The 72,089-nt window shown below is 42.4% G+C and overlaps 3 protein-coding genes across 4 annotated transcripts in view; 2 read left to right on the forward strand and 1 right to left on the reverse strand.

The window, feature by feature from the left end:
- The first annotated feature begins 4,528 nt into the window (after positions 1-4,528).
- XB5949052.L (high choriolytic enzyme 2 L homeolog) lies at positions 4,529-21,814 on the forward strand. 2 transcript variants are annotated; one of them, NM_001114785.1, is given in 12 exon segments: positions 4,529-4,657; positions 7,691-7,733; positions 9,701-9,763; positions 11,223-11,375; positions 12,981-13,098; positions 17,192-17,370; positions 18,006-18,090; positions 18,843-18,970; positions 19,583-19,792; positions 20,028-20,137; positions 20,527-20,752; positions 21,455-21,814. In NM_001114785.1, coding segments are annotated over 12 exon segments (1,380 nt in total). In that variant the 5' UTR covers positions 4,529-4,597; the 3' UTR covers positions 21,460-21,814.
- Positions 21,815-28,082: 6,268 nt separating this feature from the next.
- Positions 28,083-31,704, reverse strand: LOC108702062. The gene is made up of 2 exons (XM_018237063.2): positions 30,780-31,704; positions 28,083-28,286 (listed from the first exon to the last, which is right to left on the reverse strand). Exons 1-2 carry the CDS (start codon positions 31,410-31,412, stop codon positions 28,122-28,124), a joined length of 798 nt encoding a protein of 265 aa, XP_018092552.2. The 5' UTR covers positions 31,413-31,704; the 3' UTR covers positions 28,083-28,121.
- A 27,977-nt stretch (positions 31,705-59,681) lies between these two features.
- znf598.L (zinc finger protein 598 L homeolog) overlaps positions 59,682-72,089 on the forward strand; it is a 21,720-nt gene continuing 9,312 nt past the window's right edge. The window contains 2 exon segments of the mRNA NM_001096450.1: positions 59,682-60,064; positions 65,287-65,399. Coding sequence (NP_001089919.1) covers positions 59,894-60,064; positions 65,287-65,399 — 284 coding nt within the window. The 5' untranslated portion in view covers positions 59,682-59,893.

A 72,089-nucleotide genomic window follows, 5' to 3' on the forward strand; every position in this document is an offset into this window, starting at 1 on the left:
AACACAATACAGTGATTGAGCAGTTGAGATGGACACTATCAAACTCAGGTGAACTTTACATCTGAAGGCTAGGTTGGGACCGTCGAGGATATGTAGGATAGCTAACCATGAAGGATTTCATAATAGGAGATGGACTTGGTTAAGACTTGCTATAGAGGGGTCGGGTCAATGTCATTCCACAATCCCCAAATTTTACCAAATTTTGTTGGTGTTCCCCTAACTTCGTAGGTGAGCTTATATAGGGGTACTGCTTTGTTAACCAGTTGTATCCAAGCATTAAGAGAGGGTGAGAGGTGACCCATCCAGTGAAGGGCTACAGTTTTTTTCGCATAAAAGAGTAGGATACGCAAAGAGATTCGAGTATACTTAGCTGGGATTATCTCTTCTAGGACCCCCAAAAGGCAAACTGTAGGTGAAATTATTCTCGGAAAGTCAAGATTGTCCGCTAGATAGTTTACGACTTGTGTCCAAAAGCTCAATATGTAGTGGCATTCCCAGATTAAATGGAAGAAATCCGCAGCTTGTTGGTGACACCTGGGACAGGAGTCGCAGGGGATCCGGCCCATCAGTTTGAGTCGTGTGGGAGTTACGTAAATATGATGCATAATTTTATATTGTATTAGTTTGTCTTTCAATGATATCAGGCCAGTGTATATGTGATCTGTTGCTTCGTCCCAGCTATCCTGCTCAAGGCCTACAATTTTGGTATTCCACCAGTCTTGTGCTGATCGAAAAGGTTTGTGGCCGGATAAAAGGAATTGAGGGAAGAGCCGGGACACCAGCTTTGCTGGGTTGGGATCATGAAGAATTTCTTCTATGACTAGACAGGATTGCTGGGGAGTAAGACTGTTAAATTGGGAGTGGAAGGCATGTCATAATTGTAGGTACTTAAATAATGGAATATGTGTTGGCTGGCACTTTTGTTGTAGTGTGCAAAGGGTGACAAAGGTATGATTCTCAAGGAGGTCCTTCAAGCATTTAATGCCTTGCCTTGGCCAGAAAACAGAGTGTTGCAAGGATCTAAAGTGATTTAGATAGGAATTCCTCCAGAGGGGGAGGGGATAGGAGGGGTGGGGAATGGCCCAAAATTTTGAGAGCTATCAGCCAGGCCTTCTGTGGGATAGTCAGTGTCGTCGGTAATGGGCCAGAATCCCTGGGACTCCTATAGGGAAAATTGCGGAGACCTTCCCACGAGGATAGTAAAAGAGCTTGTAGCTGCGAGTTTGGGTTATATGGGTCAGGGTTAAAGCACCAGTGGAGGTAATATACTTGTGAAGCTATGAAATACCAATGGAAGTTGGGGAGGGCCAGACCTCCCACGTTGCATGGTGCACACAGCTTTGACCAAGCGATTCTGGGTGTTTTATTGTTCCAGAGGAAGGGGATCACGATTTGGTTTATACTTTTAAAGTATTTTTTGGGGATATATATTGGCGCATTATGGAGTAGGTAGAGAATTTTGGGGAGGTAAATCATTTTAATGACATTTACTCTACCCCAGAGAGACAGAGGGAGTTTAGTCCATCGATTTAAGGTATTGGTCAGATTAACTAAAATTGGGTCGAGGTTTAAGGTAGTGTATTTTGTGAGATCTGCATGGACTATCACTCCTAGGTACTTGAATTGGGTGGCCCATTCGAGAGGGGTCTCTTGTGGTAGAGATCGAGGTTGGTCAGGGTCAATGGGGAATAAAACTGATTTTTCCCAGTTAACTCGTAGTCCAGAGAATGAGCCAAAGCGGTTGACCAGGTCCAGGAGGGCCGTAAGAGAATCATTGGGATCTGCCAAATATATAAGGAGGTCATCTGCAAAAAGGGAGATTTTTTCCTGAATAGTGCCGTAGGTTAAACCCTTGATTAAAGGAGACTGTCTGGTCAGTATTGCTAGTGGTTCTATTGCAAGGGCAAATAGAATTGGGGAAAGGGGGCAACCCTGCCGAGTTCCCCTTGTTAGTAAGAAAGGGGGGGAAATATGGCCATTAACTCTCACGCATGCCGTGTGTTTCTTGTAGAGAAGTTTGATCCAGGATATGCATCTAGGGCCAAGTCCGAAACGGGCTAAAACCTCCCATAGGTAATCCCACTCCACCGAATCAAAAGCCTTAGCAGAGTCTAGGGAGGCTACTACTCTGGTGCCTGTTTCAGTATGGGCGATCTGCAGGTTGGTAAAGAGTCTGCGGAGGTTGATGTTAGTGGAGCGTCCTGGCATAAAGCCAGATTGATCAGGGTGGATAAGGTCAGGGACTACCAGGCAGTAGAAATATTTTTTAACTGTATAATTCATTAGAAGTGATTATTTCAGAGTATCCATTATTAATTAGAAACACATTCCTCCAGCACCAAACCATTCTGGGGCCATTAGCTCTCATATTGCTGGAACAAATCTAATGTCACATCAGATGACAGGCCCATTATACTAACCAGTTATGAAGCTAGAAAACAGCTTTTTTTCATTGAAAATAATGATGTATCAGAGATGGTTTGTTCAAAAGCTGTTAGGCCTACAAGGGGCAATCTTTCACAGAGAGGTTGGATGATGTTACCTTATTAGAAGAGTCATTTATGTACAGTGTATCACCCTAGATTGCTGTGCTTGGTACATTCATGCTTTACCAAATTATATGGGATGTGTTTATTGCTGCACCAGGGCAACACAGACTTTTTGTATATGAAGTAGGACAATGTAAGCTATGGCCCATCACTGCCATCAGTTGAGTAACACTTGCCTTCTTATCACACTGATGCCATCTTGTCCTACTCCCTGGATCTTATTGATCTTCATTTGGCCGACCATTTGTATCTTATTGTAAGCTCTTGTAGGAAAGCCTCCTGGCATTAAGGTAAGCATGATGTCATAAACATTGATTATCTAAAAGCCTATTGTCTCTTAAGCAATAGGCTTTTAGATAATCAATGTTTATGACATCATGCTTACCTCAATGCACCTACCTATACCCTGGAGCTATTCCTGCCACTGCAACTCTTTTGTCCCAGCAACAAAATAAAAAAATGGGAAAACCCACTTCTTACTTAGATAATTAAAGAGTCAGGGTGATAATTTCTGGTGCATCCTCTTGGACCTGTTTGGAAGACCAATGATTACAAGGTGATGGCATGTTGAGGTGCTTGTCAGAGTCTATGCATTGCCACGGCAGTGTTGCATGTATAAACAATGACTTCATGAGCCTCCAGCCAATATCTCCAGTTTCAGTGTTATCAAGGATCTTTATCATAGTCAGAGTTCAGTGGCCTGTGTTGGTTATGTTCATGTGTCTCACCCAATAACCCAACAAGTGATTAACAACAAACACAAGGGTGGAAGGACACAAGCATAATCATAACTGAAGTAGATCTTCATAAATTGGCTAGTATTCCATACTAGTTTGTTGGAAGAGTATGATGTTTAGAGACCTTCACGTATAATAGTACTGTGGTTGAACAACTGCTCCATGGACAGCTGAAGGCCACAAGGGATTGGATTAGAAATAGTCCTTGGACATTCCAGCATTGTCTGATTCACCTGGGGCCATCTCTCAAATATTCAGAACACCCTCCCCCCGTTATCTGTTAATGCAGGGATTTATTTTAACTTTGTTCTGTAAGTCTAAATGTGAAATAAAAACATGGAGCAGATGATGATCCATTGAATATTTCATGTTGTAGGCAGTAGAAATATTTTTTAACTGTATAATTCATTAGAAGTGATTATTTCAGAGTATCCATTATTAATTAGAAACACATTCCTCCAGCACCAAACCATTCTGGGGCCATTGGCTCTCATATTGCTGGAACAAATCTAATGTCACATCAGATGACAGGCCCATTATACTAACCAGTTATGAAGCTAGAAAAAAGCTTTTTTTCATTGAAAATAATGATGTATCAGAGATGGTTTGTTCAAAAGCTGTTAGGCCTACAAGGGGCAATCTTTCACAGAGAGGTTGGATGATGTTACCTTATTAGAAGAGTCATTTATGTACAGTGTATCACCCCAGATTGCTGTGCTTGGTACATTCATGCTTTACCAAATTATATGGGATGTGTTTATTGGTGCACCAGGGCAACACAGACTTTTTGTATATGAAGTAGGACAATGTAAGCTATGGCCCATCACTGCCATCAGTTGAGTAACACTTGCCTTCTTATCACACTGATGCCATCTTGTCCTACTCCCTGGATCTTATTGATCTTCATTTGGCCGACCATTTGTATCTTATTGTAAGCTCTTGTAGGAAAGCTTCTGGCATTAAGGTAAGCATGATGTCATGAACATTGATTATCTAAAAGCCTATTGTCTCTTCATGCCTTATGATGTGATGATCAAAGAAGGGGAACCAGTTACTTTATAGGTTCCCTGCAATTAGAGATTGTTTTTAGCTGGGGGGCTTACAGTATGCTTTGCCTAAATGGTTGTTACTACAAGCCCTGTGTTGTATATAGCCTGTAGGGCAAAGAGGGTCGTGAACTTTGGGAAGGGTTGATGGCTATATTATGGAAGAGTCTCAGACAGTGACTACCAGACTATGAGACATAGCTGAACCCATAGTCCAACAAACACTTGACAACCAACAAGGAGCAACACTCCAATCCCTAGGACAATGCACCTAGTGCTGCTGTTAGTTGCTCTCTGCAGCTCATGTCTGGCCTTCCCAACTAAGGTAAGTACACAACTATTCTCTGACAACAAATGGTATAGTGATATATCTAACATATATATCTAACATATATCTAACATATATATAATATCAATTTGTATGAACCGAGAATTTACTTATTCAACGGCTCAAAACAGAATTGCATTAGCCAGTACTTCATTACTTTTACATTTGTGATACATTCTCTAGATTCTCTGATATAAAGTTGTCCATCACCTTAAATGGGGATAATAGCAAAGGGCTGTGGCTGTGGGATAACAGGTACAGTAGGGAGAGATGGTGCCTATAGTAACAGTGGATAATAGTCTCTGGGAAGGGAGTGTGACTGTGGGATAGCAGGTATAGTAGGGAGAGATGGTGCCTTTAGTAACAGTGGATAATAGTCTCTGGGAAGGGAGTGTGACTGTGGGATAGCAGGTATAGTAGGGAGAGAGATTGTGCCTATAGTAACAGTGGGATAATAGTCTGTGGGAAGGGACTGTGGCTGTGGGATAGCAGGTATAGTAGGGAGAGATGGTGCCTATAGTAACAGTGGATAATAGTCTCTGGGAAGGGAGTGTGACTGTGGGATAGCAGGTATAGTAGGGAGAGATGGTGTCTATAGTAACAGTGGATAATAGTCTCTGGGAAGGGAGTGTGACTGTGGGATAGCAGGTATAGTAGGGAGAGATGGTGTCTATAGTAACAGTGGGATAATAGTCTCTGGGAAGGGACTGTGGCTGTGGGATAGCAGGTATAGTAGGGAGAGAGAGAGATTGTGCCTATAGTAACAGTGGGATAATAGTCTGTGGGAAGGGACTGTGGCTGTGGGATAGCAGGTATAGTAGGGAGAGAGATTGTGCCTATAGTAACAGTGGATAATAGTCTCTGGGAAGGGACTGTGGCTGTGGGATAGCAGGTATAGTAGGGAGAGATGGTGCCTATAGTAACAGTGGGATAATAGTCTCTGGGAAGGGAGTGTGACTGTGGGATAGCAGGTATAGTAGGGAGAGATGGTGCCTATAGTAACAGTGGGATAATAGTCTCTGGGAAGGGAGTGTGACTGTGGGATAGCAGGTATAGTAGGGAGAGATGGTGCCTATAGTAACAGTGGGATAATAGTCTCTGGGAAGGGAGTGTGGCTGTGGGATAGCAGGTATAGTAGGGAGAGATGGTGCCTATAGTAACAGTGGGATAATAGTCTCTGGGAAGGGAGTGTGGCTGTGGGATAGCAGGTATAGTAGGGAGAGATGGTGCCTATAGTAACAGTGGGATAATAGTCTCTGGGAAGGGACTGTGGCTGTGGGATAGCAGGTATAGTAGGGAGAGATGGTGCCTATAGTAACAGTGGGATAATAGTCTCTAGGAAAGGACTGTGACTGTGGGATAGCAGGTATAGTAGGGAGAGATGTTGCCTATAGTAACAGTGGAATAAAAGTCTCCGGAAAGGCAGTATGACTGTGGGAAAGCAGGTATAGTAGGGAGAGATGGTGCCTATAGTAACAGTGGTATAATAGTCTCTGGGAAGGGAATGTGACTGTGGGATAGCAGGTATAGTAGGGAGAGATGGTGCCTATAGTAACAGTGGGATAATAGTCTCTGGGAAGGGACTGTGACTGTGGGATAGCAGGTATAGTAGGGAGAGATGGTGCCTATAGTAACAGTGGGATAATAATCTCTGGGAAGGGAGTGTGACTGTGGGAAAGCAGGTATAGTAGGGAGAGATGGTGCCTATAGTAATAGTGGGATAAAAGTCTCTGGAAAGGGACTGTGACTGTGGGATAGCAGGTATAGTAGGGAGAGATGGTGCCTATAGTAACAGTGGGATAATAGTCTCTAGGAAGGGACTGTGGGATAGCAGGTATAGTAGGAAGAGATGGTGCCTATAGTAACAGTGGATAAAAGTCTCTGGGAAGGGACTGTGACTATGGGATAGCAGGTATAGTAGGGAGAGATGTGCCTATAGTAATAGTAACAGTGGGATAATAGTCTCTGGGAAGGGAGTGTGACTGTGGGATAGCAGGTATAGTAGGGAGAGATGGTGGCTATAGTAACAATGGGATAATAGTCTCTGGGAAGGGACTGTGGGATGGTAGTTATAGTAAGGAAAGATTGTGCCTATAGTAGCAGTGGGATAATAGTCTCTGGGAAGGGACTGTGGCTTTAGGATAGCAGGTATAGTAGGGAGAGATGGTGCCTATAGTAACAGTGGGACAATAGTCTCTGGGAAGGGACTGTGGGATAGCAGGTATAGTAGGGAGAAATTGTGCCTATAGTAACAGTGGGATAATAGTCTCTGGGAAGGGACTGTGGGATAGCAGGTATAGTAGGGAGATATTGTACCTATAGTAACAGTGAGACAATAGTCTCTGGGAAGGGACTGTGGGATAGCAGGTATAGTAGGGAGAGATGGTGCCTATAGTAACAGTGGGATAATAGTCTTTGGGAAGGGAGTGTGACTGTGGGATAGTAGGTATAGTAGGGAGAGATGGTGTCTATAGTAATAGTGGGATAATAGTCTCTGGGAAGGGAGTGTGACTGTGGGATAGCAGGTATAGTAGGGAGAGATGGTGTCTATAGTAACAGTGGATAATAGTCTCTGGGAAGGGAGTGTGACTGTGGGATAGCAGGTATAGTAGGGAGAGATGGTGCTTATAGTAACATGGGATAATAGTCTCTGAGAAGGGAGTGTGACTGTGGGATAGCAGGTATAGTAGGGAGAGATGGTGCTTTTGTTAGGAGACATGGCTTTGACTAATCTATGGCTTCCTGCACTTGGGTGAGTTTAAAAATTCACACTTCCTCCTGGTGGTAGAGTTTACACTGCAGTCACTATGACTTGAATTTCATTCTCCACATAATGGTAGTGTACAGAACAGAAACAGAAAATGAAGACAAATCAATTATTGTGGTAAAAATATAGGTGAACTCCCTGCTTTACTCTAACATCAATGTAGTTTCTCTAAAGTGGCCTTTGGAGAATGCTGGGAGTTGTGGTGCATAGCATATACAGTATAACAGTGTCATTAAAAACACTTTTGTCTTTTTCTCTGGCAGAACCCGGATGTGATACAGACAGAACCAACTGAGAGGAAACAAAGTAAGAATATAAAACCTCCCTCAACCCCAGTCCAGTAGCTCACAGCATATATAAAGCCATAGACTGGTTGCTTTATGAGAAATTCTATTTAAAAGGAATACTGTCATGGAAAAACATGTTTTTTTTTAATCAAAATGCCTCCGTTAATAGTGCTGCTCCAGTAGACTTCTGCACTGAAATTCGTTTTTATATTTAATTTTGAAATCTGACATGGGGCTACACATATTGTCAGTTTCCCAGGTGCACCCAGTCATGTAATTTGTGTCTGCAATAGGGCTGTCTCCTGCTGTCAGTAATTTGCACCCCATAAGGCCAATCAGAAAGCAGTGTAAAGACTTGGGAAACCTTCTGTCTATGGCTGGATTATTCTAAACTGTACCCTGGGATATGGTTACAAATATGCACATAGTGCAGTAATGGTGACATATATATATATATATATATATAAATATATATATATATATATATATATATATATACAGTGGTGTGAAAAACTATTTGCCCCCATGCTGATTTCTTATTCTTTTGCATGTTTGTCACACAAAATGTTTCTGATCATCAAACACATTTAACTATTAGTCAAAGATAACACAAGTAAACACAAAATGCAGTTTGTAAATGAGGGTTTTTATTATTTAGAGAGAAAAGAAATCCAAACCTGTGTGAAAAAGTAATTGCCCCCTGAACCTAATAACTGGTTGGGCCACCCTTAGCAGCAATAACTGCAATCAAGCATTTGCGATAACTTGCAGCGAGTCTTTTACAGCGCTCTGGAGGAATTTTGGCCCACTCATCTTTGCAGAATTGTTGTAATTCAGCTTTATTTGAGGGTTTTCTAGCATGAACCGCCTTTTTAAGGTCATGCCACAACATCTCAGTAGGATTGAGGTCAGGACTTTGACTAGGCCACTCCAAAGTCTTCATTTTGTTTTTCTTCAGCCATTCAGAGGTGGATTTGCTGGTGTGTTTTGGGTCATTGTCCTGCTGCAGCACCAAGATCGCTTCAGCTTGAGTTGACGAACAGATGGCCGGACATTCTCCTTCAGGATTTTTTGGTAGACAGTAGAATTCATGGTTCCATCTATCACAGCAAGTCTTCCAGGTCTTGAAGCAGCAAAACAACCCCAGACCATCACACTACCACCACCACCATATTTTACTGTTGGTATGATGTTCTTTTTCTGAAATGCTGTGTTACTTTTACGCCAGATGTAACGGGACGCGCACCTTCCAAAAAGTTCAACTTTTGTCTCGTCGGTCCACAAGGTATTTTCCCAAAAGTCTTGGCAATCATTGAGATGTTTTTTAGCAAAATTGAGACGAGCCTTAATGTTCTTTTTGCTTAAAAGTGGTTTGCGCCTTGGAAATGTGCCATGCAGGCTGTTTTTGCCCAGTCTCTTTCTTATGGTGGAGTCGTGAACACTGACCTTAATTGAGGCAAGTGAGGCCTGCAGTTCTTTAGATGTTGTCCTGGGGTCTTTTGTGGCCTCTCGGATGAGTTGTCTCTGCGCTCTTGGGCTCATTTTGGTCGGCCGGCCACTCCTGGGAAGGTTCACCACTGTTCCATGTTTTGGCCATTTGTGGATAATGGCTCTCACTGTGGTTCGCTGGAGTCCCAAAGCTTTAGAAATGGCTTTATAACCTTTGAAATTGAACTCAGGTGTGATAAACCACAGTTAAGTTATTTTTTAACAAGGGGGGCAATCACTTTTTCACACAGGCCCATGTAGATTTGGAGTTATTTTTCTCCCTTAATAACGTAAACCTTCATTTAAAAACTGCATTTTGTGTTCAATTATGTTATCTTTGACTAATAGTTAACGGTTTTTGATGAGCAGAAACATTTAAGTGTGACAAACATGCAAAAGAATAAGAAATCAGGAAGGGGGCAAATAGTTTTTCACACCACTGTATATATACAGGTATATATATAAAATAACATATTACATCTATGTTCTTTCTTAAAGCAGCCACAGCTGGGGAAGAAAAGAAGAGTGTATTTGAAAGACTCCATGAAGTCAACAAACATAGTAAGTGTGATTTCTCTATATTTTATTGCATAATGCTATTCATTGAGCATTATCATGTAACCAATCAGATCTTCTCAGTTGCCATATTGTTGGGTAGGGATGTCGCGGACTGTTCGCCCGCGAACTAATTCGCGCGAACATCGACTATTCGCGTTCGGCGAATGTTCGCGAACGTCGCGCGACGTTCGCCAATTTGGGTTCGCCTTAGCTGGCGCTTATTTTTGCCCTCTCACCCCAGACCAGCAGATACATGGCAGCCAATCAGGAAGCTCTCCCTCCTGGACCACCCCACACCCCCTGGACCACTCCCCTTCCATATATAAACTGAAGCCCTGCAGCGTTTTTTCATTCTGCCTGTGTGTGCTTGGAAGAGCTAGTGTAGGGAGAGAGCTGTTAGTGATTTGAGGGACAGTTGATAGTAACTTTGCTGGCTAGTAATCTACTTGATACTGCTCTGTATTGTAGGGACAGAACTCTGCAGGGATTTGAGGGACATTTTAGGTTAGGTAGCTTTGCTGGCTAGTAATCTACCTTCTACTGCAGTGCTCTGTATGTAGCTGCTGTGGGCAGCTGTCCTGCTGCTGATCTCTCATCTGCATCTGTTCTTCAAACAACTGCCACCTAGCTGTCTAAATATCAATAATAATACCGTCTCCAGAAACACCACCCGAGTGACGTTTTTCAAGCAGCAATAATATATTCCGTATCCAACGGCTGTAGTGTATACGTTGACCTTGCAGGCATTATTTGCCCAGTCTTTAACCAAGTGCCACCTAGCTGTGTGAGCTTTTTCACATTCCGTGTCCAGAAACATCACCTGAGTGACGTAGTGTGATTTCTGCCCTTTACAGCACAAAACGCAGCGCTGTGTCAACAATGGATTTTTCAGATACATTTTTGCCCTTGATCCCCCTCTGGCATGCCACTGTCCAGGTCGTTGCACCCTTTAAACAACTTTAAAATCATTTTTCTGGCCAGAAATGTCTTTTCTAGCTTTTAAAATTCGCCTTCCCATTGAAGTCTATGGGGTTCGCGACGTTCGCGAACTATTCGCATGTTTTGTCGCAAGTTCGCGAATATGTTCGCGAACATTTTTTCCGCCGTTCGCTACATCCCTATTGTTGGGTTTAGGTGCCATCTTTTATTTATTTTAGGCACCAGGTGTTCATAGTGTCTAGGAAGAGAAATTGAGCAAGAAATAGAGCTAAATAAGTACAAAATAGACATGTCAGTATGATTTTACATTCACTTAATTGGTTCCTAGGGTCTAGGCCCCTAGCAACCAGGTACTGGACTGAATGCCATACTGAATGAGAAGTTAGAGACGGGCAGAATATAGGACCATTTAGGTCGATACATTCTAAAACATGCTACAAATTATTTTAAAATGAACTTCCCCTTTCATAGGCAGAAATAATAGCAATATTTATATGATTTATTCTCTTGTTTTATCCTGTAGCTCCAACTTTGACTGGAAAATACATCATCAGCCAGCTGGATATTGCCTCTAGTGTGAGCAGAAGTTTCAACTTTTGCCCCCAGGGAATTTGCCTGTGGCCTATATCCTCAGATGGACTTGTGCGCATCCCCTATGTTATTTCTGCTGATTACAGTAAGTGGACGGGGATAATATCTGCTTCTTGTTAATACCCACAATTCTCTGTAAAATATGATGGGAAATATGTTATATTCTGATCATTGGTCTGCACACCTCAAACTTTCAGCAGGCCTAAAATAGATCTGGATCTGTCTTTAGTATTGACCTATATAAGAGTAGAGCCATAGGGCTTATCCTCTAATGCTTGGTGCACAAGGGGCCACCATCAGGACTGAAAAAGGGGACAGGATTTCCAGACTAATTGGCCAAGTTTGGAAGATTGGGTAGTGGGACTGGCATGGTCAGGTGGGTGTCCCATGGTTCATTATCGCCTCCCTGTACCAACACCTGCCTGGGCCATGAGGTCAAATGTGCCCATGTCCTACCTATCTGCTGCCTTTTCCCTTGCAAGCTCAAGCTGCACCCATTTGCAATCAATCTAACAATCCTGAGTTTCTGGCTTCTCATTTGTCTCTAGTCCTCGCAGCCTGTGCCATTTGAGAAAGCCAAAAGGAAGTGGTTGGCAACGCTTCCCTCACTAGATGAAGATCATTGAGAAGAGGTTATGGATAACCTATATGCCTTCCTAATCTCCCTAAGGATGGGGTCCCCAACCTTTTTAACCACATTCAAATGTAAAAAGAGTTGGGGAGCAATACAAGCATGAAAAAGTCCCTTGGGTGCCTATTAAGGCCTATGATTCGCTATTTGGTAGCCACTACGTGGACTGGCAGCCTACAAGAGGCTCTACTTGGCACTATACTAAGCACCTGCTTTGAAGACCCTGAGAGCAACGTCCAAGGGGTTGGAGAGCAACATGTTGCTCACGAGCTACTGGTTGGGGATCACTGACCTGAGGGATAAAACGGTTCAATTTAAGATGATCCACCAAATATACATCACACCCCAGAGGCACAAGGTCATGGGTAAATCAGAATGAACTAAATGTGCAAAATTTGGTACATGGGACGCAGGGTTCCTCCACTTAATCTTGGAATGCCTTAGATTTATATCATACTGGAAGGAGGTAACTCGATATAGTAACGAATATCTGTCCCTCTCTGGGATCAGAACTCCGAAAATCTTCTTACTAGGTGTAATAGATGAGTTAGTGCCCCTACAAAAAACTAGAACACTGTTACGCTCTATAATGTAAAAAAAGCTGGTAATTATGAAATGGATGAGCCCCAACGCTCCCACACCCAGTGGATTGGCTTAATAAATGCTACCTTGCCTCTAATCAAGCTGACCTATAATGCTCGGGGGAACTCCTAACAAGTTTGAGAGAATATGGAATCCATGGCTGATGCCATCCCCCAAATGTCACTACCAGATAACTAAACCTTAAGTACAAATTGACATACAATGAGATCATTTGTGACCTTGTGCTCTTTGACGTCACTGATGATATGTAAACAACTGTACCCAGTCTTTTCTGTAAGTGTCAAGTACGATTGTTATTTTGTGTATTTTGTGTTGAGGGCACAGACGATGGCAAATGAGTCTTACATCTTTATATAAGCATGTCATGTGATATGTAACATCGTATGCCCCTAAGAGATCTTGTCATATGATAGGGGTTTCCAAGATTTCAACCAGTGTTTTCTTTCCTCCCCCTAGCACCATATGAACAAGCCCTGTTTGAAGCATCTTTCAAAGACTTTGCGGACGAAACTTGCATCCGTCTTGTGCCGCGCACATCAGAAACCAACTACTTGAGCTTTGAGTCTTTGAATGGGTAGGTACCGACCTTCTTACAATTAAGGTACAGTAGTAGCCAATCAGAGATTAGGGAGTGACTGGTCTGGCAATCAATATGGCCCATTACTCGTTTGTGAATGGCCCCTGGGGTCAATTTATTATGCCAAACACACCCAACCAGCGGTACATGCACATTGCTAATGCCCTGGACCCTTCCCACTGGACTAATTGAAGGCTGGTGTGTGTCACCTATTTTCTCCTTGTTGGAGCACAAACCACATTTTTCTAGCTGCTATGCCTATGTCACACACTTGAGCAGTCTGGGAGGCCCGGACTGGCAATCTGTGGTTCTGGCAAATGCCAGAGGGGCTGCCATAAGATACCATAGAAAGTCACTATTTAGTGGGCTGGTGGAGAGCTGATTGGGCCTCTCTGTACTTGGAATGGCAGGGCCTATTTTGACTCCCAGTCCAGACCTGGCTGGGACAGTAGCTAACAGCGTCTAACTAAAGCCTTTATTCACGGAGTCCCTTCCCCTCACCCCCGATTCCACTAAGGTGAAATCCATAACCTAGGTGGGGATGTATTCTGGTCTTGTGCTGTCATAGACCCTCTTGTGTGCTATATACAATATAAAAACAACCTTTAATATAGGGCCCTGGGTCCTTCTAAGGCCACTTACTCTACATCAGGCTCCCCCATAGGTGGAGAAAGACTAAAAGGACAGAACAATGTCCAAAATGTGAATGGAGACAGACTCATAGTGTAACTGCTCCTGCCTGAAATCCATTCTGATGGTGATTGCCGTGGCTCCTAAAACTTATATTGGGTCAAATTAAGTATATTACTTACTCTGCTCGCACTTACGCCTCCAAAAAGCTTATCAAGCTCTAAGAGGAAGTCCGATGGCTTTCAGAAACTTTTTACCAAGACACTCTCCCAAGATGGCGGCAGCGATGGAGATGCTGCATTTTCTGACTTGCCTACACATTTGTGGCAATGGGTTGTGGATCCTGTGGAGCCAATGCTTCAGACACTTATGTCAGTGATCATCAAATCTAAAGCAACTATCTCCGCAAAGCAGAGCTGGAACTAGGGGTAGGCAGAACAAGCACAACTAGGGAGCAAAGGTAAAGGGGTGCAAGGCACCTACCTCTTCTCCCACCTTCCCCTAGTTCGGGGCCTTGTGTCCCCCAATTTGACAGGTCATATATTGTTGCCACAATCATTGGGATGCGAATGTGCACTTCAAGTGCGGGCACGTTTATTCACTAGGGGGGAGGTGATGTAGCCAGCCTGGTTGCCTAGGTTGCCCAGTTGGCTTGGCCGCAAAATTGGCTGACCAACACAATAGTCACTACTATAGTTAAAGAAATACAAGTGGATTTGTCAATTTTGCACAAGATATGCAGGTCATGCAGGAGAGGACAGTGGAATCAGAGCGCCGAATAAATACTTGACAAGATGACCTAACTGCAAAACTACCAAATTGTCTTACTGCTGATTTAGAGAATAGGCAGATCCAACCTTCTCATCATAGGCCTCCGGAAGGCAAACATGTCGATGCCTACATAGAAACCTGGTTGAAAGACAATTTTGGGGTAAAAACGTTTTCTCCCTATTTTGCAGTTGAAAGGGTTCATCCGGTTCCCACATAAAAAACACTAACTGGGGCCCCACCAAGACCATAAATTCTTAAACTACTTAATTTTAAGGACAGAGACTCCACCCTTAAAGCTGCTAGACTGAAAGGTGAAATTTACTACGGCAATGCTTAAGTGTTACTATACCCAGATTTCTCCACTGCAGTACAGAAAAGGCATAGTAATGAAGCCTTAAAATTAAATGTGCAATGGTATTTCCAGCTTAACTTCGTATGATTGATGGTGATTCACTCCTATTTTTTGTGCGACCTTAATTGTTTATACAGTGGTTGGAAGCCAGACCAATTGCTCGCAGTTCTCATAGTTATATACTATAGTTTATTGATTGGTTATTCTGATTGAATTATGTTAATAACGGATGAATTATGTGACATTAATTAATTTAATTATAAAGGTTAAGGGGGGGAAACTCTTTGATTTGGTACAATGCTGGTTTTCTAGATGCCTCACTGACTTGCATTCAATAAGTATTCTACATCTTGTTTCTATTATGGGCAGGAGATGGTAATTTAGATTTTAGAAACTGCTCACTATCTACTATCTCGGGAGGAGCCCTCAGCTACTCAGATGCCTCCAGGTCTTTTCCAAGGTTTTGGACGGAAGGCAACAGTTCAGGGAATAGACGAAAAGTGTAGTCAGGCAGTAAATACCAGTTTTCGGGATATTCAGGCAGGCAAAAGTTAAAACTGAAATCAAAACAGACAGGGACAAGTTAGACCTAACAACAGGCCGAGTTTGGCCTCAAAGCCCTTTTAAATATTCGGATTTCACGCCAAATGAATGGAGGCGCTTCGGGCATCTCCGCCGGCCCGCTAGACCACCAGGGTGAGATGTTACAATACTATGCAGCTATTTATACTTGTGAGTCACTTGTTAGAGATTGTTTTACTTCGATTGACCTCGAAACTGGAATGTTATCTTCAGGGCCAACTTTAGAATATGTTAGGCCCCACACAACAAAAAACCCATTGGTGGTGTGGCTCCCTACAAGTTAAAAAAAAAAACATTGGTGGCCAGGGACTGGTACAAGTAAAAAAAAACCCTTGGTGGCCAGTCTGCCCAAGTTTAAAAAAAAAATCAGTGGCCAGGTCCCCCCAAGTTAAAAAAAAAAAGATTGCCCAAAGGTTTTAAAAAATAATAATAATTGGTGTTCGCCATGGCTCGGCTCCAACTTTGGCGCAACTCGGCTCCTACTTTGGCGCAAATCGGCTCCTTCTTCAGCACAACTTGGGTCCTACTTCCGTGGAACACGGCTCAACTCAGCTCCTACTTCAGCGGGGGCCCAGTCATGCTGCATTTCCGGGATTAGCTTTGCCCCCCTTGAACTTCTGAAGTAGGAGCTGAGTTGAGCCGAAGTAGGAGCCGAGCAGCGAAACTCGGCTCCTTCTTTGGTGCAACTCGGCTCCTACTTCTGCTTAACTCAGCTCAACTCAGCTCCTACTTCAGCAGTTCAAGGAGGGCCCAGCTAATCCAGGAAATGCAGCACGGCCAGGCCCCCCTTAACATATAGAAGCCATCAGGGCCCAGGACAATTGTCCCCCCAGTACCCCCTGATGGCGGCCCTGGCAGGGGAGCTTCGCCAATGAGGCTAGTTGAGGCTCAAAAATGCCGCTCCTGAAACTTTAATTCAGCTCTTCTATTGCAGAGAGCGCAATTAGGCTCTCTGCCTCGTGGCAACTGCTGCTGCCTCAGGTGTTGGAGACACCAGGATCACCACTGGGCCCTGGGTATCTAACTTGATTCTGCAAGTTCGAGTCCCGCAACCTGAAAACTCGAATTGAGTTAGTTGGAGGAAAAAAACCTTGAATCGATCAAATACAGTTCTCGGTTCGAGTTTTCAGCCCTCCGAAAAAACTCGAACATCAAGCAGTCTGTTAGCCTCTTCCAATGGTTCCAGGAACCTCTGCCATTGACTTCTACAGAACCTTGGCAGGTTTTAGGTGGTGTATTTTTGCATTCGAGCAGTTTCCAGGTCGAAAATTTGAGTTTCTTTTCGAAAAAAACGATTTGAGGTTTTTTTTAACCCGAAATTTGAGTTTTGACCAAAAAGTACAATTCGAATACTCAAATTATTTGTGGAAAAAAACAACTTGAATCTTAATAAATCTGCCCCATAGCTTTGTGTTGCATTTCTGCTTAAAAACAAGATACAATGTACAGTAAAGTAAAAAATTTGGGGGGAAATATAATTCTAGACGAGTTAAAGTCGCTTTTGTGATTGTAAAGAGAGATGTCCTGCCAATCACAGCCTGTATTTGGTATGACTTTTTTCATGCTTGTGTTGCTCCCCGACTCTTTTTACATTTGAATGTGGCTCACGGGTAAAAAAAAGTTGGGGTCCCCTGAAGTAGACCATAGTGGATGAAGACCCAGGAACCTATTGTTCCGATCATTGCTCAACATGTGAAACACTCTGCAATAATATTTAACTAAAAGAAGAATATCTTCTGGTGCCTTTGATTTCAGATGCTGGTCCCCAATAGGAAGAGTTGGGGGTGCACAGACTGTCTCCCTGCAGAGATCTGGGTGCATGTGGGCATCGGTCATTGAACATGAGATTATGCACTCCCTTGGGCTTCATCACGAGCATGTGAGGAATGACCGGGATAAATACGTCAGTGTTCAATGGAACAATATCTCACCTGGTAGGTTCTATAGGGTTCTATGGGGCCACCTCCCACCGCCGCAGGGTGAACTTGCCTTTAATTCTTGTTTTTTTCTGCTTTAACATCAGAAATACAGTTTGTTTTTATAATCAGGTATGGGATCCATTATCTGTAAACCCTTTACCCAGAAAGCTCTAAATTACGCCATTTTCCATAGACCCCATTTTAATCAAATAATTCACATTTTTAAAAAAGTATTTCCTTTTTCTCTGTATTAACAAAACAGTGCCTTGTACTTGATCCCAACCAAGTAATAACGAATCCATATTAGGGCAAAAACAATCTTATAGGGTTTAACTAACTTCTAGTGTGATATAGAGAGTGATATTCTGAGACAATTTACAATTGGTTTTAATTTTTTATTATTTGTGGTTCTTGAGTTATTTAGCTTTTCATTCAGCAGCTCTCCAGTTTGCAGGAACCATTGTAAATGTAAATGAGCCTTTCAGTAAAAAGTGTCCATGTCTGGAGTACCCAAAGTAAGTGTAAGTGTAGGCATGAGGAGTACATGCAAATTGCTTACAGAACGTGCCCAGGTCTGGGCCCCACCACTACAAAGTGCCACTACTAATCACTCAACCAATCACTCAACCATTCTTCTTTGTCCACGGCAGGATATCAAGGGAATTTCCAGATGACTTCTACCAACAACATGATTCTGACAAAGTATGATTATGAATCTCTCATGCATTACTCAAGGTAAGTGTTGCGCTGATAACTATCTAATGTCAGATATCAGAATTGACACTTAGCTCACATGTTCTACTACTAAGGGTCAGTACTAGACAAAAGGGCTCCTAAGGCATTGCAGGACTTCTAGGGTCATAACAAGTGAGTACAGTCCAGTGTTTACCAATGGGCTAGTTATTCACAGAATTTAGGGTTGTATTGGTCTGCCAGAGTAACAGAGGATCTCGTAGTGGACCCTAATCTGGGAGAATTCCCATTAGCCCTTTCTTATTTCCACCATAAGCCTATGTATCCTGTATCCCATGTGGCATCTTTGGATGTCTGGTTCTCTGGTTGGCCATAGTAGGCACTGTCTGACTATACCAGACATATCAACTCCTCCATAATTGTCGTCAGTCTCCCTGATTTAAGCATTGGTCCCCCAGTTTCCTGCAGTAAAATACATCAGTCTTTCGCTGTCAGTAATTTGTTCCAAAACCTAACCTGCCTGCTCCATTGAAATGACTTAGAATCATTGACTAAAGTCCTCGTCCTAGGTAGTGGAGGAGCAGGGAGCATGGCAGGGGCGGAGTGGTGGCTGGACAGGGGTGTGACAGTCACTGCCAAGATGCCTTGTGAATCCGATTATCATAAAATTGTCACCCAAAGAAGGCAGCAATGCTTCTGAGCAGTCACCATAAAAATCTCTTGTAGGGTCTGCAGGGCTGGGCTCAAGGTGGACGGCCCCAGATAATATAATACTGATTTTCTTTTATCAACAGAACTGCATTCTCAATCGATGGCTTCCTCCCAACCCTTGTTGCCGTACCAGACCCAAATATCCCATTAGGAAATGGATATATGATGAGTGATCTGGACATTATGAAACTCAATACTCTGTATAAATGTGGTAAGAACTGTGGATCCCAACAAATCCTAAGCATGGGGGTGCCCCATACACAGGCAGATGTCTTTCAAGTCAGTCCCTCCTTGGTGTCAAGGCCCAACAATCGTTCTGTTTGGACGAAAAAAATAGAAGATAAATTTACGAATAATTTAAATATCAATGAAGCATTGCATATAGGACTGCATCAGGGGGAATTCAAAGACATCTTTAAATGTCATTTTGGCATACATGTCCATAATGTCAGACAGTCAGACAAGCCCACCATCAGTTATTTTTTATCAGATACTTAACTGATTATTTTGATTGTAATTAATTTATTAATATTAATGGAAGCTGTACCTTATTTTTTGTGCAAATCCCCCCCAATTAAGTCTCTTGTCCAATGGTTCACACTAGAGCATTAGATAATACGTATTTACAAAACAAAATTAACAGATTTAATAGAATTAAAGGGACAGTATACACCTACTGTATATGCACTTTTTTTCAGCCTGTGGCAATCCCTGGCATTTGGCAATCATAATGCCTCTTGTGTCAGACTGTTGCATCTGATCTGGTTTAAGGAATGAAATGAATAGTAGAAACAAATTTTCTGATTTTGTATCTCTTCAACAGCACAGCCGAAACCAAATCAGATTTCTCAAGAAGAAATAAAAGTGCAAGACAAGCCGTCCCTCACCACAATGGCCAGACCAACCACCACCACTCCCACAGCCACCACTAGCACTCCCAAGACCACCATTACCACAACCACTACTAATCCAACAACCACCACAACCATCACAACTAACACTAATACCAATCTAAATGCACTTTTATCTAATGGTAAGCTTTGTGCAATTTCATATTACTATAAGGATGTGTATATTATATAGCACGAGTCGGAAACGTTCATTGGAAAAGGGGATACTCTATATTTTGGCATGAATGTGGCGGAGGCTGAATAAAAAAATGGATAGCATGATTGGGTAGTGCACATGGAAACCTGCTGTAAAAGAGACCCATGTTTGCTTGTAAGGTGACCAGTGTCAGAGAACCTCATCTGTTCTTGTTTTTGCAGTTTGTGGAGGAACTTTAAGTGGACCATCTGGTGTCATCACATCACCTAACTATCCTAATAATTATCCCAAAAATGCCTACTGCCACTGGAACATCACCACCACCTCACAGGTAAGACCACACCTAGGTGAGGTTTCGAAAAAGATAACCAAGCGGAAATAATGCATAATCCGAGAAATCAAATCATATGCAGTCTGGTTCTTGGTTCTGGTTCTTATTTCATGGTATCATTAAGTGTGAAGAAGACTTCAGGCAAATATAAAAATCCAGGAATGATTTCTCTGAATATGTAATAAAACAAAACTTGGAAATGTGAATTCTTGCCCCAAAGACCCCAGGTTTTAAAAGCAAATATGGCTTTTGTAGGTTACAGGCTCTCCAAGAGTTAAAAAAAACAACCCAATTTGTCAACTCCTTCTCCTGCCCGTTTTCTTCTCTAAGCCCTCCTTGGCGCAAACATTTTGCAGGTTTTCTTTAAGCTTTTTTCTTTTTTTTTTCAGTTTACTATCACATTCACAGGCATGGACGTGGAAGATATTCCATACTGTATATGGGACAGTGTAAAGGTGTACAATGGTCCAATCATAAACAATGCATTCCTTATTGGAACTTACTGTGGTAAAAACCTACCCTCACCGATCACATTCTACAATATGTCAGTGCAGATTGTGTTTGCCAGCGATGCTATTGTAGAAAGGAAAGGATTCAGCCTGGAGTACCATACAGGTGAGGCTTAGATTACTAGTTCTACTGATTTTCCTCTAGTTTGGACAGGTGTGGCCCTTCAAATGATTGTTATGACCCACAGCCTGCTCATGGGAGTCACTGAAATATTGTATGACACCATTGGCTCACAAACTGTGGGACTTGGCTTTCTAGGGAGGTCCCAAGCAGTAAATGGGATGGTCTGGCATGAAGCCCAGTTAGGGTGAGATTTGAGGTTGAATGCTTATTAACAAGCTTGGATAGTACTGGAAGAATGACTATACAACCATCTATAACTGTGTTAAGAGCTAAGGTAGAGCCAGGCTAAATGTTTGCTTCTGAGGGGTGGTCTGAAGGTTCTAGATCAGCGATCCCCAGCCAGTGACAACCCCTTTGGATGTTGCTTCCAGTAGCCTCAAGCAGGTCCTTATTTTTTAACTATTTGATTGACAGCAAGTTTACTTGCATAAAAACCAGGTGTACTGCCAAACAGAGCCTCCTGTAGGCTGCCTGACCACCTAGAGCAGTGATCCCCAACCAGTAGCTCATGTTGCTTTCCAACCCCTTGGATGTTGCTCCCAGTGGCCTCAAAGCAGATGCTTGTTTTTGAATTCCTGGTCTAGGTGAATTCCTGCATTTAGTTGAAGTAGAACCATGTGATCATATGCTGATATTGTGCTTCTTTGTATGTTTTGCGTCCAATCTTGTATTATTGTCTTGCAGTGTAAAAACACATATGAAGATTATGAGATGACACAAACAATCAAGCTCGCAAATGAAACAAGAAGCCTTAAGTGGTTCCATTCGTTGGAGGCCATAACAATATACCTAACATTCCTCAACTCTGATCACTTAAAGGGAAACTCCCTTTTGAACAACACTCTTATTTATTAAATGAGGATAAAAAATATTAAAGAGGAACACAACCCAAAAATTATTTTCATTGCATAAGCAAGGAAAAATCAAGATAGATATTTCCTTCAATAGCAACTACATTTACTAATAACTTTTAAATCTGTGAAAACATATAATATATTGGGAAGTTGCTTAGAATTAAATATTATTTCACTGGCAAAAAAAAAATACAGGTTTTGGGTGGCGTTCATCTTTAACAGTGACCATTTTATGTCCTGTATTGATGAGTATGAATAACACATTATAAATGCATTTTGATGGCTCTGTGAGCTATGTAATTCCCAATTTCTGTCCTGTGCTGAATATTCGTTGGAGATAAATCGACTGATAAATATTAACACTGTTATGCAGCAAAAGGCAACAGAGAACTGTAGAACAATGTTATTGTGAATAAAAAAATAACTTATAAACAATTTTAATTTAGCTGAATTGATTTGTGATCACTGTGTTTGTTTAATGACATTATAACCCATAAAGCACATGGACATGGTCATTGATTGGGGGCTTTTTGAGCGTTCTGTGAGTGGTGAATATCTGTAGGGACATATTGTTACCCGACAAGAGATTTAAAACTTCACAGACTTAAGTTGGCCGTATGTGCTTAGGTATAGCTTCTCTCCTCTTCCTGCAGTTTTGGGGCTCTTGATCCATAGGAACAGAATAATGGATGGTGGACCTATGATTTCAGCCAGTCTGTGAACTAGAAGGGACACATTTTTGGTTAAAAAATGGAAAAGTGGCATAACTAGATGATACTGTGCAACACAGCAAATTAACTCCTCAAGTTTAACCTATTTGACCAATATATGTTGAAAATGCTCATTAATTAGAGCCTCATGGGCCCCCCCTGTTCTTCCTGGGACCCCCTGCAGCCACAGTGTCTGCTGCACTGCCTCTGTAGTTAAGCCCCTGAAATATTGTCTTTTTGCCGCCCTTGCTAGTCTGCCAAACATTGCTGTCTGAGGCAAGGTTCTCGCTTTGGGGCAGATTTACTAAAGGGCGAAGTGGGCCTCTCTATCGAAAATCCGCCGAAATGGCAATTCGCAGGGACATTGGCAATTTACTAAGAGGCAAAAAGAGGACAATTTGCTAGCAAAAAAGCTCAGTGCTAGATAAGTTTTGTTCCGTTTCCGAAATTTTCACCTAAGCGAACGATCTTTACTCCTCAAATTCATCAAAGTGTGAATACTTTATACTTTTTGCTAGAGTCTGTTTTGCAGGTTTATACCTGGTGAATTGATAAGATGAAGCTACATTCTCAACATTATTATGTCAGTGACATCATATCCTGTATCAAAGAGTTATAAAAAAAAATGACAAAACGCTGGAGTTTTTTCATATTTTAAAGTGGGATTATGTTTACAAGATGTAACTGTTAAATATAGGTGTTTTACATTTTTTAACCATTTAAAGTTCATGCTACAATTGTTTTAGGTTGTCTTTATTTTGTCTTTATTTTGCTTCCTCGACATTTTTAATAATAAGTGGCCACAATTTCACCAACACTCACTAATAAAGACATATATATGACCTCTATGTACCCGCCATATTTAAATTAATTTAAGCGTAAGCATAACTCCCAACATTTTGGAAATAAAAAGAGGGACAAAAAAATTTGCCGCGCATAGCCCCTAATTACCATGTTCATTTTACAAAATTTGGCAGATTATGAAAGTTTGAACATATTTCTGTGTTTTTTTCCAGTTATTACAGTTTTGCTAATGAAGATGAATTGCCCTTTAAGCTATGAGTCTAACTTTTCCAAAGGGACCTCATGATCTAAATTGTTACAATGACTTATTTGCGTATCTCAAAATTGTTACAAAGTATCTTATTTGCACCCGTTAGCTGTTCTGGGCTCTCTGCCAAAAGCCAATTAAGTTAGAAACTTTGTTTCTTTTTCTGGCTGTTCAGTGCAGAGAAAGTTGGGACGTTCCAGTACAAATGTGGAACTGCGGGTTGAGCTGTCAAAAGCGGGACTGTCTTGCTGAAAATGGGACAGTTGATTAACAAGTTTTAGAAATATCCCTGCTGAAGAATTTTCGCTGCCAAAACACCGGCGTTCATCTGCCGAGAGGAAACTTTGCATTTTGATGAATACACGTATTCGCTGTGAATTAATGTCTGATGAATTTGCGCAAATCGTTCAGAAGCAAAAATTATGCCTAAGCAAATCTGCAACTTTGTGTCTTGACAGCAGAAGTGCTGCACCTATAGACTAACATACAGAAAAACTATTGTATCTGATTGTATACAGCCCAGAGCCATCTTGCCATCACCAACTAATAGAATTAATTTAACCCAAATAAATATTGCCTGGCCCTGTCAACTCTCCCCAAACTGTCAGCAACTATGCCAGTGTCTGTGCATAAAATTTGTACCTTTAACATTTGTTCATCTACATATTGTGACCCAGGGGGTATTTTGACTGCTTATACGAAATAGAAAACAAGTGAAGCTCACCGAATGTGTTTGTCGGCTTTTCCCACGGGGTATCCTGTGTCTGATATCCCAATTAAGTCAATATGCAGAGGTATAAGTAGAGATACACAACATGTTTCGGTCTGCACCAAGGGTTGCCACCCAGCCGGTATTTAACCGGCACATCCGGAAAAAGGCCGGTGCCGGTGTTTAAAAAATACTGTCAATTACACGGCCGGTAAAATTCTAAGGGGGAGAAACGGCCATTTAGTTTTTAGCAGCTTCGATGCTCCCTCCTCCCTCCCTGCTCAAAATCCCCATCTATGCGGACTGCGGAGCCTTGGAAGTCATGGCGCTTATGTGACGTTGTGACGTCACAATCTCAAGTGATGAAATTTGTGGGCGGCGTGACTGGCGTCTTTAAAGACGCAAGTGCAGGGGGAGCGTGTGGACATAAACAGAAGAGCAGGGTATTGTGCGGTCACATGCGGACTGCCTGGCAAACTGACAGCTCAGCACAACAGTGACTGTGGACAGTGGAAGTGTCTGGACTGCGGGCTGTGTTAGGAACTGTTTGGCAGTATGCATTTAGCTATGTGTGGAATGGACAGCGTTAGTTACTGAAGCCTCAAGCCTGCCAGAGCAAAAGTGACTGTGGAAGGTGTAGAGATTCTGGACTGCAGACTGTTGTGCGGGATTGGGGGTGGGGCTTTGGGCGGGGCCAAGTCGGTATTTTTTTCTAGAAAAGGTGGTAACCCTAGCTGCACCCTTTGTCAAATGGTGCAGCCAGGCCCGGTTTTTTGGCGAGGCCACATAGGCCCGGGCCTAGGGCGGCTAAAATGTAGGCGCAACCCTGCCCCCACAATGTTCCCGTGATTTAAATTGCGATCGATGTCGCTTCACGCAGCCGACGCTAGGACCATGTAGTGCCGGCTGCGGCAGGGGGGGCGTGCGCAACAGAAGAAGTCGGCGCTTGGACAATGCGGCCTTGTGGCGCCGCGATTTGAAATTCGGCCCTTGGTGCAGCCCAAAACATGTTGTGTATCTCTACTCCCCAATAAAGAACTTTTGCAGTCCAGTTGCTGCCTTGGATTTATCCCACACCTTTATACCTCTGCGTATTTTGACTGCTATTTGCCACATAAACTGTTTGTATTGGCCTTGCTGGTAGGGTTGCCACCTGTCCGGTATTTTACAGGCCTGGCCGGTAAAAATGGTGGTTGATCCCAATGTTATTAATAGGGAAAAAAGATAAATATATAGGAAGGCCGGTATTTTTTTCCAGAAAAGGTGGCAACCCTACTTGCTGGGCAGCGTGTGTCACTGAAAGAGTGTGCCATTAGCAGTGTTTTATAAGCTTCTCTATGGGAAGCAGTGACCAATGATTAATGAATACCAAGGTGTATAAGCCACTGAGTTTCTCCCTGAGGGACCAATGCCATCAAACCAAAGCCTGTGCCATAGGCCTAAAATTTGCCTCAGCAGCCATTTCCTGGTCACAAGCCCCTCCCACTCCCATAACAGGAAGCCAGACGGTTTAGATTTCATTACTTCACATTTCCTATCACTGTTTATGTTCTGAACTACACATAAAATAACATAATAAGGGATGCTTGAATCAACTTGATTTTATTGATGAGAAATGTATATAAAGCAGACATGAAAATGAAAGGACTTTTGAATAACATGGTATTGCTAGCAAGCTATTTCCATCTAAAAAATAAAACATTTATTATTATTTCAACAACTATTACCCTGTTGAAACATCACAAAGCAGAACTGGGAACTAAAGTGAGTTCCAAAGGTGCAACCATTAATAAATTCACAGCAAGTGAAGAAAGAATCAAAGGAACAGACCTCCATGGGATGTTAAAGGAGTTGTTAACCTCTAAATCAACTTTTAGTATGATGTAGAGAATGATATTCTGAGACAATTTGTAATTGGTCTTCATTTTTTATTATATGTCGTTTTCGAGTTATTTCATTTTTATTCCGCAGCTCTCTGGTCAGCAATTGCTGCAATCTGGTTGCTAGGGTTCAAATTAACTTAGCAACCATGCACGGATTTGAATAAGAGACTAGAATATGAACAGAAGAGCGCCGGAATATATAATTTGACTAATAAAATGCAGCAATAACAATGTATTTGTAGCCTTAAAGGACTTTTTTTAGATGGGGTCTGTGACCCCCATTTGAAAGCTGGAAAGAGTCAGAAGAAGAAAAAAAAACAACTATAAAAAGAAGACACGAAGGGCAATTGAAAAGTTGCTCAGAACTGGTCATTCTATAACAAGGGTGTCCAACCTTTTGGCTTCCCTGGGCCACATTCGAAGAAGAAAAATGTTCTGGGGCCACACATGAAATACATGGTTGAATTCATGACTTATCCTACAGACCTACACAGTGAATTTAAGTAAATAATTGTGAGATCATTATGGAATAAATATTGGATGGACCACAAATCCCTACTTCCAAATTTATATTCTCAAAGGCAAGGCGTCAGGCCAGAGTAAAACAGAAAAATATCTGTACCTGTAAAAACACTGTGCAGGTGTGTTGTGCCGAACCAGGTGAGCCTGAGGTGCTGGTGGAGTGCCAGACTGCCAGTAAGCTGCAGGCTCAAGCAGGCACTCTGGTGGATGTCATCACAAAAAAAAAACCAATTAGCTGCACCCTCCCCTCCCTTGCTCCCCTTTTGTGAAGCATTGCCCATTTGTTCATTTCCATGCATGGATTTATCAAACAATAGTGTTTCCACTGAATTTTTTTTTGGATGGATTGGACTTCGGATACATTAAACAGTGTCGTACTGACCTACCAAGATAGGAGGGCCTATTCCTGTATATATATATATATATATATATATATATATATATATATATATATATATATATATATATATATATATATATATATATCCATGTCCAACTGGTGCACTCAATACGAACTGACATCTGCCTGGGTGCTGCTCAAAATCCTAGTACATAATAGCCAAAGAAACTGCACTCCAAGGACTTTATATGTGATAAATTAAAGATGGGAAACGTTTTGGCACCCTCACTGGGGCCGTCTTCAGGAAGTTTTTTGTAGTATTCACTTCCTGAAGACGGCACCAGTGAGGGTGCCGAAACGTTGAAGAATAACGCACCATCTTTAATTTATCACATATAAAGTCCTTGGAATGCGGTTTCTTTGGCTATTAAATATATATATTACATGGAAGTAAGAGGTCCGCACTCGCAGGGCTTGAAAGTCAATTTACCTGACATTTCAGGCAGCAAAAGGGCTCTTATCACTTTGATAATGGTCAGATTGCTGGCTGAAACGTCTGGTCTCCCCTCATCATAATAAAAACCTTAAATTGACTTTTAAGCCCTGCGAGAGCGGACCTTCCTTCCATGTTAAATTTTTGCTTTTGGTTTCTGTACCCAGGCACCATTAATTTTGACTAGAAGGGAGTGCTGTTATCATATATATATATATATATATATATATATATATATATATAGGCACCCAGGCAGCCTTAAATGGGCATCCCTTAGGCGCCTATAAAATAGATACATTTTTTTCTTAAAAATTTTTTAAATTCAGTCCAGCTGCTGCCTGAGACTTGCTCTATAAATTCGCTTGCAGAGCTGGGAAGTGATGGGTTATTGGCCATATTGCAGGTGGAAATGACATCAGATATGATGTCACATGCAGACATGTGTATGACATCACACACACACATAAGTCTGGTGCCTAGGGTGCCACTGGACCTAAATACAGTGTTGACATGCGCATTGCCCATTTCTGTATCAGAACCAAGATGGTAAATAGAGGGAAAGGAAAGTGGATAGAGAAGAGACTAGGAGAATAAAGAGAGATGAGGAATAATAGTATGAAAAGTAGGCTTGTGGTCTAAGATTTTCTGGTGGGTCCCTGGTGTCCCAGCCAGTTTGACAAATTCACCGGTTCACATAGAGATGAATAAACATACCACATGCAATACTCTTAATGGTTGCACCAATGGATAGAGATTAGTTTGGTCAACGACAAGTCCAGCAACGTGTTTTTAATGGAGCCCTCCAAGTTCGTCTGTTGTACTTCTCCGTCTTCTGGCTTTCAGTGGAGCGTGAGACAAAATGCGGAAGCTGGATTTACAGAGGAACTTGTAAAAATTCAGTTTGAAGTCATCACAGGAGGACTGGTCCACATTCCAGGGTCCAGAGGGAATGCTCTGTGAAATAAATATGGGCACATGTTATTTAACTGCAACTAAATGCACCCTTAGAGATTGATCTATTGATCCATTACACAAAAATCACTGTGTAACAAGATGTTACTGGGCGCCACAGCAAATTCAATTTAAAGCTCCAAAACATTGCTAAGTTGAACAATTCTGCCAAGATATATTGTATTTGCCCTCAACAGTCGCTACAACCACAGTGTTTGCTTGAAATGTAATTACACCCCTGTAGCTATGTGTTTTCTTACTTCAAACCAGAAAGGGGCCCCTGGTTGGAACTCAGTTGTGGAAGGAACTTCAGTCCTGACTTTGTGACCCCTCATAAATTGGGAGGAAATGTTGGACAGTGGGGTCTGACTGGCACTGAACAAGCCAATTTAGTAAACAGGTCAGGCCCATGTGAATGTTTTTACCCTCAAATCACCACGAATGTTAAAGTTGGGAAAAGAACATTAGAAGATGGCATCAATTAGCCCCAGAAGAGGCAAAAAATCTTTATTGACTCCAAAGAACAGGAGCAGTTACTGGATCATCCTAGTACTAAGTATTAATACTTTATATTTTCTTTCTTGCTCAAAAGGTATCCATCCCTTTCTTAAAAGTATCTACTATATCTACATGTACAACAAATGGTGAGAATATGGGGAACTTATGCCCCTTATCAGGTGATTTATGGTATGGTCCATCTAATAAATCTGTAAGCTTCACATGACAGTGGCTCCAAAACCTCTGGGTAATTTGATATATAAATCACTCTAATGAATTTACATTCCCACCAACTACTCTATACATTATATGTGAGACAAATGATGAGACAAAAAAGGTAATAATTCACAGAACTGTCCTTGTGGGGGGTGAATAATGTAGTGACTACCCTCTAGTAGAATGTCCTGAGAGCAGTAGTTGTAGGTAGAGTGAGTAGAGAGCGGGTGTAGTAGGGCAAGGTGGTGGCAGTATTATAGTATGGAAAGATGACAACTATAGGTCAAGTAGGGCAGCATGGGAACTGTAGGACAATTTTGAAGCACCAGCGCAATCTTGAAGCAGTATGGTATAAAAGCCAAGTAACACTTTATTTTAGTGATGACCAAAGCCTCAAGCTCTTGTTAAAGTACTGCCAGCACCCATCATCAGCCGAAGAAGTCACCCTCAAACTACAAACAAATAGTCCCCAACACAACTGAAGATGGCCCCGATGATAGAGCAGATAAATTCGATACCTCACTTGAAGAGCCAGATGGCTGCTGATATTTTCTACACTCTAAAGAGAGATGAAACACTATTACCTCACCACATACAGAGTGAAATTGGGTTATTATACAGAATCCCTGTGTGCAGAGTCCAACTGTTTCAATGTAAGAGCCTAGATGACAATGATAATAATGTGACAGTCTTGGGAGCAATTCCTCAGAAGAAACTCCATATTTTGACACATAAGTAGCCCCTGCCGTGGAAGAACGGCCCTGAACTATTACATTTCATTTGCAAGGACAATGGGAAGATATTAGCAGAAGGATATTAGCAAGTCCCTATGCCTGAGCTCTCCAATTGAACATTAGCCTTGATACACTCATTAGTCATGAAGTGCCTTGGCCTCCCTTGGCAATAATAAGTTTCCAACTACACCATGACTATGAACACTCCATTTGTCTAAAAAAATCCATAAACATTTCTACATAATAAACTAAGGATTGTGATATATTGATTGTATTTTAAGCTCTTGGGGGCAAGAACCCCTTCCCTCTCTTAATACTATAGATATGGGATCCTTTAACCAGAAACCTGTTATCCAGAATTACGGAAAGGCTGTCTCCCATAGACTCCATTTTATTTCAAATGATTTTTTAAGTGAAAATGATTTCGTTTTTCTCTATAATAATATAACAGTACCTTGTACTTATTGGAAGCAAAACCAGCCTATTGGGTTTATTTAGTGTTTACATGATATTCTAGTAGATTTGAAGGTATGAAGATCCAAATTGTGGAAAGATCTGTTCTCCGGAAAGCCCCAGGTCCCGAGCATTCTGGATAACAGGTCCCATGCCTGTATTTATCTCTTTCTGTGCTCTGGTTCTGACTCTTAATTTTAGCAGCAGCTATTACTCCTCATGGTTTGTTAATTAGCTGGCTTCTGCTGCATTGTTTTAGGAGTCGGTGCCAGCAGTGCAGAGATTAGAAACAGCAATACAGGTATTGCTTTCAGTAGCAAACATTGAAAGGGTTGAATTAATATATCTTTCATAATAAAGTTTTTGTTAGTGAGTTCTTTCTGATACGTTAACATGATTACAATCTATACTGGGGCTAGAAACAATGGTGTGCCAGGTATAATGTCTCATTTCCATCTAAGACTATGCCTCCTGCCCCTGTATACTACCAATATGTGCATGCTTGTTGATGGTATCTGTATGCCTTCCTGCACTGTGGGCAAGGGTGAGAGAATATAATTACTTATAATAACCTCAAGGAAAATATAGTAGTTACCTCAGTGTCCCATGCTTGAGGATCTGACCTGGATTGCCTTGTCCATGACTGGCTGGACTCCCCCTGAATAGGCACCTCCTTCTGTTGGTACCCAGACAAGATGTTCCCTGTCTCCTGTTCCTCTGGTATGGAGAGAGGCAAGTTGTCCAAGGCTGAACGTTGCTCCTCTGCTTCTGGGAAGGTGCTTCTTTCCTCTTTATAAAGACCCTGATCTTCGGCTGGTGACTGAAGTCTCCGCTTCTGTTCCCCTGAACTCTGAAGGCTTCTTCTGTCCCATTGGACCTCGTCTTTCTCCTGCAGGTCTCTTCTCACCTCCTCAAGGCTCCTCTCTAGCTCCCATCTTTCGGGGGTCTCCCTGGGGTCTGCTAGAAAGTTGCTCCTTTCTGTACCCTGTGTCACCTTCATGCCCTTAGCTTCTCCCTGCAGCTTCTCTTCAACATTGTCCCCTGTAATTTGTCTTCTCCATAGATAGGGGGACCTCCGGACCCCAATCAGAAGTCCCGAAGCTCTGCCCACTGTGTGATATCGGGGGCTGGCTGAATGCTTGTACCAGGGGGTCCCTGGTTGGGGGACAAGAAGGAACAAAAAGCCAAGAAACCACCACCTGACAGTAGGGGCAGATCGAACCATCATCTTCCAAAGCCTGCACAGGAGCGGTACAAGCAAGGAGCTCGCTTGGATTCCAGGTGGGAAATGTGGAGGCAGGTGCGCTGAGTGCAGAAGAACTTTCCTATGTGGAGAAAGCTGTACTTATATACAAGGCAGGATTGTGAGCAGGAGCTGCGCTGTATGCAGAGAGCAAGGCAGGTGGGCACTTCTGAAAATATTCCACCAAACTGCAGAGATCTGGTTTTTATCTGTGTGATTCTCCCTCTGAGAGTACAGTTTGCGTCTTCCACTCTGAGTGAATAGCATGCGACTGCGACCTGTTAGTCTCCCACTCTATATAACCGCATGGGAGGGAGGGGGGAGGCTTCAGCTTTACAGTCAGGCACAGACTCATCCTACAGAGATTAATGATTATCAGTGTGTGTTTGATATTCAACCTCCCCCCCCCCCAAAAAAAAAATCACACACACAGGGGGACACATTTTTTAACATCTGTACTTTATAGAAAAATAAAAAGGGGGGGGGTTGCATATTGATAAAAGTAGAGTAGAAACCTCACACTGGTTTATAATAAAATTAATGGGTATTGGAGAGTTTTTGCCATCACTGCCCAACAGAGAACAGCAGCAGTGAAAATACCTATTATCATGGTATCCAGAATGTTCCGGACACCACAACTGTACCAAATGTTGGATGAAGTCGCAGCCTTGATCCGATGAGACACAACTGTCGGATGGAGACGCAGCGTGCAGAGTCTGCATCAGACAGTTGTGTCGCTCCGGATCAACACTGCAACACATCCGACAATGCATTAATTTACCTTATTTCCATCGCATGTGATTTGACGCTGGCGTTTTGTTGCAGCGCATCAGATCGCTGCGAAAACGTCCATTTAGTCCTACCCTTACTTGCATATGAAAATTAGGATTTGGATTCGGTTCTGCTGGCCGAATCTGAATCCTGCTGAAAAAGGCAGCATCCTGGCGGAATTCTGAACCGAATCCTGGATTGCATCCCTAGTCTCGCAAGGAGCCGGTCTAGGCCGGCGGGTTTTTCCCAGCTCAGTCCGACCCTGCGCTGCTGCTTGTCTTCCCCAGCCCCTCAGTGGTGTATTCACAGGTCTATAACAGAGTGCAGACATCTCAGTCAATTCATTTACTGTAGACCAGAAGGCAGGCTGCAGTGAAAAAAATAGTGAATTGCGCCTGTTTTTTGCACTTTGCACCCTGCCTTCTAGTTTGTTAATGACTTTTATGATCTAGATCAGTGATCAGTGGCTAGGAAGCAACATGTTACTCACTAACCCCTTGGATGTTGCTCCCAGTGGCATCAAAGCAGGAGATTATTTTTGAATTCCTTGCTTGGAAGCAAGTTTTTGTTGCATGAAAAACAAGTGTACTGCAAAATAGACCCTCCTGTAGTCTGTCAGTCCACATAGGGGCTACCAAATAGCCAATCACAGCCATTATTTGGCATCACCAGGAACTTTTTGCATGGTTGTGTTGCTCCATAACTCCTGTAACATCTAAATGAAGCTCATGGGTAAAATATATTGGGGTCCCCTGCCCTAGAGCATATAAATTATGAAGCCTAATATCTCAGGACACTTCTTTAGGAGATAAGTATTCCTAGTTTGGAAGTGAGACACACATGAAGCCTACAATGATCAAATAGTAACAGATTCTATAGTCCCTTGGTTGCCGTATGTCTGTAGCTATACCACATGGGAATCCAATTCTATAAATGCTCCAGATAATGACATTTTCCGGTTCTTGGGCAAGCTACACGGCAGTGGGTGACACAAGGCTTGCTCAGTACATTCTTATGAAGAGAACGGATCATAATTACCCTCTGCGGTTGATTTGTAATTCCTGCTATTGTGCCTCGTTTGCTTAACTGAACACATGTCGGAATCCTATTATCTTCCAAACAAATGGGCTTGTGTCTCTCTTGTTTCATAATGAAAATTGTAAGTGAACATTAAACTTTTCGGGAGCGAGATAAAGAAGTGTTAACATTTGCAATAAAAAGCCTATAATTACTCATTGTAATGGGATTTAAATGGTTGGAAATGTCACACCGGATAATGGAAGCTCGTTTAGGATCACAAACAAAATCATCTGAATCATCTGACATAAAGAAAAGACGGCGATATTGTTCATATATGTGCTGGGTGGATCAGCACATCCGTCGCTTGTGGCTTTCAGGAAAACTTAAAGTATACTGGTTAAAGGGCTGGTGCACCTTAAAGTTAAATTTTAGTATATTATACAAATGCTAATTATAAGCAACAATTGGTCATCTTTTTATAGATTTTTTAATTATTTTCCTTCTTCTTCTGACTCTTTCCAGCTTTCAAATGGGAGTTTCTGACCCCATCTAAAGAAACACAATTATTGTTATTGTTACTTTGTATTACTTTTCTTTCTATTCAGCCCCTCTCCTATTCAAATCAGTGCACGGTTGCTAGGGTACTTAGGACCCTAGCAACCAGATGGCTGAAATTGCAAACTGGAGAGCTGCTGAATAAAAAGTTAAATAACTCAAAAACTGCAAATCAAAAACGAAAACCAATTGCAAAATGTCTGAGGGTATTACTCTCCACATTATACTCAAACAATATTGTATTTGGGTTTTATATCATGGGGTTAGAATTAAAGCTGAGTCAAGGAACTGTTCTACTCTCCTCTCTTTAGAGGGGACCTCAAGTTGAGACTTCTAAATCTGTCCTTTATTTCTCATACTCTACAGCACTCACCCCACCCTTCTCAAATTTTAGCTCTTGTTGCTCAGCCAAACAAGCAAGCAAGTGGTGGGTGAAATTGTGCTGATATTAATAATATGCACTTGGGTCAGCTATGAGATCCATAGAAAGACTGTGTAACCGTGGTTAAAAAGGATTGGTACATACATCAGGAATGTCCAACTTGTAACCCCCAGTGAAATAAAACAATTATTATGTAAGATGCCACAGACAGTCACTATTTATTGGGCTGATGGGGGGCTTTTATGGCTTGAAATGCCGGGGTCTAGTGACTAGTCAAATCCCAGTCTGGACCTGGCTCTACCCTCAAATGTTCCTGCAGAATTGTGCTTAGTACAGGGGAATATCTATGATGGCACAGATTTATGGAATCTCACCATACAGGCTATCAGCAAACTGAGAGGGTGGGTACTACTAGTGAAGTGTGGGTCGACAAATTGTTGACCCGCACCTGACCCATCTGGCTGGTATTTTACCGGCCTGGCCGGTAAAAATGATGGTTAATCCCATTGTTATTAATAGGGAAAAAAGATAAATATATAGGCAGCCCGGTATTTTTTTCCAGAAAAAGTGGCAACCCTACTTTTTCATAAAATTTAAACTGGCCGATGGTGGGAACAAGAGGGGCGGGGCATGACATAAAACAGGCAGGCTGTGATGTAAAAGGGGGAGGAGCCATGGCACAAGATGGCCAGAAGATGAAAAAAAAGGTAAGTTTTGAGCGGATTGCAGGCGGGCCAAGGGCTTTTGTAAGGGGTATTACAAATTTACCGGCAGCTACATTGCCAGTAAATTTGTAATACTGTTCGGGTGGCAACCCTAATCACTAAAAAATAAAATAAACAGTGCTTACTCCAAGCAACCTTAAATGAGGGGATTCATGACTTTGACCTCACCATTCGCCTCACCAAAGAGTGGTGGCACAAGGGGGTAGTAATACAGTATATAGATGATAGGGGCTCCAATACCAACTAAATCCTCCTAGGTAAAGAGGGGGTGGAGTTCTATATAAATAAAAGAGGGGCGCAAAATACTGGCTTTCTTTCCTTAGCTCGGAGGAGGAATGAGTGGCCCTGTGAGTTCATACATTGAGCGATGGTCATCAGCCACTTGGTAAAGGTGACCATAGACGCACCGATAATATCGTACTAAACAAATGTTCATACTATATTCAGTGCATATATGGTGGGAGACAAACCGACCGATATCAGCAGAAGATTTGAATGTCGCTTGGCTCGTTGATCGGACTGGCTGGAAAATTTTGATCAGCGCCTTTGAAGGTGGACATTTTTAGTGCTGAATCAGATACAGGTTGAATTCTATTGTTTCTATCTATATGACGACTCCGCTCTACACGTGTGCATTGAAACGACCAATCTTTCCTGGAAACATCTTTTCCAGGAAAGATCATAATTGTAACGTTTATGGCCACCTTAAGTCTGGTAGTAAACCGTTGATGCCACACCACTTTGTTAAATAGGGTGGGAGAGGTCATATGTAAGGGAAATGTCACCAGTGTATTTCCAGAGCATTTGTGCAAGTTGATAAAGGTAGTGCACTAATATATACCCATGCATCAGGTACGGACTTGGATTCACAATAGGCCCTGGCATTCCAAGTACACAGAGGCCCAAGCAGCCCCCCACCAGCCCAATAAATAGTGACTGTCTATGGGAACTTACAGAAGCCTCTCTGGCATTTGTCAAAACCCACAGATTGCCAGTCCAGGCCTGCCATGTACAGTATAGAGGGGGTAAAGAATTGGACAGTAGCTGAGTGAAGGTTAGGTTGTGTGAAAGAAAGGAGACAACTACTTCACCAAGACAGAAGGCATTTTGAGAACAGCTAACAATATTTCAAAGAACAGATGATGCAGTAAAAGAAAAGCTGACAGAAATTCACAATATGGGTGAGGCAGTTGGAAGAGCTGACACTATTAAAAGTGAACCACCCCTTTGATATAACATTTACTTGATACAGAACGGCTAACTCTAAGAGACTTTTCAATTGGTCTTCATTATTTAGTTGTTTTTTTTTAATTATTTGCCTTCTTCTGACTCTTTCCATCTTTGAAATGGGGGTCACAGACCCCATCTAAAAAAACAAAACAAAAAACAAATGCTCTGTAAGCCTACAAATGTATTGTCATTGCTACTTTTTATTATTCATCTTTCAATTTAGTGCCATCCTTATTCATATTCCAGTCACTTATTCAAATCAAGGCATGGTTTCTAGGGTAATTTGGACAATAGCAACCAGATTGGTAAAATTTCAAATTGGAGAGCTGCTGAATAAAAAGCGAAATAACTCAAAAACCCACAAATAATAAAGGGGTTGTTCACCTTTAGGGCTCTTACACATTTTTTTGCCTGCGCTCCCCTGCATTGCGATTTCTTCTGTTCAGCCGCAGGATAGCGCAGGAATAGAAGCAGTCAATTATTTTAAAGGGGCTGTACTCATGCAGGTGAGATGCAACATGCTGCGTCTCAACCTGCGTTTGGCGCTTACATGCGTCTGTGTGAGTACAGCCCCCTTCAAAATAATTGACTGCGTCTACTCCTGCGTTCCCCTGTGGCTGAACAGAAGAAAGCGCAACGCAGGGGAGTGCAGGCAAAAACGGCCGTGTGTAAGAGCCCTCACTTGGGTTGCCAGTCATCAGTACAATATGCTTTTCGGTTTTAACAATGAATCTCCTTGTGTGACTCAAACCTGAGCATTTTCATGAGTCCTACAACGGTTGATTTGATGACAGTGCATCCAACAGGAAAAGTAGTTCTGTCTATTCTTGGGGGGGAAGCTATTATTGTATTTGTTCATTATACTGCATAATGGAGGTGATTAAGAATAAACAAAGGTGGTTTCTAAGAAATCTATGTTAGTTAAGATAAATAAAACAAAACAAATAAACTATTTTTGAACAGCTTTAGAGAAACTTTTTCCACTGCTGGGGAGGCACTTAAGAAATGATACTTTAACGTGCAGCAGGCCCATTTAGCAGTACATTTTGTTAATACATTATATATTGAACGTTCAAGCTATTAGTGCAAAAGGTAGCATCTCTTAAATCACAGACAGAGACAGCAAAGTGCACTTTCCAGTGTGAGCGCTATCATCTGCTACAAGCAAAATCTCCCTCTTGACAATACCATTTTTAGCACTATTAATAAGTGCGTTGGGTAATTAACCTGCCTCATTATGTCGGAGGGCTGCACAAATGCTTTTTAAGAGATCAGTTTGAGATGCATGCTAAAAGCCATGAATAATTTGGCTTCAGTACCAATTTAACACTTTATCATTAGAAATGACACGGGAAAAGGCAAATTGTAAAGAAGGTTGCCTTGTCTTCGCTAGTGTCAACAAAGTGTGTCTTGCTAAGCTTCTGTTGTGGAAAGTAGTGATGTCTGTTGACCCCAAATACGTGGTGACCTCCAGGTTGACCTCCAGTTGGGCGCAGGTAAGACTGGGGAAGTACAGTACTCCACTGCTCCCCAATGTCTTCCATATCTTGAAAGCAGAGGCACACACAGAAGTAGAGTACAGAGCCAGATGACGTGGGTATGGGTCCTACAATGGCAATATTTTGTGGGTTAGGGTCGGTACAGAATGAGTTGAAAAGCTTTTCCCTAAAGTGGTCAGCTGCCGAGTCCCCCTTTTTCCTTATATCCCAAGAGATCACCTTCCCTTAGTGGTGAGCGATAATGTGTATGCAACGCTGTGATCCAGCATTTCTACTGCTCCAAAATGGAAAAGGTATTTTGACCACGTTGCATGTGCCCTTACCCAATGTGTGACCCTCTGCACTGGAACTCTTATCTCCTATGTGATCTCCTTCTCTTATTGTGACCTTCTTCACTTCTTGCCTCCCAATGCTTCCTTCTTTACTGTGTTATTTTTCATAATTTTTTCCTGCTGGGTGACTTATGGGGCCTCCTTTCTGCTAAATATATGCATTGCATTGGTTCATTGTGCTTCTACTGTATGACCAGTTATATCAACCTACCTTTTGTCTGGTATTATTGTTTCTTTTGCATTGATCTTCTTCCAGTGGGACACTGTGCACCCTGTCATGTTTCAATCACCAAAACCTCCTTGTAGTTTTCCAGATGGACACTCCATATTTCACCATATTTCCTTTTTTTCTACTGAGATCTTCTTCAGTGAACATCCTTCTTCCAATGGGACCTTCACCCTAATACACTGTCTTCTTTTCTCCCACTGTGACCTCCTACACTAAACCTCTGTACTTTGTCTCAATTTCCACAACATGGTCTTCTGCATCTTCTGTTAGGACCTTGTGCATATTCTCTTCTGCCTTTTAATGTGACTTTCCTGTTGTCACGGCCGGCACCCAATACCAGAACAGGTGCCAAGTACCCTGGTCTCGGCTCGGTTTCACCAGTAGTGTGACCACCGTTGGGCTTCGGGAGGAGCCCTCAGCTTACTTGGGTGCCACCTGGACTTAACGAGGGGTACAAGGCGAGATGTTCTGGCTAGCAGAGGGGCACGGCAGGTAGATAGTCTTTTGGGCCGAAGGTCACGGTACAAATGCAGCAGGCAAGAGAATCGTCAGACAGGCAGGGTCGAGGCAGGCAGATATCAAGAATGCTCAGGCAGGCAAGGGTCAAACCGGGTAATCAAACAGATGGGGTCAGGCAGAAGAGTAGTCGAGATGCAGGCAAAGGTCAGGATTCGGATATCAGAATAGTCAGAAACAGGCAGGGATCAAAACCGGAATAACAGATACAAGTTTCACAGGAACAGACAGCACAAGGCTTCAGGAACCACCACAATCAAGATTCTATCACGGGCACTGGCTGGGAGTAAGAATGGGCCTTAAATACCTCCAAATTTCGCGCCAAAACGTGCCCAATGCACGCTGGTGTAATCGCGCCAGCACGCCTGTACCTTTAAGAGGCGTGCAGGCGAACCGCGCGCGCCCTAGAGAACCAAGATGGAGCCGGCGCTGGAGGCCGGAACAGGAGCGCGGCGGCGTGGCGGCTGTCCACGCAGCCGCACCACTAGACCACCAGGTAATTTTATTACACTTGTTTCCAACCTGTCACGATCGCCTCCCGAAGCAGTTCCAGGAGCTCCGGGCGGCGTGTCCTCCTCTGCCGGCGTAGCTCCCAAAATGGCGGTGCCCATAGCCACATGGGTAGTGGCACCGGCTCAATGACGCCAGCGCGTCGACGTCAGTGGCGTCAGTTTGGCGCCAAATTCAAATATAAAAACAACAAGAATGGCGCCCAAGTATAGGATTCATTATTGTGTGTTTCCTGGGTTTCCTGTGTACTAGTTTATGACTGTATCTTGTTCCTGATTGTTGCCTGACCCCTTGCCTGGACTTTGGACTTCACTTATTATTCTGCCTGCCCTTGAACTCTAGCCTGAACTCTGTTTATTCTCTTACCTAACCCTTTGGATACCGCGACCTTGAACCCTCAAGAAGGCTTCCTCCTAGATCCTGACCTCCTCCCTGGTGGGAGCATCCCAGCTCCTTGACACAACCATCCACCTCCTATACTAAACCTCCTTTCTAAAGTGGGACACTTTCCCCTTATGATCTCTTGCTCTAAACCTTCTCCTAATGTTTACTATTTCCCACTAAAACCTCCTAAACTTGTGCAACTTCATGCACTGTGCCTTAAAGGGGTTGCTCACCTTTAGATTAACTTTTAGTATGATGTAGCGAGTGATATTTGCAATTGCTTTACATGTTTTATTATTTGTAGTTTTTGGGTTATTTAAGGGGGAATGTAATATGCTTCTTTATCGCAAAAAAAAAAAGTTTGCAAAGACACTTGCACCTGTTAGCGACCATGTATGCTCCATTTTTGACTGATTAAGACCTCAATTACTTCCTCACAAAGTTTGTGACCAAACTGCTTTTGCGAATGTTCGTGGTGTATGTAATAAATATCCGCAAACCGTTTTTTGATTCAAAATATTTAACGAAACTCCAGAGCAGGTATTAAAGGTTTGCAATGCGCAATTAAAGATTCGCAATGAAATAAAAACCTAACGAAGAATATTACATTCGAAGTTGCCTCACGAGGAAACTTCGGGCGACTTCGGAAAATGAAGCGCCACGTATGCCTTCCCCCAGGCGATTTTCATTTTAGCCAGCAGAAGACGAGATTTGTCGCTGGGGCGACTAATCTCCCCGAATCTGCTTGTGTGGCCTGACCCTAAGATTTGCTTAGAATTGGCCATTCTATAACATACTAAAAGTTAACTTAAAGGTGAACCACCCCTTTAATCTAATTGTGCTAAGACCTCTTAGCCTAGCCCACCTAGTCTTGGGCAACCTTCATCATTACACCCCAGAGAGATTTTATTGTACCAGAGGAATGCATTCAAGCTTGATCTAAATTTAATTTATGCTGTTACTAAATTCATTAATCGCATTTTTAATCTGCCAAAGAAAACGACTCAGAGCTAATTGTAGTATGAATAAATATAAACAGAAAGGTCTCATTTTTAATTAGTGATTGGACTTCACAGGCGTGACAGATCTTCCTGAATGCCGATGATACATTTTTATCAACAGCGAAGTCATTTCAATGGGTTTTAAAAATAAACCTTCAGGCCATGCATTGAAATAATCACTAATAATGACAGTGCTCAGCTACCATTCCTAGTTTATATACTCATCATGTTGCCTTCTTAATAAACAGAAGTCTCACCTGTTCATAGCTTATATAGCATATTTAGCTTTATATTCACTTTTTCCATAAATGCTCGGTGAAAGAGAAAATCCACTCACCCCTTTCTGTAATCCAGGGAGATGTAATTCTAAGCACATTTCAAGTATAACTTAATTTAAAATTTACATTTTATTTATTGTAATTGATATTGTTCCATTATTACCATCTTGTCTTTCTGTCACCAATGTCCCTGCTCGCCATCTTGCTCTGCTGTTGCCATGTTGTTTTACTGCTGCCATCTTGTTCTGCCATTGTGATCTGGCTCTACTGTCCCCATCTTGCCCTGCTATCACCATTTTATCCTACTGTCAATGTCACCTTCTTACCCACTGTCACCATCTCGTTGCCATCTTGTCTTACTGTCATTATCTTGCCCTATAGTTGCCATATTGTCCTACTGAAACCATTTTCACTATTGTTGCCATCTTGCCCTACTATTTCCATTATGTTTTGCTGCCATCTTGCTATGATTTTGTTCTACTGTCACCATCTTATTCTACTGATGCCATCTTGTCCTGCCATCTCCATCTTACCCTACTATCAGCATCTTGCTCTACTGTTTCCATCTTGCCTTACTGTTGTTTTTTTCAGTGTCATCTTGTTCTTATGCTGCCATTGTAATGCTGTTCAACTGTCCCCATCTTGTCTTACTGGAATCATCATGGAATAGTGTTGCAATCCTTCTCTACCGTCACTATCTTTCCCTACTATTGCCATCATATTCTAATGTTGTTATCTTGCATTACTGTTTTCCTATTGCACTGTTATTGCCATTTCCTTCTTCCACTTCCATCTTGCTCTATTGTTACCATATTGTTCTGCTATTGCCATCTTGCTCTATGGTTGCCATCTTCTACTACTATTGCATTCTTGCTCTGCTACTGCCATCTTGCTCTATGGTTGCTATCATCTTCTTCAATTGCCATCTTGCTCTACTGTTACCATATTGTTTTGCTATTGCCATCTTGCTCCATGGTTGCCATTTTCTTCTGCCATTGCCATCTTGCTCTGCCATTGCCATCTTGCTCTATTGTTGCCATCTCCTTCTGCCATTGCATCTCGCTCTGCTGTTACCATCTTGTTCTGCTATTGTCATCTTGCCCTATGGTTGCCATCTTCTTCTGCCATTACCATCTTGCCCTACTGTAATCATTATGCAATAGTTTTGCAATCTTTCTCTACTGTCACCATATTACTCTATTGTTACCATCATATATATATATATATATATATATATATATATATATATATATATATATATATATATATATATATATATATATATATATATATATATATTGACAAAAAAATACCTCTAAATTAGGACTCTAATATATGCAGTGTTGACATTAACAGGATTGATTTTTAATTGAACTGATGAGTACATATTGGATCACCAGTCAAGTATCACACTCATTCCCACTGTTCCCAATGACATGCAGAACCCAATAAAGTAAGGCAAGATAGAAAATCCTCATTCTGCTGCATATTCTGCCTTTCTCACAGATGGTCAATCCATGTTCTACAGGACCGCATGGTTTAAGCGCTGACACCTTCTGATAGATGAGGCACAGGAGAAAGAATGTGAAGTTCTTGCCAGAGAAAGATGCTCTGACTGTACTCCTGTTCAATTCATATGACTGCACAGAATCATATGGAATCGTCATTAGCTCAACAATAAAAGCCATTTTTCTGGGGCAATTAGTGCATGAGACAATGAAAAATGCAGTAATAAAATATAAGTGATTGGTGTTCAGGATGTGCAGACAGCTGAATGGGTGAGTCACGTTGAATGATGTCACTGTACCTCTAGTTTTAATATGCCTTTTTGCATTGTATCAGAGAAAAATTGACTGAATTATGAAATGTTGGGAAAAATCTGAAATAGTTACTAAGAATTCTGTAGACCTGACATCTGCACATATCAAAACAAGGAACAGGCAGCAGTCTATTCTGTTGTTAGGGAGTGTGGAGGTGGCACAAAATATCTCCGGTATGTCTTCTATTTATAGTACAAATTTAAAACCTCAACTACAGTGTACAATGGCTGTATCTCATTGCCATCATTTTGTATTACTATATACACTGTGGGGTACAATGGACATTCTTTCTTGAACTTTGTGGTCTTTTAACTAAGTAAAAAAATTATTACTAGGTAAGGAATCATACTGGGGACTGGGCAAGCTGGAGATTTCACAGAATCCCCCACCCACTTAGTGCCTTTGGCTGTACAAACACCTGTGTCGCTGCTGAGAGTCCCCTTGGATCTTCCGACCCCCTTGGATTTTCCGACCCCCCAGACCTGCTTTATCTCCCACAGAAGGTTCAATAAAAATCAGTTGTCCAATTCCAGTGCAGCATCATGTGCCATTGGTGGGCACTTACTCACAGGCTGTCTATGAGTAAATGCCCACCATTGGCACAAAATGTGTCAGGCTTAAGAATGCCCTAAATAAAGATATTTCTACTTTTTACATATCATCTGGGCTCCTCATTTTCCCAAAACAGTAAGTCTTTCCCAATTTTTGTTTCAGTGACCCCATCTAAAAAATGCTCTGTAAGGCTACACATTTATTGTTATTGCTACTTTTTATTACTCATCTTTCTATTCAGCCGCTCTCCTATTCTTATTCCAGTCTCTTATTCAAATCAATGCATGGTTGCTAGGGGAATTTGTAAAATATAAGGATATTATAAGTTACAGAGGAGTTTCATGACCATATCAAAGAAGGCCGAGTGTTTTTATCTACACATTTCTAGAATGTTTAAGGCTTTTAGCCTCACTGGAATCAGACGGGTTAAGGTGATGGGCTACACCTTATTGTTTGTAGGGTAGACACTCAAAGAGCAGTCCTCCAGGCAGTAGTAGTAAAAAAGGTCTTTATTGAGGTACAAGTGTGGATAACAGCCTTACGCGTGTCATGTTCTCACAACACTTAATCATAGACTCAAGATGACGGGCTACTTCAAGCCACCTGTAGCCTGAATGGAAGAATGTGCGGCAGAGCATATGACTCCACTTCGCTCCACCTGTTCCCTCTTGGAGTAAGAAAACATCCCCACATTATCTTCCATCTGTTAAGTTTTACGTAAGTAACACTGGAGTGAAATGCGTGCAGCCAGAACTTCATCTTCCCTTTTTCTGATACGGCTGCGGTTACATTTATAAAGGGGACTGTCACTTTTTCTATCAGTATCACCGAGGTTTTTGTTTTTTTTTAAAATTTTTTCTCCACAACCCACTAAAAGGGTAATTTTTCTTCTAAAATATTATTCTGGCTAGTACTGTTAACGAGTGGATCTTCTGACGTCACAGCAGTTCCTGATGTATCGGATTGAGGCGTAATCAGTGATTCAGCCCAAATCAACGCCTGCAGCTTCTTAATGGGACACGTAACTGTCACCGTGACAGCAGGACACATCTTCATCGATGCAGTGGTTTGTGGCTGACAATAATTTGGTTAATGCACTTCAATATGTGAGCACAGTTCTGTTTTTTTCAATGTCTCTGCCAGTTCTCTGTTGTTTCATAGTGGTGGGATTATAGATCTGTCTCAGCCTAAACAGAGTCCAGGATTCAATCATCCTTGGTCCTAATGGCACATGGGGAGGTTTCTCAGGCGGCTGCTGGTACAGGCAGGTTTTTGCTGTAATCTAACAGTGTCAGTGTCGGACTGGCCCACCGGGATACCAGGAAAAGTCCCGTGGGCCCAGGTGTCAGTGACCCTCATGCTGCTAAACATTTGGCCTATTTCCTCGCCATTCCCTATTTTTATTAGAACAAAGAGGCTAAATAGTTGGAAAAATAGATTATAGTATGTAAAGAAAAGAGACTAGGAGAATAGAGGTTGAGTGAAGAGAGGAAGAAAAATAGTACTAAGAGTGGGCCCCTGGTCTAAGATTAATTGGTGGGCCCCTGGTCAAAGGTTTTTGGGTGGGCCCCTGGTGTCCCAGTCTGAACAGTATTAAAAAAGATACAGTTTGTATCCTTATGTACCTAAATAAACCACTAATTATTCTACAAGTCTGTCTGGAAGATTGGTCTTTGGTGCCTGCTCTTTTTCGATACAGTTATCCGTTCCCCTAGCTGAAGGTTCAGGGCGGTACATCTGGACCTCTTCTCGCATTTGGTGACTTTTTACATTTTGAGACCCGAGAACTTTATTATACCTGTTATCAGCTTGTGTTCATTATAATGCTGTAATCTAATTCTGGTTTTGCCCTTGACCCTGATCAACGCATGCAAAGGATAGTCTTTGCACATGTGCCAATCACAGAATATCCCCCATCAGTTCCACTGCCATATTAGCTGTAAGTGTCTGGCTAAGTGTGGAAATATGTTAAGCAATTCCCTGTGAATTCAGTTTTATCCCAGGCATAATAGGAAAAACTGCACCAGCTTTGGGAAAAAATTAGCATTGCACTGTGCGGCTATCTTGCTGACCTTTCCCAGGTCATTAGTGACTGCAAGTGCAGTCGTGGAGCTACAAAACTGGCCACAGTTCCTAAATTAATTCCCAAATTCATAAGGGCAGTGGCAGAAGGGGAGATTAATCACCCAGCGACAAATCTTCACTACTTCAGGCAATTAATCTCCCCAAAATGCCTTCCCGTTGGCGGGATAGCATATAAATCGCTTCCTCGTGAAGCAACTTCGGGCGACTTCAGAAAACCCAAAGCGATTCATATGCCATCCTGTCGGCGATTGTATTCAAAGCACTGCGTATCTTGACAGCGCTATATAAATAAATGATGATGATGATGATGAACTAAAGTCTAAAATAGAACAATGCTAGAAATGCTGTATTTTGTATGCTACATATAAACATGAACTTACTGCGACAGGAGCCTAATTAAACAAAAGATTTATGTTTTCAAAGTTGGCCGCAGGGGGTCACCTTGTAACTGTGTAAAACATCTTTGCAAGACCAAGACTGTGCACATGCTCAGAGTGGTCTGGGCCTCTGTTGGGAGTTTAATCTTAGGGATTGTCATAAATTATCAAGACAACACAAGTCAAATAATATCTGCCATAGAAGCTGATACAGCAAGACTGATTAATAAACAGAATATACAGTCTGCACTGGGTCTATGGATAAAAATCTCTACACGGTCGCCGGCTGCTCTACAGGGAAACAAACAAAGCTGCTTGAGTTCTAGGAAGTAAGGAGGGGGGGGGATCTCCCCTGCTGTTTAAAAGTATGATTGTTTCCCTGCAGAGCAGTTAGGGATCGTCTGATAGGTTTCCTATCCTCAGCAGTCAGAGCAAGTAAAACAAAGGTGGAATTTCACTGCATACAGTAAGGTTTTCTTATAAAAGCGGTAGACATTTTTTGATTGGAGTATATTGGAGATAGATTTATATTTCATTAAAGAAAGTAAAATTTTGCTTTACATCCCCTTTAAGGATAGGGCCACATGGTCCTATATACTCTTTTGATTAGAGTATATTGGAGATAGATTTATATTTAATTAAAGAAAGTAAAAATGTTTTGTTTTTTTTGCCTTTACATCCCCTTTAAGGATAGGGCCACACGGTGAAATATGCTGACTGATTTCAGCCATACTGCAGGCATTAGTCTCCTCTCTTTTCCGCATTCGTTCAGCTCAGCACAAGCAGACTTCGCCGGATTTTGGCTTAAAATGCAAAGACTCAAGGTTCTTTGCAGAAACCCATTGAGTTTGTTTGTGCCAAAGCCGATTCAGCAATTGCAAATAAGGAAAAAAGGAAAGACTACTGCCCACAGTAACGTATTTCAGCTATCTGATTTAGGCCTCTGTGTGGCATAAAGGTGCTTATGGCAAAAAAAGGTTCTCCTTTTGTTTCCATTTGCATGGTGCCACTACTTCCCGCCTGCCTCCTCCCAATTAAGTGCAAGTGTGCCTACTGAGGCCCCTTAGGCCAGGGCCGAAATCAACCTGTTAAAATCCGCAGGTTGATTCAGCTCCTACCCCTAACTCCTTTTTCTTTCGCGTCTAGAACCAGTGTGTCGGCTCCAGTGCAGAAAAACTTGGTGGATTTCGACCGAGAAACTCGAGTCTCGAGGGGCTGAATCGGCCTGCGGATTTCAGCAGACAGATTTTGGTCCATTGTGGCCCTAGCCTAAAGAACCTGTGCATTAAATGGATGCATCTCTCTCATGTGAACACCGGAAATTAGGTCAGCGCAATTATATCTGATGTGCGTCAAAACATACCAAAATTTTAACTCTACAGTGTATGCTAAGGGAACCCTGGGAAAGACAGGATATTGGCACTATACTACTTTTTGGAAAATCATGTAATATGTGTTTGGCATGATGGGGTATAGAGGGTCCACTTGCATGAAACTAATGACCTGTATAAAAGGCATAAACAATTCTTATCAATTTTCCCTGCTGATTCTCGTATGTGTGCGTTGTCGAGGGCCACTAACCTTCGATAAACTGCCCTTTGAAGGGATGCAGAGATTTGAGCACAGATGGTATATTTTTGATATGCATGCCTATACTACAAATAAAAGAACAAAGGAGAATACAGCACAGCCCTGCTCATTATATTGATTTCTATAGATACAGCAGCAGGTAATATATCATGTACAGTGTCGGAACAATTGGCTGTTCGCTAGCAATTACCGTCTTTGTTTTCAATACACTTCTCTTTTCCTATAGTTGCTTCCTAAATAAACAAAGATCAAACGTTTTTTCCAGAACGCATAACAAGTCTGATCTTTTTCGGGACTTAATCTACAAAACCAGGGACCCCTTTCTATGTCTTACCTAAGGCCAAGAAGAATAAGTGGGCCCTGCGAAGCCTTTGAAGTTTCTCTCTCTATTATGGCTTCGAAAGTAAATCCAGTATCAGAAATCCCAGGCTCTGACTTGTGCTTTTAATGAACCCAATGTCGTTCTCTCTCATATCAGACCGGGGGTTATTAGTGCCTGATTGTCTGTGTGTTTGAAATGGAGAGCTGCCTCTTCATATAGAGCCATTAGTTCTGGTGGGTCTGAGCTCATTTCACGCTAATTGCTCTCTGCAATGGGTTATGTGCTATTTTGACATGAAATCAGATTTTGCATTACCATTAGGGGGGAAGGTTTTTTTTAAGCCATAATTACCTACAGCGTCCTCCGTCACTGCTGATAAATATGTCCTTTCTGTTCCACTGCCAGTCACAACGTTTCCGGATAACTGAGGAATGGACAGAGATTTCGGTGCAGTTTATCTACAAACAATGTGGGGTCTTTTCCCTTCATGAAATGCTGGCCTTTGGTCTTAATATGGAGCTTTCCAGCTGACCAGAATATTAGGGATGCAGATGGAACCAATCATTTTTGGATTCAGATGAATATCAAACCCCCCAGAAAATGTATAGGAAAAATGGTAAAAATTGGTCATGTTCCATTTTCCTGAGCCATAAATGGTTTTCTTTCTTTAAAGGGGAACGGTTGCGAAAATGAAAATTTAATATAAGCTTAAAGACTGAAATAAGAAACTTTCTAAATACAATCAATTACAAATTCTATACTGTTTCTGAAATAATCAAGTTTATCTTCACTATTCCTCTCTCAGCATCTGTTTCTCTTCATTCTGTCTTCATTCAGCAGTTGGGTGTCAGATATTCATTGACAGTTAGATCCAATACATCTTATAGGGGGGGTTCCTTTCCTAGCAGATGTATTAGAGCTCACTCAAATAACTGATTCCAGTACAAACAAAATCTAACAAAATAACTGCTTTTTGCACAAATTCTGCATGTAGAGAGACAGGGTTTCTGGTGATTTTAAAAGAGTGAGCTCTGATACATCTTCTAGACAAAAGAAGCCCCTCTATAAGATATATTGGATCTAACGGACTCCAGAAAGACTGAAGAAAGACAAATGCTGAGAGAAGGAGAGTGAAGAATAACTTGATTATTTCAAAAACAACCCAGAATTTTTAATTGATTTTATCACCAAAATAAAAATTTAATTTGAGCTTCATCCTACTGAAATAATACATTTATATATATATATATATATATATATATATATATATATATATATATATATATATATATATATATATATATATATATATATATAAATGTATTATTTCAGTAGGATGAAGCTCAAATTAAATTTTTATTTTGGTGATGGTTCCCCTTTAAGTTTTTGGAGAACTCAGATTTGAAAATATTCACAATCACAGGCTTTTTGCTGTATTTTCTTGAGTAGTGATAAACCTTGAGCTGCGTTTGTATATTTAATAACATGTTATTGTTTTTTTGTAAGATTTAACTTTCTTTCAAATTTTACAAAAACTTTATAAACAGTTCCAGTTCCTACTTTGAGGTAGACCCTTAAGATGTACCGAAGCACTTTTTTGGTTCTTCTATATAGGCCTATGTGTCCATGGGCCTTAGAAAGCTTGAGTAACACCATAGACTTTATAGGGGTTGTCTGAATACAAGTGCAGTATTGAAAGTGCAGTTAATTAATAATGCCCATAATTCCAACATAATTGCAGTCCCACTCCGAGTTGTGTCCACTGCAGTTGCATTTAAAGAAGAAGGAAAGGCATCCTGCACTTGGGGGTGCCAAATGTTGCACCGGCCCAGGGGTTATACCAGTGAGCACCAGGGAGCTCTTCTCTTCCATCTTCCACTTTCTATGCGCAGCTGCACATGCGCAGAAGAATGAAAAGCTGAACTTTGACTAGTCGGATATTTCATTCAACTGCGCATGCGTTTGCCCCGGGCAATTTGAAGAAAGGAGAAGTTGGAAGTGGATCGCTCCGTGGTGCTCAATGGTATAACCCCGGGCTGTTGCAGTTTTCTGCTGATAGGAGCACTGGCCCGGGGTTTCAGGTAAGTCAATACAATCACTTGGGGTGCCTAACATTTGGCACCCCCAAGTGCAGGATTCCTTTCCTTTTCCTTTAATACATGAAAATTGATGCAATGGTGCTTGGTGCTTGTGTTTTGATGCAAGCCATATGCAAGTTGCATCGAGCATTCACAGTGTGGTGGTTGAGTGGTGGTCTGGAGCTCCTATTGATGAAACCAGCTGTTGGTGCTACTGCCAAGTCCAGAGTGGTGGCACCCTCAGGGTAGAGTCCTGCGCGGGTCCATTTTTTGGGACCCAAAGCCGACCCGTACACGCAACCTGCAATCCGCAACCCGGACCCGCAACCTGCATTCTTACCCGCTTGGACCCGCTAACCAACCCACGTACCTTATCCGCTACCCAGACCCGCTGACCATCAAGAATCAGGAAGTGCTGTCATTGTAAACCGGAAGTGACATCATAGGAAGTAGACGTGATCAGGAAAAAAAAGGAGTAAAACAGGAAGTGCTGTCATTGTAAACTGGAAATGACGTCATCGAAAGTAGACATGAGCAGAAAAAAGGAGTAAATATCAATATTGAGAAGACCCGCGGCCCGCAGAACCGCAGACCTAAGGCTATACTCGCACCTGGGACTTCTACACGCAACCCGCAGGGTACCGCAGGTTTTTGCGGGTAACTGTGGGTACCCGACCCGCTGCAGGCCTCTACTTCATGGTTCCTTCATGTCAGAACTGAGGTCCCTGGGGCAAAAAGTGCACCCTCCTCCCCCACTCCTGCTCTTGTTTTAAAGCACTCCCACATGCGGGTGTATTTAAAACAGAACAGTGATTTTGGTTACTTAAGCCTGTGAATTTGAATTTCTTCCCCTAGAAGACCTCATTATGGAGAGAATAATATTTCCTAGGGTGAAAAAATATCAAACTGAGAAAAGGGCTCATCTCTGCCATAAAAAATGACTTTTACATCCAAAATAGCACACAATATCCATACTGAATAAAGAATCAGTGTTAACAGAACAGAGACCATAGCACAGGAGTAGAAGCACTGATTTAAAAGGCATGGCATGTGAGACAGGCTAGCATGCAAGCATAAGGATTTATCATAATCTAGTACTTGGTAATTCAAGAGAGATGTATACCCTGGCATGCAAGCTGTGATACTTCATACACGTGTAATGCCGGGTGATGGCTTAGTTAATACAAACCCACAGGGGGCATAGCTCAGGCAAAGTCCAAGGAAAGACAGATGTCCCGTCACTTAATAGTCGTGCTTATTAGAAATCACACCAGTAGGCACAGATTGATTGACCAAACTGTGATATGCCATGCACTCATTTTGCTTTCTGATGGCATAGTAAATACGAGCCCGCAGGGACAGGCGCATATCGGCTGTGATAAATGAATGGGATTGTACCATGTCCTCATAGTTGCGGTAATGGCCTCATACATACTAAATACAGTGCGGGAAACTATGCATAAAAGATATGTACTAAATTAGGAAGTGACATTTGAATAAACAATATGATTCCCAATGGAGGATTCGTTGATTCGACTGCCGATCTGGATGAAAGATGATGGACGAAACCTGTTACTGTTCGGAATGTTGCCATAAAACAATAATGCATGGATGTGGTGGAGCAGCTGTTTACAACTGTATTTGACGTATTTTCATCAGGATTATCAACCAGCCAGGAAACTGAGCAGGCTTCCCTTTTCTGGTTAGATGCTGGGACTTGTAGTGCAACAACATCTGGAGGATGTCCATTCCTATAGCTAAGTATCCTCGTTCCATCTAATATTATTATTTGGGTTAATGATACCAAAAAAGAAGTGGACATAGGACCCCTGTAACCATTGGTCCTGTATACGACTGACAGGCTATGTACAGGTATGGGATCCGTTATCTGGACACCTGTTATCTAAAAAGCTCCAAATTACGGAAAGGCTATCTCCCGTAGACTCCTTTTTACCCAAATAATCCAAATTTTTAAAAATGATTTCCTTTTTCTCTGTAATAATAAAACAGTACCTTGTACTTGATCCAAACTAAGATATAATTAATCCTTAGTGGAAGCAAAGCCAGCCTGTTGGTTTTATTAAGAGGGTTATTTACTAAACCTCAAATTGAAATTATTATACCCTGTGTCTATCTATTCTCTAATAGTCCTCCAGGGATACAAGATTCTCCCCCCACAATTAGTAAGTCTTTCTTAGATTTGGGCCTGACTTGAACTTTCAGATTCACTCAGGATATTAACCAGACAGCTTTATTTGAGATATATATTAATACAGAGTATTAAATAATAGCTCATACCTCCTGAAAGCTTGTGAGGACGCAGGGGGCATTTTAGTAATATAACATGTAACTATTTAACCATGCCTTCTCTTATGGGGCTGATCCCATGACATCCAATCATCGCCCTTGGCTTAGCATAATTGTGTCTCTCTGTCCATCTTAAGTAAAACCTTGTCCAAAATGGTACCTGTGCAGTGGGTGTGTTTTTTAAGGCTATATGTGTCCTTCTTAGCCTTGCACTAGGAATACTTGTGACACGCGGCAACAGATGTATTCCCTGTTCTGTGTAAATATACTACTACCCTAAATAGTAAACGGCCTTTAACCTTGAAGTCTAGAGTCTAACACAACTGTTCTGTGGCAATGTACTGTTCTACAATGATTGTAATTTATGCATAACCATATACATAGCTTACACATAAAACCCTGATATCTACATCCCAATGCTGCAAAAAGACAAAATCCGAAAATCCTCTATCTCAGACCTGTCAAGACCATGTGTAAGTCAATGGGAGACGTCTCTATCCCAACTGGAAGATATTGTGGTTTGCACTGGGTTTAGCCCCATAATTCTGCAAAAACCTGAAAAAAATCGAGCAATACGGGAAAAAATTCGGAAAAAATTGTATGATTTGGGTTTCCGCTCTGTTTTATTAATAAATAAGGCAAAATAGTGCATGGGCATGAGTTTGGTTGAGCTTTTTTAATTTTAATTATGAGATAAATTCAGATTTTAGTAAATAATCCCCTACAAATTTACATGATTTTCTAGTAGCCTTAAGGTATGAAGACCCAAATTACAGAAAGAAAACCCCAGGTCCTGAGCACTCTGGATAACATGTTCCATACCTGTAATACATGTCAAGCAGGATCAGAGTGATTGACCAGAGTGCCAGAAGATCTCTCAGTGGTCCAGTTGCTAGTAGGATAATTCCCATCAGCCCATCTGTCACGGTTGGCACCCTAAATTCAGAACCAATGCCAAGCACCCTGGTCTCGGCTTGTGCTTCTGTCTGTAGCAGCCGCCTTTGGCCACGGAAGGAGCCCTCAGCTACTCAGATGCCGCCAGGTCTTAAAACGAGAGGTGCAAGGCGAAGGGTTCTAAACAAACAAAGGAGCACAACTGTAAAGCAAAGTCTTTGGGTAGAAGGTCGCGGTACAAGGGACAGAATCGTAGTCAGATCCGGCCGGGTCGGGGCAGGCAGAGTACAAACGAAGTCAGGCAGGCAAGGGTCAAACCAGGAAGTCAATCAGAAGGGTTAAGCAGAATTGAAGTCGGATATAAGGCAAGGGTCAGGTTTCAGAAGGTAGAATCGTCAAAAGCCAGGCAGGGGTCAGAACAGGAATCAGAATCAGATAACAGAACGCTCAGACGCACCAGGAAACAAATCCTATAACGGGCAGTGTGAAAATACAAAATACCTCTTTAAATACATTTGAATTTCCCAACATTGCGCGCTGGCGTCATCACACCAGCGTGCATGCGCCTATATAAACAGGAGATGCGTCCCTGCCCCCTCCCACTAGACCACCAGGGTATGTTTTTGTTACACCATCATTATTTCCTCTGTAGGCTTATATTAAAAATTGGTTTCCATCTAACACCTACATCAGAAGTTGCTGGTGGAGAGCACAAGTAATGGTTGAGTTCTATAACTGATATACAATTTTGTGCTCTTGTTGTCCTCAGGATTTGTGATCTGTAATCTACTGAAAAGCTCACCCAATGTTGTTTTTTTGTCATCCAGGGTGCTTGTGCTCGCTCTGTAGTAGAAATTCTGTCAAGGTTTATGGTATAGTCCTGCATCATGTACCCACTGAATACCCGCAAAGTGGTCGGTTACGGGCCAAAAGTCCCTGATTCCTTGACTGTGCGGGAAGTCCGCAGGTATCCCGGCTGGGTACCCAACAAAGGTGCGGGCTTGATCCCTCCCACTCACCCATATGGTTCTTCCAGTTTTTTAATTTTTGTGGGAAGATTCGGCACCGGAGTGACGGCACTTCTGGGCAAATGTGTGTCGGTTTCACTTGTCACCCGGATTGGAAGGTTAGTTGGCGGGTCAGTAGTGCGGGCTCGGGTTGCGGGTATAGGTTTCAAAAAATGTACCCACGCAGGACTCTATTTTATGGACTCTGGGAATTTTGAAAATGATCTTGGCAAGCTTAAATCAAAAAGCACAAGAGCAAGAGAACACGATAACTAATGAAACATCATTGCCTGGCTCTCTAGGCATCTTATCTCACAAGGTAAGGCTATGCCACATCTTTCCATATTGAGGCTGACATCATTACTAACCTCTCTGACTTATTCTGGAATATGGAGCTTTGGAGACCTTGCCTTTACATCCATCGGGACTGTTACTGCAGACAACTGTCCCCGGGACAGGTCCATATCTTTTAAAAATGCCTCAATGAACACAACACATGACATAAGCCAGGTACAAAACTAAATCAAACCTATCCTGTATATGATCCGTGCATACGTTTGTAGAAGATGGCACCCAATAAACTCCTTTGCTGATCACATACTCCGGCCTAGACATAATACGATACTGGTTAGGGAAGTTGTTGATTTGTCTCTTTACAATGACCAATTAATTGCAATCTTGGTCAGGGGAGCGAGTAGCCTTTGTCCCATGTGTCATTGTGTTGAAGGGCACCAGAAAATAAAAAGGGGCACATTTGAACCTTACAAACAGAATGCTATTAAAGGGGTGGTTCACTTATAAGTTCATTTTTTATACGTTACAGAATGGCTAATTCAAAGCAACTTCAAAATTGGCCTTCATTTTTTTTTATTTTATTTTTTTTATAGTTTTTAAAAAATATTTGCCTTTTTCTTCTCACTCTTTCCAGCTTTCAAATGGGGGTCACTGACTCCATCTAAAAAAAAAAAAAATACTCTGTAAGGCTACAAATGTATTGTTTTTGCTATTGTATTTTTATTACTCATCTTTCTATTCATATTCGGGTCTCTTCTTCAAATGAGTGCATTTAGTCATTTGGACCCTAGCAACCTGATGGCTGAAATTGCAAACTGAAGAGCTGCTGAATTTAAAAGCTTAATAACTAAAAAAACACAAATAATTAAAAATGAAAAACGACTGCAATTTGTCTCAGAATATCACTCGCTACATCATACTTATGTATATTTATCAAAGTCTGACCGAACTAGAATCCACGATTGGAGTTTATTTATTATTAGAAAAGCACGATTTAATTGGATTGGGGACAAATCCCTAAAAATCTAGTTTTTTTCCCAAATTGCACATTTTTTTCGGACTTCTTCCCAAAAACCCCAAACTTTTCAGGTTTTTACCAGAAAAGTCTGAAATCGTTGGATTGTAGGACTAATTCAAGTGCAGATCACAGAAAATTACAAATAGGATAGAAGACCTTGCCCGTTGACTTTCAGTATCTACAACCTCGGTAGGTCTGAGATGCCGGATTTTCGGATTTTGACTTTTTCCCTCCTCGGATATAATAAATCTTTAAAATTTTGAGTTTTTCCACTTAAAATTCGGATTTTATAGTTAAAAAAACTCGAATTTTTCAAGTGTTTTGGATTCGGACCCCCTAAAAGATGATTTAAAGGTGAACAACCCCTTTAAAGGCAGTAGCATGTTTAAAAGAAATACAGTTATTGGCACAACAGATATTTTCTATAACCCAAGTAAGAAAATTACACAGTGGGACAAAATGCTAAAAAATGGCCCATTGTGCCATATTAATTGTCGCATTTTACTACCTTTAATTACATTCCAAATCTGCCTGGCCATGTCATTGATCCGCTTTAAAGGAGAACCAAACCCTTTATATTAAAATCCCCTTCCCCCCTACCCTACATAGATCCCCCCTCCCTGCTCCCCCCCAGCCTAGGTTTTACCCTTGGTAAATGCCCCTAACTCTTTAATTACCCCTCGTCGTAGATTCAGCGCATCAGAGTTCACAGGCGCCAACTTCTTCTCTTCTGTAATCTTCGGGTATTCTTCCAGCGCTTCAGCAATTTCCATCACTTTCCGAGCTTACTTCATGAAGAGAATAAAATGACACCCGTGAACGCCGATGTGCTGAATCTGCAATGAGGGGTAAGTAAAGAGTTAGGGGCATTTACCGAGGGTAACACCTAGGCTGGGGTGGAGCAGGGAGCGGGGGTGGTCTATGTAGGGTAGGGGATTTTAATATAAAGGGTTTAGTTCTCCTTTAAGAATCAACCATCTTGCATCCACTGGTAACTTTTACTCCATAAGGTGGCAACCTGGATCTTAATGTCTGAGAAGCTGGCAATGTATTAATGTTCAGTCCTTCAGCTGTCAGAACTATCTTCAGAAGGGGCAAATGCCCAGGGCACAGCATATGGTGGAGGTAGTGCGCATAGTAGGTACAGCAAGATGAAAGAAGTAGGTTACAGTAGAGCAAGATAGCGATATTAGGGCAAGATGGCGACAACAGGACAAGATGGTAATGGTAAGGCAAAATGGAAACACTGGTGCAAAATGGTGACAGTAGGACAAGATAGCAACAGGGAACAATTGAGATAGTGGAGCAAGATGGCAACAAAGGGACAAGATACTGTTGTACAACTACAATCTGCCAACATCCAAAGGCTGTCGATCATATTACTTTATATGACCACAATGGTAAGTTAACTGTCATCCAGTACATTATGCTTCAACTTTGTTGAAAAGACAATGCCTCATTTTGATGGCACTCGATAAAGTTCCTTATCGATTAACGAATATTTGTAAATTAATCTTCAGTTATATTTACTGTACGCTTATAGAAAAGATGAGAAAATTGCCTGATGCAGCATTCAATATTAATCCTCTAGTGCCACCTTGTGACTGGATCACCTAAATGACATGCACCGAAAAAATAATAATTTTTGCATTAAAAGGAGAAAACGGCTGCTCTAAGCAGAAATATCAGAGCTGCACATGTCTCTGCACTAAAGAGTCTCATCAAAATTACCCTATAGGTTTGTTTTTTACCTATTGGATCAATAATCTTTACATACAGGACCCCAGTAAAACTTACAATTTAAGGTCACATTCACATTTCAGTCAATTAAAGGGATTGTTAACCTTTAAATGAAATTTTAGTATGATGTAGAGAGTGATATTCTGAGACCCGAAGAAAACACGAAAATTCCATATAGATAGTGCCCTGGTGAGACTCAAACTCATGACACCGACACTGCACTTTAAAGCAGTAATATTAACCACTTAGTCATCGTGCTACCCAGAACCGCAGTCCATCCTCAAGCCCTAGCCCTGGAGGTTTAAGCTGAAAACAGGAAGTCTGATAAAGAACTCCATGTATATACAATAGAAGGAAAGAAATGTGGTGTTGCTGAATAACCCCTTTAAGATAAGCAGTCTCTTGGGAGAAATGAGACTTACAGCTTAAAGGGCCATTCACCATCATCAGCAAAACTGAAATAACACATAAAACCTGACCCTAAAACCCCCAGAAATATGTTTAAACCTTCAATAGCCTGCCAAATTGGATGTGGTATTTAGGGGTGTGGCCATGAAAATGGGCTTAGTCAAAAATTTTCTGTGCTTTGTGCACCAAATCTTTATTGTCCCTCTTTCTATTTTCCAAATGTTGAGCAGTATGCAAATATCACGTAACTAAGGTTGGTGAATAATGGGCAAAAATTTTTTTTGCAGAATGGCCGGTGGTGGAGGCGGGAACAAAAGGGGTGGGCTGTGACGTAAAAGGGGGTGGGGCCACAACAAGCGATGGCCAGAAGGCAGAGAAAAGGTAAGTTTTGAACGGATTGGGGACGGGCCAAGGGCTTTTGTCAGGGGTATTACAAAGTTACCATCAGCTAACGGCTGTACATTTGTAATACCGGCCCTGGCATTGGCATGTAAAATACCAGCCTGGTGGCAACTTGGGTTGCCACCTTTTCAGCACATTTTTACTGGCCAGTGGTGGGGGCGGGAACAAAAGGGGGCAGGCTGTGATGCAAAAGGGGTAGAGCAGTGGGTCGTGACGCAAAAGGAAGCGGAGACGTGTCGCATGATGGCCAGAAGACGGAGAGAATGTAAGTTTCCAGTGGAGGGCCAAGGGCTTTTTTTAAGGGTATTACAAATTTTCCGGCAACTATATTGCCGGTAAATTTGTAATACTGGCTCCAGCCTTGGCAAGTGTTTTACTGTCTAGGCCGGAAAAAACACTGGCCGAGTGGCAACCCTACCTCTGGTGCTTCTCAACAGGCTGCAAGCCCCGTGTATGTTGCACACAGTTCCAAATGTTGAGAAAATATTACCCGGAGAGCACAGAACGTCTTTTAACATCATAGTGTATTTATTACAGGAATGTCAAACACTACGTGTTACGGCCCAATGGCCTTCAGGCTAGCATTCACCTGAGGAAGGCTATTGTGCACAAATATTTTCTCTACAAAAAAAATATTGCCTCTGGAGAGGGTCATTAAAGTAAACCTAAAAGTTTGGAATAAAAAACAAAAAATAGAGATTGTGTGTTATAATGAGTAATCTATCAAAATATTCTATCAAATTGGAACCTAGATTAATAATTTTCACATCAGCGCCATTTTGGGATGTCACTCACTAATCAAGACAGGAAGTCAATGAGACGTCTGCCCATGCATTGGCTGATATAACCTATAAAGTGCACACATAGCAACACCCTCCCTATATCAGTTTGTGTGAGAGCACAGAGCTTCATATGAACCACAGCAATGGGCTTTAGTACTTGTGTGATAACAACAGTGTCTCACTATGGGGTAATCCAACTACACACACTATACAGGAGGCAACGTTCATGGGTATAGTTCCCCTTTATTATAGAAAACAGTTAAAACCAGTCCCCATTGGCCCCACAGCTGTCAGACTCTGGCACAGTCACGTGCAACATGCTGGCGCGGCATTTCTGTGGGCGGGAAAGTCCGCCTCATCCCAACGCGAGGAATGCTGGGAGCGGCAGTGGCTCGCCCATTCATGGAACAGAACACGCGCACGCGCAGAATCAATGGAAAGCGAAGAGCAATCGAGTTGAGTCCTCCGGCCGCCAGACAGAACCCAGCTCACTCGTCCGTCAGCTTCCGGGAAGACGCGTCAGCGCAGTGACGTCTCCCTCTGCCTGTAACGTGGGCTGGCGGTGTGGCTGGAGAGGAGAGCTGTGGAACCGACAAGATCCAGCGCCTCCCCACAGAAACCCGCGTCCCGTTCCTCAGAGCAAGATCTCTCCTCTCTGTACGGCGCTTAGTTGCTGTTACTGCCTATCAGCAGCGTCCCCTGGACCGGCCCTGTCTGAACCCGGCTGTCACTCATCCCGGCCCATTAGCTTTATTGGTTCTACTTACACTTGTGTAGGACTCCACCCCCTTAGCCCTCAGTGTTTCACCTCACACACTTTATCCTTCCCAATGTACCTCTTGTCTCTCCTGCCACTCACTCCCTTGTCCTAAGCCCCTTCTTTTTCTCTGGTGACCCCTAATTTTCTGCACCTCTTACCTGTCTTGTATCCCAAACATTTACTCCTTTATTTTACCTTCATAAGCAAAGTCTCTCTCTTCTCCTGCCCCTCATTAACTCCCTAATCCCACCCTCTTTTCATTCCCTTATCAACTATATTTTCAAAGTTTGGCCTTTCTACACCCCCAAAACAAGCCTCCTGCTTCTCCTGACCTGCACAGTCTCCCAGTCTCCTTACACCTGTGCCCTAATTGCAAAAACTCCAAATAAGGTGATACCCATTTCCAAGTAAAGCAGTAGCTCTGGTTTTCATTAATATAAAAAGCCTTTATTTGGACATTCATAGGCCCAACGCGTTTCGTGCCTGTGTGGGCACTTTCTCATAGGCCGAGCCCTAATTGCCCTTCACTTTTCCGATTGGCCGCTTGTCCCACTCTATACACCCCCTCTTTTTTTTTTTTTTCTACCTTCCGCTAAGTATGGCCTCCAAGGCAGTGGACTCCGAGAGAAGTTGCGTTCTCTGCTGTCAATACCTGGACATTTATGCTGTGGGAAAATGCGATCACCCGGTCTGTTACCGCTGTTCGACGAAAATGAGGGTCCTGTGCGAGCAGAAGTACTGCGCTGTGTGCAGGGAGGAACTCGATAAGGTGAGTTTTTAGCTCGATAAAGGTCGAGTCTCTGGGTGGTGCTAAGTTGTTAGGCACCAACTGATTCTAGGAGAAGGAATGTTGTAACCACTGGGGGATGTGCCAAATATTACACCCCATAATGATTATAAGCACTTACCTTATACCCTGGGCTGGTGCTCCTGTAGCAGCAAACTGAACCACTTCATCTTTAAAAAATGTGCCTGTTGGTAGTACTGTTTGCTGGGTGCCATGCTGCTATCTTCTTCTGGACTTCTAGATATCTCCTGTCTGACTTGGACCGGGACATGCACAGTATAGAACTTTTTCTGAGATGCCTGTATAGCGCGTGTGCATTCCTAGATTTCAGGCAGGTGATACCTAGGACTAGAATCCTTAGTGAGGCACCTAACGACTTAGCGCCCCCCAGAGAGTTTACATTTTCTTTTTAATGAGCATAAACAACATTATTAAAATGCTGTTTATTTTTTTCTCAAGTCCGTTTTCCAACATGGTAGAGGTATGATTTTCCTGGGTGCATTTTTATCTCAACACACCTTGAAGTGCTATTGGTTCGTCAGATTGGGATATGCAGTTTCCTAACTTTTCACATGACATGCTTTCACATTGATGGGTGGGTCAGAAAAATCTTGATTTGCATCTAACCATAACCCACCGTTTTAAATCCTGCACCCTCCTGAGCCCAACTACCTGTGCTTTACCTGCCGGTGCCTCCAAGGACAGGAGACTTGGAATAAAGTTATGGGTGCAGTGCGTGGCCTAAAGTGCCAGGCCCAGGAACAGTGATGTTTGGATCGACCACCCAATAGAGTCAATGAGCTTTTTCCACCCACACCTTGTGGGTTTTGGGGTGGCAAGGAGTTTTTTCTTTTTTTTTAAAAAAAAAAAAACAACAAAAAGACATATTAAACTTTTAAATCACTAAGTCTTTATTAAGAAATAACTTACCGAAACTCCGCTTGTGCTCCTCTTAAGAAAGGCAACACAGCGACGATTCATCATGTGGTGCTCGATTTCTCCTCCCTGGCTATCTCCTATCAGGAAAGCAGGGAGGACAAATCGAGCGCCGCACGATGGATCGCTTTTTCTGAAGAGGAGCACCAGTGGAGTGGGTAAGTTATTTCTTAATAAAGACTTAGCGATTTAAAAGTTTAATATGTCTGTGGTTTTTTTTTCGTTCTACACAAACGTTTTTTTTAATTAAAAAAATTGATGTTACTGGTCCTTTAATCTTGCCCTAAAAAAGTTAATGATCATGTTTTTTTAAAGGAGACATATAGGATAAATGACCCCCCCCCCCCAAAAAAAATTGCAGGCTATATGGTGCTAGTTTTACTTTTGGCCAAAGATAAATATTATCTTTTAAAAAGGCCCCTTTATTGGAGCTCCCTATAGATCTGCTATGGTCCCTTCCGAGTTTCGAATGAAGAGTGGGTTTGTCCTGCCAGAAGCACAGTAGAAGGGGGACAGCCAATCACAGCCCTGCAGTCACACAAGCACAGACAGGCTTCAGTTCCCTATCAGGTCCTGCTAGCTGCTTATTGGTTCCTGTCCTACAGTGCAGTGAGCTGAGTGCTGCCGGCTCCCCTTACTCAGCCTAGGAAAGGAGGCAGTAGGAAGTGGAACAGATGGGCGGGACTAGTAGGGTTTTTGCAGACATTTTTAATAAAGTAACCAGAAACACTACTTTTTAAAGTACATTCCTTTTATATTTAAGAGTTTAATTCACTGGCACATTCTTCTTTTTTACATGACATGTCTCCTTTAATGTGTTCATGCCTGCATTCGGAGCTTGACAAAATTTTCTCCAAAAAGAGTGTTTTTCCTATGAGACGCCATATGAAACATATGCAGTTCTATCCGTTCATGTTGTACAGCACTACTGACGACTTTTTGTACACAGTCCTCTTCAGTGAGAAGAACAATGCAGCAATGACTTATGTTATCCTTGTAAAGACGTGTCACTCTGATCTAATCACTGAGGGACAAAGTTGCATATGTGGCTTCACCTTGCGTAACTTGTTGGCTTCTTTTGTGTTCTGACTCATTACGGGAGTCATTTGGTAGTAAAACATGTTACGTGTACTTTTGTTTTAGGTGGTGTTTTTGAAGCATTTTAAAATAGCAAAATGAACTAAGTAATCCATACTGGTTAATGGGATGCATTATCTTGCTTCCGAAACTATACCACCCCCAAATCCATGATCGGCAAACACATCCCTTGAACTTATTAGGCAATGGTTCTGCCCAAATGAGCAGTTGTGCCAAGACTGAAGTCGGCTGCAGGTTCCGAGGATAACGTTTTACTGTAAGTTTCCTTGCTCCTTTTAGCAAACAATCTTCTGTACTGTTGGGAAAGTTTATGGATGTCCTATTTTGTGGGGTAATTCAAAGTATTTTCAGATTTCCTTTCAGGAGAGGCCTACCTCTCACTGTTACCTTGCATCTAACAATAAAGGCAAATGTGTGTTGTGTTTTAAAGGGGACATAAAGGCAAAACAATTAATCCCAGTTTTACTTTCTTTAATGAAAAAAAAAAACAGTCTCCAATATATTTTAATTAAAGAATGTCTACCGTTTTTATAAGAAACCTGACTATGTGCAGTGACATTCTCCCTTCCTTTACTTGCTCTGACTGCTGTGGATATGAAATTGCTCTGCAAGGGAAACGATCATACTTATGAACAGCAGGGGGCAACCCCCGCCTTACTTCCCAGCCGTGCAGAACTCAAAGCAGCTTTGTTTGTTTCCCTGTAGAGCAGTCTGCTTCTGTGTAGAGATTCGTATTAGATTTTATTTTTGCCTTTACATCCCCTTTATTGTTCCCAACTCTAGTGGCAGGGACAAAGATCTTGGAGCCAGATTTACACAGATAAACTGGGATTCTATTTGTTTTTTTTTGTTTTGTTTTTTTGATGCAGCCACTGATTCTGCAGAGTTGGAGAAAGTTTGTGTTAGATTACATGACAACACAGGGCCCAGTGCAGTCTGTATATTCTGATTATTAATCAGACTTGCTCTATCAGCTTCTGGCAGATATTTAACTTGTGCTGTTTTGATAATTTAATGATCCCTAAACAGCCCAGACCACACTGAGCATGTGCATGGTCTTGGTCTTGCAGAGATGTTTAACAAAGTTACAAGATGGTGTGACCCCCTGTGTCCAACTTTGAAAGCATAAATCATTTGTTTGATTAGGCTCGTGGTGCAGTAAGTTTATGTTTAGTATACAAAATACAGCATTTCTAGCATTATTCTATTTTAGACTTTAGTTCCCCTTTAATTCACAACAATATTTGCAAGCATGTCGGTAAAGGTGGCCGCAGGCTGACTGGGCAAGCTTATCTTAATGGATACACAATTGAATTTTGTGAAAATATGTCGTATTGCACTGATCTGATCAGTTGTCCCACTGGTTGATTACAGAAGCAACTATACCCAACCCATGGCTTGTGAGCTACATGTTACTCACCAACCCCATGAATGTTGTGCCCTCAAAGTAGGTGCTTATTTTTGAATTCCTGGCTTGGAGGCAAGTTTAGGTTGCATAAAAAACAGGTGTACTGCCAAACACAGGCTGCCAGTTCACATAGGGGCTACCAAATGGCCAATCACAGCACTTATTTGGCACCTCCAGGAACTATGTTCCTGCTTGTGTTGCTCCCCAACTCTTTTATACCATTGAGCCACATTAAAATATAAAAAGGTTTGGGATCCCGCCATTGAATGTGTGCTTTTTGTTCAGCCCAACAACTACAACCACAAAGGCATAATAGGCTCTGGGTTGATGTAATCCAGCTGTATTGATTGTCATCTCATCAGATTGTTCAGTTTGGCCCAGCATTGTGCATAACTATTTAGTTCAATTTTACTCTAACAATGAGGATAATGCGGTCTATAAAGGAATTCCATGGCTCACCAGAGAAAAACACTAGGAGAATGATTAACTGCCTAATATGGAAGGCAATGGAATGTTTAACCGACTATTTTAAAAGCACGGACAGTGAAAAAGATTAGATTTGTTGGCAAACACAAGTAACGTGTGAAGGCCATCTATTTGTGTACATCTGTTTAGCAATTCGTTTTGAGTCAAACTGTTGGGCTTTAAATGGAGCGTCCATTTTGGCCTTAATCTCCTGTACAGTGGACAGTTCTAACTGACTCTTGAGAGCACCAGGTCATGTTTAGAGAAACTATGTTAAAGGAGAAGTACTCAAGCAGCTTTGATTGTTTCCCTGTAGAGCAGTCGGCGACTGTGTACAGATTCATATTGGATTTTATTTTTGCCTTTACATTCCCATTTAATGTTTCCAACTCCAGTGGCAGAATCTTTTGAAATCATCTCTTCATGCTCGTCCCAGTGCTCATGATGTTGTGCTTTAAATGGTGTGTCCGTTTCATGACCCCTTATTTTTATCATTGGCGACAATTGTCTTTTAATTATACAGGTCTAACATTGGCTGCTGAGAGCATTTTGACACCCCCTACTCCCATATATTTTTTTTTCTCATTTAAAGGGATTCTGTCATGATTTTTCTGGTTTACTTTTTATTTCTCAATTACACTGTTTACATTGCAAATAATTCACTCTGCCATTTAAAATGTTATTCTTGAACCAATAAATGTAATTTTTTTTTTAGCTGTAATATTGGCGTGGAGGCAGCCATCTCGGTGCATCGTGCCTGATCCTGAACTTTGAGCACTTCAGGATGGAACTGCTTTGAAACAGCTATTGTTTCTCCCTTTCCCGTTGTATTATACCATTATACAAGTCACATGACTTTAGGGCACCTGGAAAACAGACAATATGTCTAGCCCCATGCCAAATTTCAAAATTAAATATAAAAAAATTTGTTTGCTCTTTTAAAAAACGGATTTCAGTGCAGAATTCTGCTGGAGCAGCACTATTAACTGATGTGGTTAAAAAAAACAAAATCCTTTCACAATATCACTTTAAACTAACCCACAAGTATCTACAGGGCTTCGGTACTAGCAGGAGTAGAAGTTGTACAGGCAGTGCAGCAATATTTCACACAATTTTATACCCCACATAGGGGCATGCACTTTATTTGTATATAAGGCTTGGTCGTATTTTTGTACAGACATAGTTCTGCACAGCCCATCCTTCCAAGAAATAGTCTATTTAGAATTTTTTTGTTTGCCTCCATACATTTGTCATCTTCTAATACAGTTTTTTTTTTTCTTTAATGTTTTCTTTCCAGGTGGTTTTTGTGAATAAACCGGCTCCATTTACAAGCCTCCCCTTGCAGCAGATGCAATACGAGAAGAAACATGACATTTACTTTGAAGATGGAAAATTAATTGCACAGTTCAGGTAGTAGCATATTGCACATTACATGATTGACATTAGCAGCAGGGAAGCGAGGGCACCAAACATACTTTTTCAGGCAACGCAACAATGAGGGGCATTATTTATTTTGTCAAAGAATGGAAGAGCGGTGCCAAGTTGTTAGGCAATCCACAGTGATTCCTGTTGCTCACCTCTTATCCTGGAACTCCAGTGACGGAATGGTTCTCAGCATAAAGTACTCCAGGCAATTGTTGGTTTTTTTTAAAGGAGAAGTAAAGCTTAACTAAAGATGTAGGTTAGAAATGTTGTAAATTGTAATGCCCGAAGGCGCAGTTGAAGTAAGGACCAAAGAGGAAGCAACAAATCAGGTTCGCAGTACAGAAAAGGGTTTATCAAAGAATGGTCGTCAAACAGGCAGAATGGTCAAGACAGGCAGCACAGATTCAAAGTCGATAACAGGCAAAGGTTCAAAACACGGAAGATCAAGACAGAATATATCGCACCCAGGAACTATATGAAACAGACCTATAATTGGGCAAGGTCAGGAAGGAAATGAGGGTCTTTATAGTCCAGTCTATTGGCGCCAAAATTGACGCGCTTGCGTCAGACGCAGACGCCAGCGTCCCCACGCTGACGCCTTGACGCCGGCGCCCGATTCTGACGCCGGCGTCCGTTCCGTCGTCGGCGACCAATCACAGGGCGAGAAGGAGATGATGCAGGAGGATTGCGACCAGCCGGAACCATGTGCAGGGAAGAGGAATCGCCATTTTGGACGCCATCTTGAAGCAGGTCAGAAGATTCCATTACAGTACCCCCTTCCTTAGGGGGGGCCTCAGGACCACCGGGACCAGGACGAGAAGGAAACTGCCTATGAAACCTGCGAACAAGGATGGGGGCATGGACATCAGATTTTTTCACCCAAGAGCATTCCTCGGGACCGAAACCCTTCCATTCGACAAGATACTGGAGAGCGCCCCTGGAAAAACGAGAGTCCAGAATCCTGCTGACTTCAAATTCTAGATGGTCATCGATAACAACAGGAGCTGAGGAAGACACTGCAGGTTTAAGGAGAGACACATGAAAAGCATTGGGGATCCGCATCTCGGGAGGAAGAAGAAGACGAACTGCCACAGGGTTGATGACCTCGATGATGGGAAAGGGACCGATGAATTTGGGGCCAAGCTTGGGAGTGGGAATCTTGAGGCGAATATTCCGTGTAGACAACCAGACCTTGTCACCAGGAGCATAGGGTGGAGCGGCAATTCTTTTCCTGTCGGCAAACTTCTTCTGGGAGGACGAACTTTTTTCCAAATTAGCAGTGGTGGCCTGCCAGATGGCCAGCATATGAGCGGCTTGATCATTAGCAGCAGGAACGTTTGTGAGTAAGAGATCCTGAGGGAATGCCAATGGGTTTCGGCCATACACACAGAAGAAAGGAGATTTCTGGGAAGAAGAATGAAAAGAATTGTTATGAGCAAACTCCGCCCAGGGAAGAAGGTCCGACCAGTCGTCTTGACACAAGGATACATGGCAACGAAGAAATTGCTCCAAGGCCTGGTTAACACGTTCAGCGGAACCATTGGACTGAGGATGATAAGAAGAAGAAAATTGAAGAGAAATATTTAAAGCTTTACACAGTGACCTCCAAAACTTAGACACAAATTGGGGGCCACGATCGGACACAATTTCTGCAGGAAAGCCATGGAGGCGAAAAATATGTTTAATAAATAGTTCAGAAAGTTCTGGAGCGGAAGGCAGTTTGCGGAGAGGAGTGAAATGAGCCATCTTACTGAATCTGTCGATAACAACCCAAATGACAGTGTGGCCGGAGGAAATGGGCAAATCTACAATAAAGTCCATGGCGAGATGAGTCCAGGGTCGAGATGGGATGGGTAGTGGAAGAAGAAAACCCTTGGGAGGAGAATGTCCGGATTTAGACACAGCACACGTGGAACATGAGGAGACAAAATCTTTAACGTCCTTTCTTAAGGTTGGCCACCATACTAGACGAGACAAAAGCTCGGTCGTCTTCTGAATTCCAGGATGTCCAGCCTGTTTGGAACAATGAGACTGAGACAAAATAGTAAGACGAAATTCAGGAGGGACAAAAGCAACACCAAGAGGAGTTTCCGCAGGAGCAGAATCTTGAGCGGACAACAATTGGGAGGCACAGGAAGGGAACAAGGCAGCAATAATCTTGATAGAGGGTACAATAGGTTCAGGTTCCTTGGACACAGAATCTTCGGGAATAAAGCTTCTGGATAAGGCATCGGCCTTCCTGTTTCTGGAGCCAGGACGAAAAGTAATGACAAAATTAAAACGGGAAAAGAAAAGTGCCCACCTGGCTTGTCGGGGATTCAGACGTTTGAGGGTTTGGATGAACTCAAGATTTTTATGGTCGGTAAAAATCGTCACAGGAACCGAAGAACCCTCCAGTAAGTGTCTCCATTCCTCCAAGGCTAATTTGATGGCGAGTAGTTCCCGATTCCCCACATCATAGTTCTGTTCAGGGGCAGAAAATTTTTTAGAAAAGAACGCACAAGGATGAAGTTTACCGTCAGAGATGGATCTCTGTGATAAGACTGCACCAGCTCCGACATCAGAGGCGTCAACTTCCATGAAGAAGGGTTGTAGGGGATCCGGGTGCCGAAGAATTGGAGCGGAAGAAAAGGCCTCTTTGAGGGACTTGAAGGATTCCAGGGCTTGGGGAGACCAGTGTTGAGGTTTGCCCCCCTTACGAATCAGGGCCAGAATTGGAGAGAGTCTGGAAGAAAAATTTTTTATAAACTGTCTGTAATAATTGGCAAAGCCAACAAACCTCTGAATGGCTTTGACACTGGTAGGAAGAGGCCAGTCCAGGATTGCAGACACTTTGGCAGGATCCATCTTGAAACCTAGAGGAGAAATAATATAGCCAAGGAAAGAAATGGAAGAGACTTCAAAGGTGCATTTCTCCAATTTAGCAAAGAGACTGTTCTTCCTTAGTCTGGAGAGGACCTCACGTACATGGGCAGGATGTTCCGAAAGGTCTTTAGAAAAAACAAGAATGTCATCTAGATAAACGACCACACATAGACCCAACAAATCCCGAAAAATATCATTAACGAACTCCTGGAAGACCGCAGGAGCATTACAGAGACCAAAGGGCATGACCAAATACTCGTAATGTCCATCACGGGTATTAAAGGCGGTCTTCCACTCGTCCCCTTCACGGATCCGGATAAGATTGTATGCCCCCCGAAGATCCAGCTTTGTAAAGATATTGGCACCCCTAAGCTGATCGAACAGTTCAGAAATAAGAGGAAGAGGGTACCTGTTTTTAACTGTGATCTTGTTGAGTCCTCTGTAGTCGATGCAGGGCCGCAAACTACCATCCTTTTTCTCAACAAAGAAGAAACCTGCTCCAGCAGGGGAGGTGGAAGGACGGATGAATCCTCTCTGGAGATTCTCCTGGATGTATAACTTCATAGCAGAAGTTTCCGAAGGGGAGAGTGGGTAGGTGCGGCCCCTGGGGGGCATAGAGCCGGATAGAAGTTCCACAGGGCAATCGTAAGGCCGATGGGGAGGAAGAGTCTCAGCGGAACACTTGTTAAATACATCGGAAAATGCTTGGTACACAGAGGGAATAGAGGAATTAGAGGACACAGAAGAAACTTTGACAACCGGAACAGTGGGTAGGCAGTTTTGTAAACAAAAAGGACTCCATCTGGAAACTTGCAATGAGGACCAGTCAATGACTGGATTATGTACACGTAACCATGGCAGACCCAGGACAACCGGAGTGGAAGGGCAATCAATGAGGAGGAAGGATAGTCTCTCCAAATGCATGGTGCCCACCTTGAAGGAAAGTTCCTGAGTAGAATGCGAGATGAAGGCAGACGACAGGGGACGATCATCAATCGCCAGGACACGAAGAGGAACAGCCAAGGGTTGAAGAGGGATGGAATGGAGTCCTGCAAAGGTTCGGTCCATGAAGTTTCCTGCAGCACCGGAATCTAGAAAGGCTTGTGAAGAAAACTTTAGAGAGCCAAGCTGGATCTGTACCGGAAGAAGGAAACGTAGAGCAGAGGAATGGGGAGAATGACAAATCCCACCCAGGTAAGTCTCCCCATGCTTACCTAGGCTTTGGCGTTTCCCGGCTTCACTGGACACTCCTGGGCAAAGTGGGTTTTACCCCCACAGTAAAGGCATAGACCGGCCGCCCTTCTCCGGAGTTTCTCCTGTTCGGACAGACGGGCCCGCCCAATCTGCATGGGTTCTTCAGCCGGCAAGGAGGAAGAAGCAGAATCCATAGGAGCAGGAGGAAGCACTGGGGGAGCAGGATTGAAAAGCAGGGGTCTCTGGAAGCGGGGGGCCAAAGAAGGTTGGAACCGGGGGTACCTTTTTGTACGCTCTCGGTCGAGTTCGAGCTGGAACTCCCTCTGCCGGGTATCCACCTTCACCGCCAAGGCCACCAGATCCTCCCACCGAGAAGGAATTTCCCGGGAAACGAGGTCATTCTTAATGCGTATAGCCAAGCCGTTGTAAAAGGCCGCGTGGTAACCATCGTTATTCCAGGAGGTCTCTGCCACCAGAGTACGAAATTCAATGGCATACTCGGGGACTGAGCGAGTGCCTTGTTGAAGCTGGAACAGTCGAGCCGAGGCTGCAGTAGTACGACCTGGAGCATCAAACACCGTCCGGAGTTCTTGGAGAAAAGCCCCGGCGTTGTCGATCAGCGGGTCTCTCTTCTCCCAAAGGGGTGATGCCCATTCCAGAGCCTTCCCCTGCAGACGGGAGATGACATAACCAACCTTGGCTTGCTCGGAGACGAACTGGCCTGGCTGCAGAGTGAATTGAATTTCACATTGGTTAATAAAACCTCGACAAGCTTTTGGGTCTCCGCTGAAAAGAGGTGGAGCAGGAACACGAGGTTCAGACACCTGAAGAGGAGCAGGAATGGCAGGAACAGGCACAGCCGCAGGAGCCGCAGGAGACATGGCAGTCAATTTCTCCAGGATAACATCAATAGCCTGGCCAATTTGAGACTGCTGGGCTTCATAGGATTTCATGCGAGAAGCCAACCCCCGAATGGCCCCTCCGACATCGAGGGGTACTTGGGCCTCCTCCGAGGGGTCCATGGCCCAATTATACTGTAATGCCCGAAGGCGCAGTTGAAGTAAGGACCAAAGAGGAAGCAACAAATCAGGTTCGCAGTACAGAAAAGGGTTTATCAAAGAATGGTCGTCAAACAGGCAGAATGGTCAAGACAGGCAGCACAGATTCAAAGTCGATAACAGGCAAAGGTTCAAAACACGGAAGATCAAGACAGAATATATCGCACCCAGGAACTATATGAAACAGACCTATAATTGGGCAAGGTCAGGAAGGAAATGAGGGTCTTTATAGTCCAGTCTATTGGCGCCAAAATTGACGCGCTTGCGTCAGACGCAGACGCCAGCGTCCCCACGCTGACGCCTTGACGCCGGCGCCCGATTCTGACGCCGGCGTCCGTTCCGTCGTCGGCGACCAATCACAGGGCGAGAAGGAGATGATGCAGGAGGATTGCGACCAGCCGGAACCATGTGCAGGGAAGAGGAATCGCCATTTTGGACGCCATCTTGGAGCAGGTCAGAAGATTCCATTACATAAATTATGTTTTGGACTTCTGTACCAGCCCAAGGCAACCACAACCCTTTAGCAGTAAAGATCTGTGACTCTGAAGGTGCCCCAGTAGCCCCCCATCTTCTTTTCTGCTGATTAACTTTGACAGCAGCACAGAGCATGTACTTACTGAGCTTAGGGACTGACTCACAATACATTGCACACATAGAATAGAAATGTCACAATATAAGGCTGATTAGTAATTAATACAGATAATTACTACATGGCAGCACAGAAACCAGTGCAATTAGCATCAGAATTTAATAATCAGCCCTGTAGTATCAGTTTATTTTACAGACCAACCTTATTTTCTGCTGGATAATTTGTGACAACCCCTAAGCTTAGCTTCTCAACAGCTGCTCAGAGCCCACTGAGCATGTGAGTGTCACAGACACTTTCCAAGATGGTGACCCCCTGTGACAAGTTTGAAGTCCTGGATCATTGCTGCTATTGACAAGATGAAACTTTAGGCTGGTGCAATAAGTTCACTATATAAAATATGGCATTTTTAGCTATATTCATTCTTCGGGTTTGTTCTCCTTTAAGTCTACTAAAAAAATAGGCTTGTTTTGCCTCCAATAAGGATTAATTATATTTTAGTTGGGATCAAGTACAAGCTACTGTTTTACTATTAAAAAGGAAACTTTTTAAATTTTCAGTTGTTTAAATGGAGTCTATGGGAGATGGCATTCCATCAATTCTGCGCTTTCTGGATAACCGATTCTATAGCTGTATATTAAAAAAAAAAAAAAAAAAAAAAAAACAATTTCTTAATTTTTTTTACCTCCTAAACATAAACATAAATGACATAGCTCATTTACAGAACCATCCGTCTTTGTTTGTGCTAATGCAAATCAATGAAGCTGCTTAGCTTGGATAAATCTGAAAATTCTTAGAGTATAACTATGGCAACAGCAACCCCAGAGGCCACAAACGATGCCGTTGCCATTCTTCGCAAGCTGTGTTGCCTTTGCTTTCCAGCATTCTAAATAAGGAGGAGTTTATTGTGTTGCCAGGAATGCATTAGTCCTGTTCCTTCATCAACAACTGTTTTCATTAGACTGCTAGTTG

Source organism: Xenopus laevis, chromosome 9_10L, assembly GCF_017654675.1.
Source record: "Xenopus laevis strain J_2021 chromosome 9_10L, Xenopus_laevis_v10.1, whole genome shotgun sequence".
Lineage (NCBI taxonomy): Eukaryota > Metazoa > Chordata > Amphibia > Anura > Pipidae > Xenopus > Xenopus laevis.

Coding starts and splice junctions, on each gene's coding strand:
- XB5949052.L (XM_041575430.1), top strand. CDS start 4,598: ATGCACCTAGTGCTGCTGTTAGTTGCTCTCTGCAGCTCATGTCTGGCC. Junction 13,099..17,191: donor AGCTTTGAGTCTTTGAATGG/GTAGGTACCGAC, acceptor CTTTGATTTCAG/ATGCTGGTCCCCAATAGGAA. Junction 20,138..20,526: donor ACATCACCACCACCTCACAG/GTAAGACCACAC, acceptor TTTTTTTTTCAG/TTTACTATCACATTCACAGG.
- LOC108702062 (XM_018237063.2), bottom strand. CDS start 31,412: ATGATGGTTCGATCTGCCCCTACTGTCAGGTGGTGGTTTCTTGGCTTT. Junction 28,287..30,779: donor CTCAAGCATGGGACACTGAG/GTAACTACTATA, acceptor TTTATTTCACAG/AGCATTCCCTCTGGACCCTG.